The sequence below is a fragment of the Colius striatus genome, chromosome 3 (assembly GCF_028858725.1).
Source record: "Colius striatus isolate bColStr4 chromosome 3, bColStr4.1.hap1, whole genome shotgun sequence".
Classification (NCBI taxonomy): domain Eukaryota; kingdom Metazoa; phylum Chordata; class Aves; order Coliiformes; family Coliidae; genus Colius; species Colius striatus.
The window spans coordinates 64,610,832-64,671,779 of NC_084761.1; the positions used below are offsets into that span (position 1 = coordinate 64,610,832).

General features: G+C 44.4%; 1 protein-coding gene and 1 long non-coding RNA gene across 5 annotated transcripts in view; one reads left to right on the forward strand and one right to left on the reverse strand.

Annotated features, from left to right (window-relative positions):
• The window catches only part of LOC133625080 (uncharacterized), a 4,718-nt gene extending 4,620 nt beyond the window's left edge, over positions 1-98 (forward strand). For both annotated transcript variants that reach the window (XR_009818371.1, XR_009818372.1), the window contains one exon: positions 1-98. This exon is cut by the window's left edge and continues 216 nt beyond it. This is a non-coding gene — a long non-coding RNA (uncharacterized LOC133625080).
• A 12,015-nt stretch (positions 99-12,113) lies between these two features.
• On the reverse strand, positions 12,114-56,260 carry IRF2 (interferon regulatory factor 2). 3 transcript variants are annotated; one of them, XM_061991889.1, is made up of 10 exons: positions 56,000-56,260; positions 37,906-38,035; positions 36,886-36,993; positions 31,470-31,569; positions 30,687-30,863; positions 28,634-28,680; positions 24,345-24,456; positions 21,423-21,587; positions 16,347-16,393; positions 12,114-12,838 (listed from the first exon to the last, which is right to left on the reverse strand). In XM_061991889.1, the coding sequence occupies exons 3-10, from the start codon at positions 36,970-36,972 to the stop codon at positions 12,527-12,529; spliced, it is 1,047 nt and encodes a 348-aa protein (XP_061847873.1). In that variant the 5' UTR covers positions 36,973-36,993; positions 37,906-38,035; positions 56,000-56,260; the 3' UTR covers positions 12,114-12,526. The 3 variants fall into 3 exon arrangements, with proteins under 3 accessions (XP_061847873.1, XP_061847872.1, XP_061847874.1); XM_061991888.1 differs by having other exon boundaries at positions 37,902-38,035; XM_061991890.1 differs by lacking the exon at positions 37,906-38,035.
• Positions 56,261-60,948: the final 4,688 nt, after the last annotated feature.

Genomic DNA, 60,948 nt, shown 5'->3' on the forward strand with positions numbered 1-60,948 from the left:
GATGCATCCCAGAATGCCATTGGCCTTCTTGGCCACGAGGGCACATTGCTGGCTCATATTTAGTTTATTATCAATCAGGACTCCCAGGTCTCTCTCTGCAGAGCTGCTCTTCAGCAGTTCGACCCCCAGCCTGTACTGGTGCATGGGGTTGCTCCTTCACAGATGCAGGACTCTGCATTTGTCCTTGTTGAACCTCATAAAGTCCCTCTCTGCCCAACTCTCAAGCCGGTTGAGATCCCGCTGAATGGCAGCACAGCCTTCTGGGGAATCAGCCAGTCCTCCCAGTTTGGTGTCATCAGAGAACTTGCTGAGGGTACACTCTGTCCCCTCATGCAGGTCGTTGATGAAGATGTTGAGCAAGAACCAGATTGGTCTCTGATGAAAATCCAGAAACTATCATTGCTCTGAAGCAGCTGAAGAACAATATTTTTATATACATCATGTAGCTGGATGGAGAAACACATTGCCAGAGATATTGGAGTGCCTAAAGCCACAAACAGGATAAAAAAGGAATTAGACATGTTTGTTCATTGAGACTATTATAGTCACTCAGGTACAACCTCCAGCTCATAAAACTCTCAAAATCATGGTTAGTAAATACTGTGAGGATTTAACAAGGCAAAAAAAAAATCACTCTAAACTTGCCCTGGCTCAAATAATCTTGTCCAAAATCCTGGAGACAGGATGCTGGTCCAGTCAGGCCAGTGATCTGACGCACATCCCCGTCCTCCTGTTGTACAAACTACTGTGCGGCTGTAATAATTAATCAGCTGGAACCAGCCCAAACCCAAAGAACAATGCCAGAGCACTGAGCACATATTTACTCAGTCAGAGGAAGCAAGGAGAAAAGGAGTTTCGCTTCAAGTGAGAGATATATAAAAACAGAGTGAGTGCAGTCCCTATGGAAGATATGGTCAGACTTCCTCAAAACTGCTGCGCAGTTGTGACAGAAATGGAGCTGAGCCCAATGCTCTCAGGCAGTGCTGCTCAACTGATAGCAAATATATATATATATATATAAAAAAAATATATATATAACTGATATACAAATATATATTTGTAGGATACACTCAGTTTAGCAGGATTTTAAATAGAAATGGGGCCAGAGAGGAATTTTTCTTTTAAAGTTTATACATTATTTGTACTGTTTTATTTGTAAGCATGAAGGTAGGCAGCTCAGAAGTAAAGGGGGGACAGGCTCTGGCCCTGGATCCTGGAAAGCAGCGACGATGCATGATGTGGGCTTCCCAACAGAGAAAGTATCAAATGTGAGTGAGATTCCAAGGCAGCACTCTGGCAAAAACAGCTACTGTCATCTTTTTGATGTGTAAGGAGATGTGTGTCAGGTGAAGGACAGGACTGACTGAATAAATGACTCAGCTTTGTGAAAGGTGCTGCTACAATAAGGGGTGTATATTTTATGGTCTTCAAATCAAGCTTAAGGTGTCCACACTAAGAGTGTCCACTTGGTCACAGGTGAAAATGCTGAAGAAGTGACCTCAGATAATGCAGATAAATTCTGGGCATAAATTTGGCACAAATTTTTACTCAAGAGCACATGATTTACCCTTCCAAGAAAGAGGTTCTCTGCTCTTTTTAAACCAAGACATAGCATTGAGAGGGGATCCAGCTTTTGGCCAAACACAGCTGGTTTGCCACAGGGAAAGGTGTCTGGGAGAAATGCAGCTGGCTTGTGAGCTATAGCAGTTGCCACCAGCCTGAGCCCTCTGGACATAGGGGTACATCCATACAGGCCTTACGCTCCTGACACAGAGGTACCCCTGGCAGCAGCACCTAAGCTGGTGTGGGTAGCAGCCCTGCACAATATCATTTGTAAATAGCTCTGTCCTAACAATAAGCTTTGGGGGATTACTTAGCACAGGCTTTATGGGTACACCATGAGAGCTGCTATAGCTCTAAAGATCAAGCCACGTTCTTCTCCAGATCAACCAAAGCCACTGGAAAAAGCAGCAGAGGTGCTGGGTGAGGTGTCTTTCCCCAGACTCCATGGCAGCACTTCTCCAGAAACCCTCAACCCTACTTTCCTTCGTCCTTGGTCTCCAGTGGTGTTCAGGTCCAATTCTGGACTTTGGAGCCCAACTACATCCCTGGCAGCCTTGCTCCTCTTCCCCTAGAGGCAACTGGCATGGGGCCAGCAGCTTGCTTTTCCTCACACCACTCTTTAAAACCAAAGTCCTAACTAAGGACTCCCAGTTAGCACACGAAGAAACATCCAAAGGATGACAAAAATAAACCAGGCAGCTGCACCCCTGCCGAGCCCAGGCTTTCCTTTGTAAGGCAATCGAGTGGCCCGGTGTTGTGCGTCATTTAGTACAGGGGGGAGAAAAAAAAAGGACTCTTGTTTGGAGGGTGCCAGCCAGCAGCGCTGACGGACAGCGTGCATCTGACCACGGGTACCGGCTCCCTGCGCCCACTGGGGCTGTTTGTGCTGCTGCCAAGGGAAGGGAATTCGCTGCACATCCTGTTGGCTTTACCTGAGGTGACCCAGCTGGGATGTTGTTTTAGCTTGGCGGGGCTTCGATGTTTACATGGCTGGAGAGCGAGAGGGGTAATGATCCAAATGAAGCAGGCGCGGATGTGTCAGTCCGGCGCCCCAGCACTCTCCGTCCCCTGGAGCAGGGAGAAGCTGCTTATACAAACAGACTGTGTTTGGTTCATTAAAGCATCTAAATAAAAATACCATCACCCTGACCTGCCAGGACGGATGTTCCTTTAGCTAATTCCCCCTTTTCCCTTTCATCAAGGCTGAGTTACCTCAAATTACCATTTGCTGCAGACAGAGTAGATCAGTGGGATGGGGTAACTTGTTCCCACAGCTAAGCCCGCAGTGAACTTGATTTAGTATCATCTATCTGCTTTTAAAGGCCTTATTCACATGGAAACTTAAGAGATTTAAGTAAAATTATTTAGAACCCAGTGTACCAGAATTCTCTGAATAAATGTGGACTTGCCATGTCATTCCTTGCTGTCTATCATGCCGCTCTGGTTTCACTTCCCTTCCATCCCATCTGGAACCCAAAACTGTGTAAATTCTTTGTAAAAAGAAGAGCCTCTGGTGAGGGTAACTTCAGCAGAGTGGGCCCCACAGACACGCAAAAGGTAACCTAGATCCTAAGCTGTTTTTTCAGGAAGCGTGCACTGACATTTGTTTCATTTTAGAAGAGTCCTTTGAAATGCTCAGGAAGAGGTCTTGTATCAGCTTTGCTCATGCTCATCATTTACATTTTCCCCAGTAAATTTTCCTGCACCAACCAACCAAAAAGTGCTCATAAAGTCTGTCTGTAGTACCACGAAACTTGTATCTCCAAATAGCAGTTGCCACAGCAATATTCTCCTGCAATGCACCGTGCCATGGCACCATAAAGCCTTCCAGCAAAAACTCCAGCAAAGTATGGCAAACGTAAAAGGAAGCTACAAAAATCTCAAATACAAGGAATGAGTCACGCCGGGGCAGCGGAAACCTGGGAAACAGCTTTTAGGGAAAGGCATCTTAAAGAGCATCATGCCAGGGACAATGTGGCTGTGTGGAGCAGGGCAGCCCACAGGAGGGAGCAGGTGGGCTGTGTGGGTGTATGGGTGAGTGCATCCCCCCAGCAGCACAGGATTGCCCAAGCCATACCCCCTGCATCATGTCAGGAGGAGTGAGGCAGTGCTTTGGGGCAGGAGAAAGCCCCACACTGATTATTCGGGGCTGCTCTGTGCCGTGTTTTATAGAATTTGTGTGAATTGTTTTATCTTCTTCCACCCTGTGGCTGTCCACTGGAGGCAAAAGGCTTGGGCAGTGCGATAGGCAACGCTGGACCCTGCCCCAGGGTCAGGATGGCACCAATGTGTTCTCTACAGACGCCCAGAGTGCTGCTGGAGGCTCCTTATGAGAAGGCCAAAGCACCAAGCCATACAACTCCACTTTCATTTACTCCCTGGAGAAAATCAGGAGTTGGGGTGGCAGGGATCAGGTAGGGACATGCAAATTGACGGGGGAGCGCTCAAGGGCAGGCAACCAAGAGCAGTAGAGGAGGACCGGATGGAAAAGGGTAAGAAGCAGGCTCCAGCTGCTGGACACACACTGTGCACGTGTAAAACGTTTAAAACTTGGCCAAAGAAAGCAAGCTGTGAGGGTGGAATGGAAAACAGAAATGAAAGCAAGAGGAGCCAGGGCCAGTGCTGCAACAGCCCTCTGGATGTCCAGGCAGCCATTAGCTCTAGGGGAGCTGCACCAGAAACAAACCCCTATCCGTATTGATGTGTCTGTGTATTCTCACTCTGAAGAGAAGAAGTACCCACCCTGGCTGCTTGCACCCAACAGACCTGAGCTTTGTCACACACGACAGGAACAAAAAAAGAGCCTCTAGAATGTTACAGTGAGCTGGGTGGTGGTAGATTTTTTTTAGTTCTTTGAAAAAAGGAAGAAAAGAAAAAAAAAAAAGCACACAAATTTGCCTGAGAGTAAAAATACTACTGAAAACTGAAACTTGACAACACCAACTGTGAGAGATAACATCTTTAAACGGGCACATGCAAAAGTGAGTGCTACAGTAAACCTCCTCAGCAGCCACCCAGTTTCCTGCTGCTCCCCCACCCTTCAGGGCAGAAACTGTGAGGGGTTAATGACACAGCACCCTGACAAATCTCCAGCCTGCCATCGAGGTTTGGATGCCTTAAAAGCTCACATTCATCTATGAAACAGTCTGGAAAAACACATGCAAAGACACTCAGTTTAAAGTGCAGGATGAAGTGTGTAAGCCAGCTGAGAAACCATACACAAATGAGCAGAGGGAACAAAAGCAGCACTATCAAGTATTCTCCAGAGAGGAGCTTCAGCCCTAGGGTCTGAAAGAGGTAGTCCTTACAGAATTAAAAACCCTCTGATTCCTTCCCACCATCCCTACACCAACATTTGCCTCTATAAACAACAAGCCGTTTCCACTGACATTTCACCTCCTGACGCCAGTCCAAAATTAGCTCTGAAAACAAATTCATTGAGGAGGCCTGGCAGTGCTTGGAGTTGCAGCTGTGGGAAGCTTGACAACACACCTTTTAGCTGCTGCTGAATTATTTAGTCTACAGGCATGTAATTGAGAACAGAAACAGCCCAAAGGAGCTTCCTATCATCAGCTGCTCTTAAAAAACTCACACTGAACTGATGGGGCTTCCATTGCCTTTGCTGATTTATTTATAGCTGCCACACAGAGAGAAGCTCATTGAAGGAGCTGCAATGTCCAGTAGCTGAATTTCATGCACCCCAAGCCTCACTGCAACTACCTTCACCTCCTCAGAAAGCCTGCGCTCCTGAACAACATATCATCTGTGGCAGTAGTCGCTGTTGGCCCCTGTGGTTTCCTTCCTTCCCACTATTTTCATTGTTGTTGACAGAAAAGCCCTGCACCTGCTGCTGTTACCACAGAGGAGGAAACCCTCCTCCAAGTACTCACAGAAGAAGGTCACCAGGTTGCTCCTTGTGCCGTGGCACCAGCAGAGAGGCAGTGTGGCCTCTTGGGTGGCAGAAACGCCCGCACACCTGCCTGCCAGCAAGGCCCCACCTCCATCCCTCCTGTCAGCTCTCTTCAGCAAAAGTTGTTAACAGACAGACGGCACGAACAGCCATGGTGAGGAAGCAGGGACCAAGCCCACCCAGGCCATTGGCTGTGCTGCTGTAAGGGGCGCAGGGACGGGCAGCGCTTCCCCCAGGCATCTGAGGATGTGAGTGGGAGGTGCTGGCCTTCATGCACACCCTTCCAAGGCCACGGCCACACAACCCTGAGCTGTGGCCACTTCCCAGCTCCCCTGCCAGGCACAAGCGACTGGGGAGGAGAGGCTGGAGTGAAGGGCAAGTGGCAGCACCTGTCTCCCCTATTTGGGGAAAGCCCCAGCTGCTAGCAGAGTGGGAAAGAACAAAAAGAGAACAAGATACGTCTTGGGTGAGAGGAAGAAGGTTTAAAGGCGAAGACAGTTTCTGCTGTGTCAGGCAGAAGCCCTGCAGCAAATCTGGTGACTCCAAGGAGATCTGAGAAAACACGAAGTGTGGACAGGCATAGGGAGTTTTCATGCTTCCCACAGATGCATCTATTTCTCATTGTCCTGAGTCCAAAGTGAATGTATTTTGCTGTCCAAATGGGTGTGTATTTTACTTGCACAAATGGGTGTGCAAGTACAGCTTCCCAGGTACTTCCAACAAAGGTGCAAGTGCGTCAGGATGTAAACCAAGCTTCACTGCTGGCCCCCACTGCTAGCAGACAAACAGGAACAGCCACCATCGCTACCTGCTGAGGGAAAAATGTAAGGGCCTAGGCCTTGGGAATTTTGAGCTGACTCACTTGCCGCCATTTTGAATGGGATTTGAGTACCTTTGTGTGTGAGGATCTTGACTCCAGGAGGATGTCAGGAGTGGCAGCCCCAAACACTAGCAGCAATCTGGGTTGTAACGTTATGTGACTCATAAGTACACCTGGATAAATTTATGCTCGGGGCCATTATTTCATTTTTTTCCACATCTCTCATTTTTTCCATTATTTCAGTTGAGTTACAGAAAGGATGTTCCTGCCTTTGCAGGAGTCCGCCAACAGCTGTCTTGGCCCCTTCCAAACCCAAGAAAAAAACCCCTTAATTTCTTAACTCACCTGCAAAAAAAATTGACATGCCTGGGCTCAGGTTTCTTGGACAGGGGAACAGATTCCATCCAAATAGATCTAACCCAGCTTCCCTTAACTGCTTTGTCTGTAAATTCATCTCCTACACACAGATGCATATATATTGTCCCTATGGAAATACCAACTACCTTGAGGCACCATCCACAAGTAAACTCATGTTTGGGATTGTGAGCAGAAGAGCGTGTAAAATTACCCCCACAGCACCTGTCAGTCTTGCACTTTTTAAATCCATAAGACTCTGTACTTGACCTCTGCTTTTTCTCAGGTGCTACAAAAGTGTTTATACTCAGGCACCTTTTCCAAGTGAGGGTAGGCTGACTCTGGTCAATTTTGGAAATCACAGGAAACACAAGCCCAGATGATGGATGTCAGCAATAGCCGAGGGCAAAGGCACTCACAGCAAAATGGGGGCAATTCCTCTTGTGGCAAATCTGCAAATACAGGAGGAGCCTGTGCTCATTAACCCCGTTTTCACTGAGTACCACCACTCCTCACTTCTTTTCAGACTTCAAAGTGGCTCTGTGGCTGTGGTATCTCATGCGGCCATGTCCCTGGCTGATACCATGCAGGGCTTTCAGCTCCAAGGACTAAACTTGTGATTTCCCAAGCATGTGAGATGCGTTGTCATCACGCTGAAGCTCATCATTCTGTGCCTCTTCAGAACCTTCACACTTTGCAACCACTAAGCAGGAGCTTAGGAAGGCAGTAGTCTCCATCTGAGATTTGACTCAAAATTTGACCAAATAAAGTTCTGAGCAACCTGATCTACCTTTGAAGTTTTGGAGCAGGGGTTAGGCCAGGTGCCCTCCAGAGGTCCCACCTGACCCAAACTGTTCTACAACTCTGCAGTGGGCCATGTCCTTCTGATGAAAAGTTCCTGCAAGTTTGAGAAAACAGGTGTCTGCCTGGAGATAAAAGACAGCTCTCACTAGGTCCTCCACAAGGAAGAAGCTGCTGTCTAGGTTAACCTTTTACTACAAAGTTCCTAAGGAGATCAGGTGTTGGGACAGAGGTAGTTGTGTGAGTGCCCTAACCAACAGGGGAGCTTCAGCAACATCCCCTACTCCAGGAAAGACATCTGAACACAGCCCAGATCCAAATCAAATCTGTCTTCTCCAGTTCTGCTACTCCACAGGTGATTTTTCTCCTACCTGAGCCCCATGGACAGCCATTTGGAGTGGATCAGACTTTTGCCAGAGGCCTTGCCATCATGGCTCCTTGCTAGCTGAGCTCCCCTAAAGTGGACTGCTTGAGCTGCCAGAGCACAGGCAGCGCCCTGGCCACAAGCTGTGTGGGTGCTGCACAGGGCGAGCCTGGCCCTTGCTTCCCTCTCAGCCTCTGCTCAGGGAGACTTCTGCAGGCTCACCTGCTGACCAAATCACAAAATTGGTCAGCAAGGTTAACTTGGTGGTCCTCATAGTGCTGATGGACAGGCACCAGTGTTTCAGAACCAAGCTGGTGGTTGCACCATGGAAGGATGGAGGGGTTTTTCACTTTGCGTAGTTTTGTGAGCACAGATACCAAACAATACCAAACGTTGCATTTCAGAATAAATGTCTGAAGAAAGGCTTCTTTGTATTTACACCACCCTATGGTTGGCCAACTGCTTTTGGTCTGGCCAAGCTGTGGAAGTATCACTGCCTTTCTGTGGTGGAGCTTCTCTTTGATGGAACAGTGTTATGGATACCTACTGCAACTCCCATGCTTGGATACCTCTTGGAAGAGCTTCAAACATGTAAGCCCTGAGAAGAGGGGAATTTATGAAGTATGCGCACTGCTCTGAGGTATGTGTGTGTGTCTCCTGTTGCACAGCTACCAGAGCAGGGTGGGGGTTAGCGGTTTTTCAGCTCAGGTGTCCTCTTTGCAGTACCAAGGGGAAAGAGAGCCAAGTTACCCAGCCATCAGCATGCTCTGGATGGAACAACTTTCACATGGAATGGTCAGAGGTGAGATATGACCATGTAATCAGCTTTAGCTATGTAAAAGTTAATGCACGGGTTAAACTGGAGGTGTCTGCCTTTCCTCATCGACTACTCACGGTTTTCAGGTGGCTGCTGCTAAGGGCAGCAAATCCTTCTCCTGGCAAGTGGCAGTTTACTTTGCAGACAAGCATTTATATGCCTAGAAGCACTTGGGCAGCCCTTGGGCAACCATCTCCTTGGGCCAGTGACCAGCAGGTCTTGCTGAATGAAGGCAGGCTCTCACATAAACCCATGGAGAACACATAGAAAAGGCACTCACTCGTCTCTGGCAGCCCTCTTGGAAGCCATGCTCCAGGTAGGCATGCAAATGAGCCTCAGGGACTCAAAGTCACAATGTTTTGCCATGAAGGGCAAATATTTGTCTCTCTCACAGGGACATAGAGGACTGAGATCAGGGAGCACTTGTGGAAGAATGTCAGACATAGAAAAGGGCTTTGCAGGAAGGTGCAAGGCCTTTAGCAGGCTTCCTCTGTAATGTGGGTGGGAGCTCAAACTACTGCTACAGATGAGGGCAGCCCACTGCTTCTGGCAGTATATCATGCAATGGACATGGCTGCTTTCCTGGGTGGGGGCCTGCAGAGGCATGCCAACATTGAACACCTCCAATGTAAAAGGTGAGGAGAGAGCAAGCCATTGCAGAGGTCGGCTGCTCTCAGAAAAGCAAAAGCCTTCAGTCAACTGTTTGCTTCAGAAGATGTTTTCCACTCCCCACAGAGCCCTGCCTCTGGGCTTTCTCTTGGCCTTAACTCTTAACGCGAAGCCCAGGCTGCGTCAGAGGCAAAAGCCTCTCTCTGTCCACAGACTAAATACTCCTCAGAGGAGAAGATGAATGCCAATATATAGTTTACATTGTGTGGCGCTTTCCAGTTCCACACAACTGAGCCTCCTCTTTCCCTCAGCCCCGACTCTCGCCCTCAGTGCCAGTGCTGCAGCCCTTCCTTTCCAAAAACAAGCCTTCCCAAGAGGAGGGTTCCAGCCTCAGCCCTCTGTTGAGTTCGGCAGCCTGTTCGGCAGCATAACTGCAGCTCTGGGTCTTCTTTTCTAGTTGGCCCAACTCTTCCTTCCCCGCAATAAAAATTCATCAGGAGGTGACTCTTCTAGCCCCTGACAGACCCTTTCCAGCCACTCTCCACCTGCAGCTTCCAGCCCCAACCACATCACTACCCTGAGGGTCAGTCACAAGGCAGGGAACTTGCCACAAGAAGAAAGTTTGGAGGAAATGCATTCACAAAGCTTATAAGAGAACTACCTTGATGGAAAAAATCAAGACGTGGTTTGACAGGGCCCTGGATAACCTACTCTAAGATCCTGCTTTCAACAGAAGGCTGGAACCAATGTGCCTTAGGGATCCCTTCCAGGCCTGGCTCACCCGTGATCCTATGAGATCCCTCCCTAACAAAAGAGCCCATAATCTTAACAGGAGCTCCAAGAGGCTACAGAGCAACTTCTAATCTTTAGCTGGGAAGTTTGGAAAAACTTACAAAAACCAAAGCAGCCTGTGTTAAGAAAATCTAAAAAATATTCCAAGTAAGTCTCAAAACGAAGAAAAAGAAACCTGCCATGAGCCTCATAAGCCTGCTGGCAAAGGGCTGGGGATGCCACAGGATCACTGCAACGCCCTCCAACAGACACACGTGTGTAGATGCAACCTCCTGGGGCAAGACCAAACCTTGTGGCTTCTGGACCCAGAGAGGCACCAATCAAATAAAAGGGACAGAGATCAGAAGTTTACATGGGATGTTTTTTAACCATTACAAGCTTTCACATTTACTTCAAATACCGCTCAGGGCTTCTTCCCCCTCCCAGCCTTAACCACAGAACTCACCTTGCCTTCCCAGGCAACCAAGGCACTGGGTTGGCAAGACAAACCTGAAAATTTCATATGGACTTGTGATGAAATTTGGAATTGTGGCACCAGGTTTGGAAGACAACAAAATCCTACCATTTGCCTTCCCTTTTCTATAGCCAGTTAGCCCATCTCCCTGTGATACAGCCATTTTTGTGCATGTTACTGCTCATCAGCCCAATACACAGGGTACCTAGCTCAACTTGTCAGGCTCGTATCAGAATGGGAATCACACCTGAAGAACACTCTGTGTCCATGTATTTTACGTACCTGAAGCAGTCTGTGTCACTTCCAACAGCTTAACAAATGGCAAGAGGGCAAGTGCTTTCAACTTCTGCCCATGCCAGTGACAGCCCCAAGTGTACAGCACTTCACAGGGCCTATAGTACAGCCTGTCCACCACCCTTACACAGCCCTGCAAGCCACTGTGCACCCTTCATTAGGTTCTCAGCAGCTTCCCTCGAAGGCCCAAAGGAATCAGAACTTGCCATCATGTGGTAGATGTTGAAAGCCTTGGAAAATGTTTATTTGACTTCTGATTCATCCCACTAATAGGGAATCTTTGCTTGAAACTCTGTAAAATAAAAATTTTCCTGGACAAGGAAATTGTGAGTGTGCTGAACAGAGATTTATGAGGAACAGGTCAAGCACAGCGGAGCCCACCTAGGGCAGGGGATGGATCCCTTCCATCCCAGGGAATCCCTTTCATGAGGTGACTTGCTCAAAGCCCAAACACAAAATAATAGCAAAAGAGGTGCCCCAATCTCTGCATGTGAGGCCAAACTTGAGTACACCACTTTGAAATTGCAGTTCCTCATTCCACCTCAAGTTGCCTCAAGCACAGTACTGCCCATCCTGTTAGATGGGGACTCCAGAAATAGTGAAGGTAGCTCACACTAATTGCTCACTCCAAGAGGTCACATTCACCTATCAAATCCATGCCAGCTGGGGCTTCTGAAAGATTAAAAAATAGAGACAAACAGGGGGATTATTAAAAATTTAACTATATACCATATTTATTATCAATCCACAGGATAATCTGATTGCTACATGAGCTCATAAAAGCTATTTTACCTTTACAAAATTAAAAAAAACATGTGCCACAAGGATGTAATAACTGCTGATAACCAAGGACTGAATCTTAAAATTATAAATTTGCTGTAGAAAAGATTAAAAAAAATTATATTCACTTTAGAATTTTACTTTGAATAAAATATTCCCCTGTATAAAAAATAAAAAAGCTTGCTCTGGTTAGAATTAGAGTATTTCTTCTTCTTCTTTTTTTTTTAAATCTGGGAATTTGCATAACATCTCTGTAATAGGTTTTTCTTTTTTGTTTTTCCTATTGTACCACGCGGCATTCAAGCATAGCAGATTAGAAACAAACATGAGGAAAGCAGTCTTAAAACGTATGAAATCCAAGTCTGAACTTCCTTTCCTTTCCCCTATTCTTTAAAGACACTTTAGCAAGAATAGCCTTGGAAAAGAATACAGGTGGGGAGGGACCTTCAATGTGCCATTAAGTAGAGCAAGGTAATAAAAGGCCTTTCGTAAGTGCTTTCTTAATAAGGTGCAGAAGCAGACCGCAACGTTGCTAGTACTGCACTATGTACAATATTCACAATAGATTTTTCTTTATTTAAAAATATTCCAGCTAGTTCACATTTTCTCTTCCATTCTGAGGCTTTCAGTTCCATCACAGCCTTGACAGCAGGAAGCGCAGCAGCACCACTTCCCCTGTAGTCGGTTGGTCCTCTTACGAAACACTGGAACCTGCGAGTGGGCCAAAGTTCTTGGGTTGTTTTCCTACGTAGCAACCTTGGAAATCCGCCTGGGTTCGGGTGTACATCCCTACGGCTGGAGTCCTGAGTTAAAAACACGCCGGCACTGGAGTCGGACACAGCAATGATTCGTGTTGCCAAGGCTTTACCTTAGATTTGTCTCGTGTGCGTCAAGGGATGAACCTCTCCTAGAGAAACGCAAATACAAAACCAAACAAAACAAAGCTAAAAAACCGCAGCGCCGAAGGCTTAGCAGCTCTTGACTCTCGACTGGGTGATGTCTGACGTCTTCTTGATGACGCTGGCCCGTGCCTCGCGGTCTGGCTGGCTGCTGCTTGTGGAGGCCGTGGACACCACTTGTGGCAGAGGGATGTCCGGGAAAGTGGGCCAGGAGCTGTTATAAGGCAGTGGGCAGCTTTCCTCTTTGATGGTGACTTGGAGGTCAGGTTTGTTGGCTACAAAAGTTGCCATGCTGGGAAGCATATGAGAAGTGTTCCTCATTCCCAGATTGCTGAGATACTGTTTGCCTTCAATGTTTTTCTTCTGCCAATGAGGTCGTCCCTACAAAAAGGGGAACAAAAGGAGGGAAGACTACATGAGTAAACGTGTCTTTGTGAAGTGCTTCGAGTAACAAGATGAGGACAGAAACATTCACAAACTCCACAGGAACTACCCCAAAGCCTGAGGTATCTCTCAAAGCCTGAGCCTCAAGCCACTGGCTTTGACGCCTTTGCTCTCAGATGCTTCTCCCTTTCTCAAGTCGTCTGCCTAAACCTCGGTGGCTCTCTGGCATTCAAGCTCTGCCCACTCTTACAGTGGAAAGTAAAGGCCTTCTTCCCAGGATGCTGGGGACAGAAATCTAAAGGACAACTAAACACTCAGCACTCCAAATGGAAGTGTCTTCTCCATTACTGGAGAGAGCATCCTCCTGCCAACAAGCAGGCACAGAGACCCAACACCTCTCTAACAGCCACTTAATCTGTCAGCACAGATGAGGCTGATGACAAAACCACTGTCACTTGATGGCGTGTCCCCCATCAAAAGAGAGAAGGTTTGATAAGGAAAGATGAGCATACGGTCCTTTCCCCATCACACATGCCACAATGGCATGTTCTGTCAAAGGAGGTTTGAGGTGTTACTGTTGGCAGTCTACATAAGGGCTTCCATCCTAACCGAGGCATAAGAGACAAAACCAACGTCGTGCTGTGTTGTTACACAGCTGCATAACCTGCAGTTCTCCAAGAAAGGGGATTCAGAGGGCTTTCTAGTGGACACAGCAGGAGAGAGATTTAAGTGAGGCCTTTTGCAAAAATGCAGCTCGGACACAGAGCATCCAGGTCTCTTCAGGGAGCTTCCCCTGGCCCCTAAGTACTTAAGGAGATCAGCAGTTCTGCTCACTTGATGGCAGCTCCAAACGAAAAGGTGAGTGCTGGTTTTGCCTAAGTGAACCTCAAGAAATGTTCACGAGGTGGGTACTTTCTCCACAGATTCCTTTCACCCAGAAATACCTTTCACCTCACATAGAATCATAGAATGGTAGGGGTTGGAAGGGACCTTTAGAGATCATCTAGTCCAACCCCCTGCAGAAGCAGGTTCACCTAGATCAGGTTGCATAGGAACATGTCCAGAAGGTTCTTGAAGACCTCCAAGGAAGGAGACTCCACAACCCCTCTGGGCAGCCTGTGCCACTGCTCCCTCACCCTCACAGTGAAATAGTTTAAGTGGAACTTTTTGTGTTCCAGCTTCATCCCATTACCCCTTGTCCTGTTGCTAGGTACCACAGAAAAAAGAGATGCCCCAACCACCCGACACCTACCATATAGATATTTGTAAATATTAATGAGATTCCCCCTCAGTCTCCTCTTTTCTAGACTAAACAGCTCCAGTTCCCACAGCCTTTCCTCATATGAAAGATGCTCCAGTCCCCTGATCATCTTGGTGGCCCTGCACTGGACTCTCTCCAGCACTTCCCTGTCCCTCTTGAGCTGAGGAGCCCAGAACTGGACACAGAACTCCAGATGAGGCCTCAGCAGGGCAGAGTAGAGGGTGAGAAGAACCTCCCTCGACCTGCTGGCCACACTCTTCTTGATGCATCCCAGGATGCCACTGGTCTTCTTGGCCAGGAGGGCACATTACTGGCTCATGGTTAGTTTATTATCAACCAGGACTCCCAGGTCTCTCTCTGCAGAGCTGCTCTTCAGCAGTTTGACCCCCAGCCTGTACTGGTGCCTGGGGTTGCAAGACTCTGCACTTGTCCTTGTTGAACCTCATAAAGTTCCTCTCTGCCCAACTCTCGAGCTGGTCAAGATCCCGCTGAATGGCAGCACAGCCTTCTGGGGAATCAGCCAGTCCTCCCAGAGAACTTGCTGAGAGTACACTCTGTCCCCTCATCCAGGTCGTTGATGAAGATGTTGAACAAGACTGGCCCCAGAACCAATCCCTGTGGAACTCCACTGGTCACAGGCTTCCAACTCGATTCTGTGCCATCAATCAACACCCTCTGGGCTCTGTCATTCAGCCAGCTCTTGATCCACCTCACTTTCTACTCATCCAAGCCACACTGCTTGAGCTTTCCAATGAGGGTAGTATGGGAGACAGTGTCAAAAGCCTTGCTGAAGTCAAGGTAGATGCCATCTGCTGCTCTCCCCTTATCCAGCCAGCTGGTTATGCACTCATAGAAGGCTATCAGATTGGTCAAACAGGATTTCCCCTTGGTGAAGCCATGTTGACTCCCCCTGATAACCACCTTTTAGTGTTTATTACAACACTGGGGACAAGTTGTGCCATCATCTTTCCAGGGATGGAGGTGAGGCTGACTGGCCTGTAGTTTCCTGGGTCATTCATCAGCCATTGCTTTTTAAGATACGGAAATTGTTAACTTCCGGTACAACTTAATCTTCAACATTTCTTTTCCCATTTTTGGTAGTTCACCTGCAGGTTAACTCTTAAAATACAATGTCCTCTGACAGTGATGAGAAGTGGAATGCATTTCTTGGTTATTGTATACTAATTTATTTATGTTGACTCCCCCTGATAACCAACCACCTTCTCCTTCATATGTTTAGTGATGACATTCAGGATGAGTTGGTCCATCACTTTTCCAGGGATGGAGGTGAGGCTGATTGGCCTGTAGTTTCCTGGGTTGTCCTTCCTGCCCTTTTTGAAGACTGGCGTGACATTGGCCTTTCTCCAGTCCTCAGGCATCTCACCTGCCCTCCATGATTGTTCAAAAATGATGGAGAGAGGCTTAGCAATCACATCAGTCAGCTCCCTCAGCACTCTAGGATACATCCCATCAGGAGCCATTGACTCGTGAGCCTTAAGCTTGGCCAACAAGTCTTTAACCTCTTCCTCTTCCACCCAGGGCAAGTGCTCTGCTGTCCTGGCCATCCTGTTATCCTTGCCAGACTGGGCTTCCTGAGGGCCATCCTTGACCGTAAAGACTGAAGCAAAGAAGGCATTCAGTACTTCGGCCTTCTCTGCATCCTCAGTCACCAGGGGACCCTCTGTGTTCAGTAATGGGTCCACATTTCCCCTAATATTCCTTCTGATGCTGATGTAGTTGAAAAATGCCTTATTACTATCCTTAACTTCCCTGGCTAAATTTAGTTCTAATACCTCAAACATTCCAGTTACATTTCTATCATACATGTAGGCATTTCCTCCCATTATGTGAGCTCAGGTGCCATTTAATTTAAGGAAAACAAAGTGAGCATGTTTTCAACCAGGATAAAATAAATACTCAACCATGTCAATACCCAGCCATGTCAATGCATCATACTAACATACTCGCTGCACTGTTGATGATCCTCCAGAACGTTTTATCATCCAAATTAATCTCCTTTTAGGCTGGACAGACAAGGAGGAAAGAATTTGTAGAGATAGCCATTCTGTGACAATCATTCAAATATCCGTCTTCCTTCAACACTCCTGGTTTGTTTTTCTCTCCCAGCTATTACTCTACTCCACTGGTAGAGAGTTGCAAGTAGAGAAGGGAGAAGAATACCTCAGGACGTTGTTCTCAAGACCTTCCTCCACAGTGTTAAATAAAAATCCAGAAAACACTTACCTCTGCATTTTCTTCATCACTTGGAACGCTGTCAGTTGTTTCACTTTCTGTCAAATGAAAACAGAAACAAAGATTAAACTCACACTATTCTAATCTACAGTAGCAAAATCCATCTCAAGAGGTCTGATCCACTTCCGACAAGTGGAAGCAAACAGAGTCAGGCCAAACAATCAGAAAACAACAGAGAAACGTGGACCCCCTGCCACAGCAATAGCAATCCATGGGCTAAACAGTATGGCTGCACTGAACAACTGTGGTAAATTCACATGGTTATCACAGTTAACATGGCTATACTCTGGAGAAGACAGCAATGGAGAAGGAAGAAGTAGATTTGCACTTTCTGGGCAAAGGGAAGAGCCTCCTGAAAGCAAGGGATGCTCCCTTTCCCTCGTTCTCTCTTGGCAGCTCCAGGCCTGGCAAAGGGCAAAGTTCTGTCCAAATCCTTGGTTTTACCTCCCTTCAAAACCAGCAAGAACTGCACTCCAGAGGAGATAAGTGTACTTTTGTTTCATGCACTGTTATCTCAGCCTGTTGCCTCAGGGGCTTGTTGGCACTTTGGGCACTTTATTACTGTTGTTATACTTTGCTCTTGTTTTGCTTTTGCCACCTGTGCCCAGCCTCCCCCAAGACTACTTCTCAACCCTTCACCCACCACTGGAGCAAGTCGAAATCCTACTATCTCCATCTCCATCACCTCCCTGCTGCCAAACACGGCCTCCCTCACCCCCATCACCCCAACCAGGGTGTGAACAGCAGGGTGCAGTCGCAGCAGGACAGCCATCCTCTGGCAGCTGTATCCTTCTCTTGCAGAAGTGCCCAAAACCCAGCAATTTTGACTGTATTTTCAAGCCCGGGTGTGTGTGAATACAGGTCTGCCAGTGGCTGAGGGTCAGGTTCCTGGCCCACAGGCTGACCAAGAGTGCTGTGCCACAGATGCTTTTGAGGCAGAGCACAACCCTCTCTGCTCAGGACTGGTCTGCAGCAATGGCTGCTGCTTTCAGCACAGACACCTAGTGCCTAGACCCTCACCCAGAAAAGCAGAGAACTCAATTGCAGGTGCCCTTCAGTTCCTGGGGTTTTGAACGACTTGTCCTGTTTCCTGGGAAGATAATCTTAGGCATCTACCGGGCTACCAACAGCGTTTGGAAGAGGCCTGTCTCCAACACCCTGAAGCCAGGCTGAGCAGATAGGGCTCATCCATACCCTAAGCCAATGGGAACACAGAAATCACAAGGCTGAACGCAGGATCTCATGCGTTACTGTGGTGGACAAGGGAGCTCTCAAGTCCCAGTTTCCACTCTCTGCTGTGTTACACATTTCAGCCCACACCAACTGGTTTGCATAGCTCCTGAGAAAATCCTGCCTTCCCAGAGAGTAACCTCGCCCTCTGCACTGGACATAACACATCTGCTAAGGGTGCAAACACTGTGAATCATGCCCCTGCATGTCTTCAGAGAGACTGGCAGCACCTTGTCCTTCTCTTGAGGGTTGGTTAAGCATTAGGTTTAGGCAGCTAAGCTATTCCAGAGTACTAATACCAAAGCCATCACCTCTCCTATGCCAGAGTCACCCCTGCAGTGTGCAGGCAGCAGAGTAGTAGTCCAAAATGTTAAATCTAACTGCGAAGCCCCATGAAGCCAACACTCTGCAGGGCTTCTCATTCACTGGCCCAGGTAGAGAGAGGTGTGCCAACATGATTGAGCAGGATAATTAGACCATACTGAGAGGAGGAGCAGCAGAAATTAATCTGTGCAACGAAAAAAAACAGTCCTGAAGATAGAATCAATACGAGGAATCGACACAAAGACAAGAAACATATTCCTTGACATGAAGAAACGTGGCAACAAAAAAAAAAGTGATGCAGCTGAAAAGGAATCCATCCTTGCTGTTTATACATAACAAAATGCTGAACAAGAGATAGCACTATAGTTAGCAAAGCTAGGGAAGCTAGCAACTCAGGCATGGAAAGTTAAGAGAGGTTATTTCAATCAGGAAGGTTATTTGAATCAGTGTCAAACACAAGAGGAGGTTGACAACAGCTTCTGTACTAAAAAAATGGGTTTCACAGACCTCAGTGGAAATATGAGAAAACTCACAAGGGCCACTCGTATCACTTGCCTGAGTAACCTCAGAAAGGAACTAGAGGTGTTTTTGAAACAAAATTGTTTTATGTAGGACAGCTGATACTTCAGGCTACTTTTTGCTGTTGTTTCAAAGAGCTAAACTAACTGTTCCTGCACAGCTGTTACGGTCATACTCTTTCCTGCCATTCAGCAGCAGCTCCTGACAGAGCAGGCAGCTCTACCCAGAAAATCCATGAGCATGAGGCCAGAGCTCTTGTGCTTCTCCTGTATGGGGTTGTGTGGAGCAAGATAAAGCCAGAAATAGTCACAAGAGTGTCAGAGTTCTAACAAACCACAAAGTCCTGTCCTTAACTCCCTCCTCAAAGGCACATGCATACTTTAAAAGAGGTTCACAGAACAATGTGGGCTGGAAGGGATCTCAGGAAGTCTACAGCCTGAGCTCTTGCTCAAAGCAGAGCCAGCTACAGGACTCCATCAGGTTGATCAGGGCTTTATCCGGACAGGTCTTGAAAATCTCTGAGGATGGAGTCAGCACAATCATTCTGGGCATTCCATTCCACTGCCTGCCTGTCCTTGTGGTGAAAAATACAACATTTTTACTTATATTCATCTGGACAAAGTTCTCTCACTTCAATTTACGCCTGCTGTTTCTCATCCTCCCACCACACACCGCTATGAAGAGCCTGGTTCTGCCTTCTCAATAACATCTCTGCAGGTAGGGGTAGGCTGCTCTGAGGTACTCAAAACCATCTCTTCTCCAGCATGAACAAGCCCTAGTTCCCTAGTTTCTGTTCACAGAGTGAGTACTATAGCCCGTCCCTGTGCTTGCTCCCATTTGTTTACATCTTTCTTGGATTGGGGGGCTCAAGAAATACTCCAGCAGTAGTGTAACTAGTGCTGAGTAGAGGGAGTTAATCACTTCCTTAGATCAACTGTCCATGAAAGCTGGTAGCCTTCTCTGTGGCCGAGGTGCTCTGCTGTCTCACATTCAGCTCACTGCCCACCTGCCCTTCTGCAGAGCTGCTCCCCATCCCATCAGCCCCAGCCTCTTGCTGCAAAAGGCTCTTCCTTGCCAGGCACAGTATTTGGCATCTCTCCTTGCTGAATTTTTAAGGTGTCCCGTTGGCCCACTCCTGCTGTCCCTTCAGGTCTCTCTCCATGGTGGCACTTCCCTCAAGCATATCGAGTGGTGTCCCCTATTTGGGGTCACTTGTAAACTTCATAAGTGCACACTCCAACACTTCCTCTGCTCATGGATATATGAAACAGGACTCGTTGCAGGACAGACTCGTGCAGTACTTCTCTTCTTCTTGGCCTCTAGCAAGAGTAATGAGGATCATCAAGAGCTGCCTTGAGATGCACTCAAAAACACGTCAGTGGCATGAAATCATCTCTGTGTTATCTGAGTTATGGACCAGCAGATCCTGGCATAAGAGGACAGCTGAAGGCCACCAGCATTCTAAGATAAGGGGATAGCAAAGTACTTCAGCCACGCTTCATTTTCCTTATGTAGGCATTGACTTTAAGGGAGGTAGCTCATGACTTGCTCGTATCAGGGTGGTTCTCCTGTCACCAGACCACCCCTCTCTATTATCCCAGCCCAAGCGACCACCATGACTTCCAGACCAAGACAGTGACTTTTATTTGCATTACAAGAACTTAGATCCTGTAGCTGAGGTTAAAAAAAAGCATCATTGTCCTGCTCACGTAGATGGGAAAAGTTTGGCAAGAAGCACTTGGAAATAAGACAAATGTTTCAAAGGCCCCATCTTCCAGCTGCTAATAAGTTAAAGTACCCTCATCCCCCCACTTCATGCTTTGCAAAGCCCTTCTAAATGCTTTGGTCATTACAGACTAAACACATTGGGAAGCATAATCGTTTATCAACATGTGTGAGACTAACATTGGAGACTATTCAAAAGAACATCATACTCTTCACTCAGACCCAAAGATAAAAATTACTAAATATGTATTTTATAAAAATGTGTCTGGAAGTAATTTCAGCCCAATGAGTCAAAGGCAAAGCCTGTAAAATAATAAATTGCACAGGGAACAATTAATACTGAAGTTTGCTTAGAAAGATTACATTTGTGTTTCTACTCAGTCTCCTGAAGCTTGCAAGCTAGCAATATGTCAAGAAAAGGAATGACAGGTTGGATCTAAATCTTTTTTTTACTTTCAAACGTGGCTTTGCCCTGCTTCCTATGGAAATCAGACTTGTATGACTGAAGTGACTACAGTGTGCCCATGTGTGGATTTGTGCCTGTTCATCCCTAACAACTTCTGAACACACTGTCAGACTTGGATAAGGGATAAATGAGTGCCAAAGACTCTTAACATCCTACCAGCTTTATGAAAATAAAGGGTCAGACAAAAAAGAGAAACCATTAGCGCTCTGACTCAGGAAAAGCCTGTTATCTCACTCCCTTTTAGATATCAGAGAATCCAGATGGGAGGCTGACGTTGGAAACCAGCTTTGCTGTTTGCAGGGCCACTTGTTATCAGTCACTCCATGGCTGTTCTAGTCTGCAGACTGTTTGTAACAAGACAGATCTCCCTCAGGGCCCTTAGCTCCCTGTCTACATTATATACCACCAGTACAGCCCTTAGCACTCTGTGTCGACTCTGCTAGGCACTCAGGAAACATACAGTAGAGAAAATCCTTAACCTTTAGTAAGTTAGGGAGGAAGGGGCAGAACATCATTTGTATCACTGAAAATGTCCCTCTAATAAAAAAGACTTCTCTGTGTTACATCTAAAAGGTTCTTTTTTCCACAGGCTATAAAATCTCCAGCTTACACTTCCAACCTCAGATCTGCCATGCTGTTTCCCAAGGTGAAGTGAGAATAGGCCTATAAATTTGTAAGTTTCATTAAAAATGCCCAAGGCAGCCAAACAAATGTTTCTGGATTTTTGGCAACTACCCTGGAGGAGCTCCCTTTCCCTAGTGTCTTCCAAACATTTCCAAAAAGAGCAATGCCAGGATGCTTACCTGCATAGGATGAGACAGGGGAGATCTGCAGGGGATACAGCTGGCTCATGCTGAGGGGCTGTTCGTCGCTTTCTGTTGTCACTTCTACTACCTGGCAAACATCAGGAGGATTGGCAACTATGACCTGCTCCTCGCTGCTGCCATCAAGGTACGGCTGGCCTACAACTTGGGGTTAGAAATAGAACACTAATTACTCACAACACCTCGACCCCATCAGATCTTAAAAAGCCTGTTCCTGGAGCCTGCTTGGTGTTCGAATGAGTCTTCAATGCCATCTCAGCAATTCCTTCCACGCCCACCATCTGCTTTCAATGGGACTTACAAAGGAAACCTATGTGATTTATTTAGTTTCCATTGCCTTCAGAGACATTTTTTTCCCCACTCGTGATGAAAATAGCTGAAAGCCACTAGCTACACTTGAAGAGCACGTGGGAATGGAGACATGCCAGAGGATGGCTAACCTGAATCCACAGTTGTCCAAAACAAAGGAAAGGACTACAGATGATGTTTCACTGGAACATAAAGCTTCGAAAAAGAACAATCTTCACAAATACAAATTCTGTACAAACATGGTGCCATGTTGTTAGAAATTCAGACTTTTTTTTTTTACCTAGACTCATGATGGGAAAAAACATACAGGCAATGAAACACTGTGTATCTTGAAATTCTTCTGTTAAGTGACCTAAGTACTCTAATTATTAAGGCAAAAGATAGCATCTATTCCTGGATGAATTGAGACCAATATGCATGAATGCACATGTATATACACACAGTCCATTCCTGCCTTCTACCTTTAGACAAGGCTGGAACACAACTTTTGGAAAAAGTGACAGGTTTTCCTCCCAGGGAAAAGCTGCATATTTTGTTGTGTGACCACTAGAAAATCCCTTAAACCTAGATGTGTTTTTTATAAGACAATTCCAGCATAAAGAAAATCACATTCACAGTGGATACTCAGGTTTGGGGGTTTGTTTTGGTTTGGGTTTTTTTTTAAATTTGAATCACTGTAATAACTATGATCTCGTTCCAGGTATTTAATTTCCACTGTATTTCACCTTTCCTGGTTCTGAAACAACTAGGTTTTCTTATCGAGTGGGGTGTGGGGTGGCAAGAGCACACACAGAGTTAATTTTTATCTGGGAGAAACCAATATTGTGCAACCCTGTCAGGGTACGAGCAGGCCATCTGCACTGTTTTATCTTTCTCCTCAAAACCTGACAAATTCTTACCTACCCCAAGAGACAACTTACACAGCAAAAATTACTGCTCACTTGGGCAATAAGCCACAACTTTCCTGTGAGCTGCACGTATGTCAGAAATACAGCAGGTGCTGTTTGTCTTTCCTCCCTCCAGCTGACTTTCCTCGATTCTCAGTAACAGATCTATTTTACCCTTTTCCCCCAGTTCACATTAAAATCCTGCTTGCAGTCCTAAATAACGACTTCTCTCTCCAGTTTGTATAAGGATAAGGAGCACACTTCACAAGTCATGAATTAAAAAATCCTGGATGACAGTTACCCACCCAAGCCTTGCTGTTCTAACCCTGAAAATAGATTCTGGGAGTCCAGAGGAAAATGAAAGTCCTGAAACTGCAAATTCAGTTCTGTTCCTCTGAACCTCTTGCTTGGTATCCATGACAGACCTTTGACTATTCTTAGATGCTAATGTTGCCATTATGGGTCCTGTCTTGTAACTGCTGGGATCTTCTGAGGTGCAATGTACATTCACCTCATCACAAAATCAAACAAGAGTTCAGGATACACTATACTCTAGGAAACTGAGATGTTTGCAGCACACCTACCCTCTGATGTTAGTGGATTTTGGGGACCATGAGGTACGTTCCAAAGACTGCTGTTAGTTGTTGCTGTCTGTTTAAGACCATAAAATAAAGCAAGTGTCTATGAAGCTTCCTCCCTGGGACTGCATATTGGCCTTGAGATGTTTCAGATTTGTTTATGAGTCAGGCAGTAAATAGGAAGCACTAATAGCAGGACAGTGCTACTCCTTCAAGTTATAAAACTCTTTCTAGTAGTAGGAGCATCATGTTCTAACATTCTTACAAAGTAAGTGCTGATCAAATGAACTGCCATAGAGGAAAACTACTCACGAACTTCTCAGCCACAGAAGTACTTGAGGGGAATGACTACGCAAAGCCCTGTGACCAAAGAAATGGTCATCAAAAATAGTCACTGCACAGTTTCTGCCATCTCTCCAAGCAGAAGACTAACATATCTTTCAAACACTTTTTCATCCCACATAAAAGTGGAATTCTAGACAAAATGATATATGGGTCACATTTCTAGAAGCTCTCGCTGCAGTGACAACCTCAGCCAAAAAAGAGCTGTCAAAAACCAGCCTATTATTCTACTGAGAACCAATTACTCACATGCTGAGATGACAGCTAGTTCCTACTGTACGAGTTTCTAAATGCAGTCTTCGCTGATCTTTGTTGTTACCTCCATGATGTTAAGAACTAACTCTGCTACTGAAGTGCCAGTAAAAAGAATAAAGTTCCTCCATTTCACCTGCAAGTTTAAACACTCAAATAAAATAGTACCCTACGCAAACCTGTGCTTTGAGCAATGGGGAACCACCATCTGACTGCACTTTAACGCCTACGTTACATTGGCTAAAGTCTCCTCTTAGCTGAGGGCAACCCTGTGGATTAAGGCCACGTTAGAAAAAGACACCTGACCACATCTGAAATTTACTCTCAGGGAAACCACCACACTGTCTCTGTGAGGCAGTGGGACTGACCTGCAGCCAGGACCTCATGTGGCTTGAGCTAGTGAAAAATGTGTCAACCCCACTGCAAACACTAAAGTGCAAAATGCTGACGGAAACCTGAGTTTGGCAAAGTCAAAAGGGGTTTTTAAGTCACCTGGTATGCTTAGCATGTAAGAAAAGTACAGGACTACTTACCTACAAAGTTCACTGTACTGTCAACTTCTTTTTTTATACTGGAGGACAGGAAATAGTCAGAAGTTACGTCATTTAGCCCATTAATCCCAAAAGATGATTCAACTGGCTCTTGCTGGAATGAAAACAGTACAGTTGGGTCAGGTTTGATTTATTCTAGGAGCCTGGACTCAGTTCATCTCTTTGTTTTGTCATGGTAACAAATCACATCGCTTTTGCCTGCCTTTTAACCCCTGCTCTCTGCTAGACATGGTCTTAGAACAAATGTTTTGATTCTCTGAGAAGAAAGTGCAGCCTACTCCATCTCCAAATCTTCTGCTTTCAAACACAATCTACTTTCCATTTTCAGATTCAGAGTGAGCCTTCAGAGAGCAAGAAATTACTGTGCTATTTACTACAGGAGATTCACTTTTGGAACAAAGAAGAAACATTGCTTTAAAACAGTACTCTGTTTAATATTCATCCTCATTCCCTTCCAAATGTGCTGGATCTCTTTAGCACTCTCTGAAAGGAAGCCTTTACAGCTACTAGATTCCAGCCTTAATTTTCCTCCACAGCGAGCCTGAAAGCAAACCAAAGTGTTTACACTAAATACAGTCTTTTAGATCACATCATAGACGTTACCACAGGGCAACAGCATTGAGGAAACACCACCTGTTCTACCTAGACTGAGCTTTCCACAGACGCATTTCTGTAGGTCTGGTACACTTGAGTGGGAATTAAAAAAATTCCCTTCAGAACAGACACTAAAAAGTCTAATTCCATAAGCTCAGGATTTCCTTAAAAACCTATAACACATCTAAAGGATTACCTACAGGTCCAACCTCCTCCCTAATACTGGCTCCCTTACAGGGTTATCAGTAACAAAGTCTAAAGTCTCCTACTCCTACTCTGGGTTGGCCATTGCCAGCCCTGCAAGGGAAGTTCTACCATGCTGCTGACCCAGAGACAAATGCAGCAAGGTGTAGGCCTGTCAGTCAGATCTAACACACTATCAAGCACAATTTCACTGCTCTGAAGTGTTTCAGCAAGGGCACGGCAAAGGTGAGCCATAAGAGGTTGTGGTGCCAGCCCTCCACAGTACTAACTGTGTGAAGTGTTACCATAGGGACAAAATGGGGACAGTATGACAGGCCTTTCCTAGATGACACATGCTGGGATTGTGATACACTCAATACGAGCTGTCACTTCCACACAAGTCTGCACCTTCCCAGCCATTAAGCACAGCCAACATGCACCCTGTCCCAAGGTCCCTGTACACATCAGGAGAGTGCAAAGTTAACCTTAGTGGCAGTCAGGTCTTTGATGAGCTGCACCGGTTGTGTCCCCCCACAGGTCAAAGACTTGGAGAGCAGAAAAAGATAAAATTAGCTGCTATTGATCCATTGAGGGTCATAACTACAGAGATGGGTTAGGGCTGCGCACTGGAGCCCTGAGTTTCTAGTGTTATGCAACATCACAGCAAACACAGCAGCCCTTATGGGAGTGCTGTGCATGCAGCACCTTGCTCAGCTCTACTGAGGCTTGGTTATAGAGAAGTTTATTTAGTAGTCTCTTTTGAGCTGCAGAAACAAGTATGTATCCTGGAACTTGGGTGGTGTTGCCAGATCCACAAAGGGACTTGGACACTGGCACAGTCGGTGTTAAATCACCTACATTTTTAGTGTCCTGCCACCTAGCCTAAGCTATATGCGTGGGGAAAGGTGTCACATTTCAAAAATCCCTCAATGAGGAAGGAGCTCCATGCATAGTCAACAGGATACATCCAGGCTAAGGTAGAAATTATGACTCAAGCAGGCAGTTCAGTCCTTTGTTTTGTACAAAAGAGTCTATTTTTATCTGGGCTCCTCAAACACTTAATGGCTTCTTCTCATTGCTGAGCCCAGTAGTAGGAGACCTATCTATGGAGGGAGGAGACCTACCTGTGGAGGTGGGCAACCTTGCCTAATGCTGACTGGGGATTTGGTAAAACCCAGGACTCTCTCATCCACAGTGGCAAGTAGTGAGTGTCCCGAGCATCCTGATCAAGCTCAGCAAGGTCTGGCAGTGTTCTTCACTCCCACCAGCAGTTGCTGTGGGTGCCCACAGGTTTCAACAGTGGCAACAGAGGGGAGTTCAATGAGGGAATCTCACTAGGCTGAAGTCATAGAATGGTAGAGGTTGGAAAGGACCTTTAGAGATCATCTAGTCCAACCCCTCTGCAGAAGCAGCGTCACCTAGATCAGGTTGCACAGGAACATGTCCAGGCGGGTCTTGAAGACCTCCAAGGAAGGAGACTCCACAATTTCCCTGGGCAGCCTGTGCCAGGGCTCCCTCACCCTCATAGTGAAATAGTTTTTTCTTATGTTTAAGTGGAACTTTTTGTGTTCCAGTTTCATCCCATTACGCCTTGTCCTGTTACTATCTACTATAGAAAAAAGGGATGTCCCAACCTCCTGACATCCACCCTTTAGATATTTGTAAACATTAGTAAGATAATAATAAGATAATAAGTCCCTTCACATATCTGCACTCAGATCCTCAGCTTCACCCTTTGCTGATATTACCCCACTGCAGGTACCAGGCAGATCATGGAGCAGCTTCTCACCCACCTTTACCAAAGAGAATTTCAGGGTAACTAAATGCAGTGTTCAATGCAGAATGCACAACTCAGATCTCAGGATTTCCCGTCACCGAGCAAAGCAATGATAAGCAGCTTTCAATGCTCAGAAATCTGAACTTGCATTAACTCATCCACCACCCTTCTCTGCAATTATAACCTTCAGCAGTGAGCCTAACAGTAGCTGAGCGTGGAACGAGCATCTATTTTAAAATCCAGGCATGTCTGGAGGCCAGCTCTTGTAACACATTTGTCAGAACAAGGGGGAACAGGCAGGACCTAGAAGAGCTAAGTGGCCATACCATAGCCGGTGGCTGGTGAGCCATGTGCTCATAGCAGGTATCACTGGTAGGTGCACATGCCCATGGCTGTTGGGCAGCTCAGGACAACTGAGCTGGAGGACACTCAAAAGCTGTGAGCATTGACACACCAGCACAAACTCCCAAGTGTAACACCACTGGTATTAATCTGCCAGGCATCACTGGGACTCTTAGCAATGACTACTTGTAAGATTAACCTTAATGGAGAGGATGAGACTGTTTAAGCATGTCTACAACTTTTCAGGCATTTAATATTTTGAGAAAAACACCACAAAACAGGGTAACAGCAAAGTGCTGCTGCTATCTTAGGCAGGCATCACACAGCTGTGCCCTGGTCAAAGGAGTTACTGGCTCCATCTGAACACAGGCTACCATCAGAGTCAACTTATAACAACCACATGTGACTCTGAGATCCAGATAGGATGGTTAAAAAGTGATTTCCTTAAGAAAATCTAAAAGCCACAGTATTCTGACATGTCACTCTACAAGTTACAATCACCGGGATAGTATCTGCCTTCCAAACCTGATTTCACTGGAGTTTTCCCAGGCCTCTGGGTTCATGTGGCTCATCTCCTGGCCAGAGGGTGCAGAACCTGTGCCCAGGCTTGGGTGACACAGTCCTTCGCAAGTCAGCAGCAGGGGACCAAGCTGTCCCTCTGCTGTGGATACAGCTGCTCCGTGCAACCCAAGAACATCGATTTTACTGAAGAATAGAAGTCTTCAACCTTTGTTTTTTTGGAAAAAAAAATCCAAGGCTCACCAAATCCTGCCAGTGTGTATTACTGACCACCTCATAGAAGGGCTCGACAGAACTGGGAAAGCTAGGAAACTCCATGCTTTGCTGGGAAAGCTAATGTCAGTCTGGGTCCATGCTCCAAAAGACACGTAAATCTCAGGAAGTGACTGAGGAGCTTTACAACTGACATCTTCTAACTGACAAAACATGAACAGAAGGAGCAGCTCTGACAGAACTTCTCCCCTTGCCTAGACAAAACTGAATTTCCAATGCCTTATGCACATAAATTAATTGCTCCAAAAGGTAGCTCTGTTGTTCAGAAGCATTCCTTCCATAATTACTATATTTCTACTTACACAAACAAAGGGCAAATGTATTGCTGAGGCTGCCAGTTTTCCAGCCTCCAGGCACTGCAACACAAGGGCTGTGTCAACTGGTGACGTCAGTCACGGCTCTAACAGCCCTGGCATTTCAGAAAAAAACCCCAAACATTCCATGGAACTGTAGCTACTTAACCAAACCACAAGCACGAGAGATTCACAAATATCCACCACAATGTACTATTGAGGCTATTAAAAAAAATCCTGCAACAGATTGCTTTCACAAGGTCTCGAGCTATCGAACAGCCACTTCTTACCTTAATTTGTTTGAATTTGTCATCCTTCTCAGACTTTGTTTTTTTTCCTGCAACAATAGAAGGAAGATTTTTTTAAAGTCCCGTGTGCCATGAGTTATCACACTTCACACTTTCTATATTCACCAATAAATATACCCAAAATGTGCCTCAAAATGGCAGCACTTCCTAGGAAAGGGAGAACATATTATGCTTAATTTTAAACCATAAATTCACTTTGAACACTCTGGCTTTGTGTTTCACATTTAAAGGCCTACAGAAAAGAGCCACGATGGAGGTGAGGAAAGCAACTGCAGACAAAAAAGAATGATGTGAAAAATATGTAAGAGTGACCAAAAAACCAACAAAGTCAGTTAACAGAAGAAGGGGTAAAAAATACTCCTAAAGGGAAGGAAAAAAAAATCGAAATATGTGTCTCATCATATTTGTGACACTCACTGCAGCTGTAGGAAAGGGAGATTGTTGATTTAACATGAAAAGAGAACACAATAAACTCCAAATAATACTTGTTAAAATAGTTGCAATCCCACAGAGGAGGAATCGTATATTGGAATTCATGCAAAAGCGGTTTCTGCAATCATGCTGGCCTTGAGAATCCAGAAAACCACAGAGCATATGACCCTCAGAAAATGGCATGTGCCTTGCCAGATCCCAGTGCTGCTGCCCCTACTCTGACCTGACGAGACCCTGATGTGGAAGCTCAGACCTGCAGGTGCAAGCTCAGCTCTAACCCACTGTTTGCACAGACGTGTTCCAGGAATTTATCCCGTCTCTACTACAAGACAGCACTTAGAATTAGAAATGTTTGCAGCCAAGTTCTTTTGCTCTCACTCATACAGAAATTTATCCACAGGTCGCATAGAAAGCACACGTGAAAAAAATATACAGGGCCCAAAGCATGTCAGAGTTTTACAGGAGCAACTGAACTTGTTACCACCTCCATCTCCAGAATCTCAGCTTTCATGATGAACTTTTCTAGTTCTTAGACCTACAAGTGGAATCTACCACAATGAGACAGGCTATGGTTCACAGAAATATACCTGAATATACAAAATACACCATTGACAAGAGGCTGGAAACAGTTTTAAAACAAATGTTCCACCTTTTGCAGATTTATTTCCCTTTCATAACAGGATTCTGCTCCAAAAATGCCAGTTTGTGACTTCCACTCACACTGACCTTAAGTTGAAGATGTGTTTTTCACTTCTCAGTTTAGGAAAACAGCAAATTGAGCTACAGATAAACTGAACTGGACTTTTGAGGAACACTATCTGTTTGCTGTGCAGGTTATCTTTTTGTCCAAAAATCTTAAGACACCAGAAGGCTCCACAGGACTAAGGAAACTGTCTCTCTACTTCATAAACCAGTAATGAAGCCATAAGGAAGCCAATGAGCTATAAAGAAGCCATTGTTTCCACTCCATAAGAAAACAAATACTCATGAGATTGATCTGGTAGCTAGGTGTGAAACCTAGTTCTTAAATTTTGAGATTCAAACCTAGTTTCCCATTTCACCATTACCATGCTGTGAGGGCTGTTTTTGCATGACCTGGTGTGGTTACACAATAACAAAGCGGTTTCAAGGTTTAATGTTCTGAGTAGAGAGTGTACTGCTCCCACTCAGCTCAGCAAAGCACCCGTTTACTTCTACTCTTGCCCGAAAAAAGAGCCTGAGGTGTCTGTCAGTGTACTCTACATGAGCTCTACTGAGTAAAATGCACTGATCCAATACAACTCCAGTATGACTCTTAATCATTCTCCTTGACTGAAGGGGCTAGCATCTAACACAACTCCATGTGCTATACAAGAACTAACACAATTTACACACATCACCAGCTTTGTGGTATTGCATCTTATTGATCCTTTCACCAAGTGGCTTGTTCTCTTAACCAAAGGTAGCCTGTTTTTCAAACAGCTGTTCCTAAGTGCTGGGGAAAGAACATCTGGATAAAAAGGTCCATCTTCACAGCAGCAGTAGAATCAGTACATTTTGCAGGCCCCAAACTAATAACAACGTCTCCAATGTCATTTTCATGCTGACAAGCTCTTCTCTCTACCTTTTTTGGAAGGTCTTTCAGATAACGGCAGCATCTGGTACACCCTGAAGGCATTGTTTCCTTTCTTTATACTTTTGTCCTTCACTTCTTCTATGTCAGGCAGGGAGTTCATAGCACAACGGAAGTTTGCCTTCCATGTCTTTGGATCAGGTTTATCTACTCCTGACTGGTATTTTCCTAAGAAACAAAGTGAAAGTTAGTCACACAGAACTTGCATTTCAAAACCTAAGGCAAATTAATAACAGGGTAGGTTAACTTCAATCTATCAGCCTTCAGTTCTCACAAGCATTCGAACAATAGCTGAAGTTGCAGGAAAGTGTTGTGATCTCATTCTCAAGCACATTTCTAGTACACATGATGAACAGTTTTTGCTCAAGACACAGGGCACTGCAGATCAGATGTGACTCCATGACAGTGGAAAAGCTTGCACAGCACCTACCTTTATTATGTCTGGCTCAAATCCATAAGAAGGCATAAAAAGCCTAAGGGCCCCGAGTCTACAAAGTGCTGAGTGTGCGCTACTCCTGACAGTTTTGAACCCGCTCTTGTTAACGTTTAAATCAATTAAGTCTTACTGTGTTCCCCAACGTAAATGAGTGATGGCACTTCAATAAAGCTAGAGAGTATTGCAGGCCTTGAAAAAACCACTTAGCCTTCCACAAATCTAGCAACTTAAATTCACTCCCTGTGCTAGTAAAAGCAAAGACGAGAAAGGAGGAAAATGTAACTTTTAAAAGGGAAAATAATGTGCAAATGTGTGCTGCTGAAAGGGAGTTCCAATACCTGTGTGAATTGCCCAGTTTCTAAATAAGGGAGCATCTTTTTCGACGTCCCACCCATGTCTTGCAGCATGCATCCAGGGAATCTGAAAAATCTTCTTCTCCTGGAAGGGAAAACAAACAGGAAATGCCAACACTGATTGACTTAAGGGATCTCCTGATGACTTTAAGCCACTTATTTAAAAGCACAGTTCCAGCATCTGCAAGTGTTTTGCTTCCTTCTAACCCAATGCTGCTGTCACTGAACTCAGTAGGAAAATATCCACTGGCGTCACTGAAAGCAGAATACAGCCCTAAGTATATGAAATACTCAGAAGCCCCTTCATGGAAAACAAGCCTGGCAGCTTTCCAAGCTGACACATGCATAAAACATGCAGAGCTACACATTTCTAAACATTCAAAAGAAGGCTAGTTTTGGCAGCACAGACATACTCATGATTAGAAAAATTGGACATGAAACTAAACAATCACAGGAACAGAGCAAATCCAGGGGATTTAAAATCCAACCAGTAAAATACTAGCACGGCGAAGGAAAGGCAGCTCTCAAATTTATACACCAAGCAAGTGGACATGCAAATGCATCAACTGCAGACATGTCTCCAGTGAGGATAAAGAACACAGGACACTCATGTGAAGGGGTGGAACTGAAGACAGTTGAACATATTTTAGTTTTGGAACTTTAACAAACAATTAACACAAACCAAAGGGAGGCTTCTTTTAAAGTTACTTTCATAATACACAACATGTAGTTAAACCAGGGCATTCCCCTCATGTGGTGGAAGTATAAACTGATTCCCAAAGAGATCAGAAAAACTCATGGAAAATGGTACAGTGGTGACTATTAAAGATGATAGTTTTGGGATGCCCAATAGCTTTGGGAGCCCAATGACTGAGAGCTTGAACAGTCTGTTTCCTGTACTCCTTCCACAAGCATTTAGCACACAGGATTTTGGGCCAGATGGATGCTTGGTCAGATGTGCTTTTATGTCATACAACACGAGAATGAATTCCTATGTGCTGACTACAGGGCTGCTTCAGAACTCTCATTTCTGCACTCATTTCTGCACAGCCATAAAAAAGGAGTTTGTTCCACAACACTTGCTTTTTCTCCCCTGTTGGGGGGAATACATCTTATCTGGCTTCACATGCAGACATTCCACATACCATAAACACTGCTACTACAGGTTTAGATCCACTTCTCAGTCTATGAAGAGAAAAGCAGACCCAGGACACAAGGGATCCTCCTCTTGAGGTGGCCACCTGAGCTATGACAACTGAACTGCACCCTAAAAGAGTCTATTATTTGTCTCCACTGACTACAAACACTCTAGTCAGGCAGCTCGCATTTAAACAACAGCATTGTAGATATCTCATGGTTGGGTGAGATGAATCCTTTGCCCTTCACCCTTCCTCCAACAACCACTTTTCTTCCTTGTCTGTCCTGTTAATATTTCACTAATGTCAAGGTTAGGTTTATTTCCCTTCCTTTCCATGTGATCTTTTCTTTGTTGAGCCTGTGTTCTGTATCGTCCTTCAACTCTTCTCTTCAACCCTTTCTCTCATTTACACTCACTTGTTCAGAACTGCATTATTTCCTCCTTGCTTGGCTTCATCTTTCCTTTAATTTGGTGAAAGCACAGATTTAACATGTTCCTCATTCTCCTTCAATCCTTACCACTCATAACCTTCCTCTTAATCTACTCCCATCACTTATCTTATGTGGCTTTTGTCTCCTTACTCTTCCCTCTCTATGTAGTTCAAATCATCCTACAGAGATGTTCTCCTCTCTCCCGAAGTATAAGTGGTCTAAAGAAAGCCTCCACCTCACTATCCTGTGGTCCACAGAGCTGTTTTATTCATCAGAGCTAGAATAATCTTCCTTCCCCCATAAAACATAGTGAAGATGGAAAAAAATATCATACTTCCATAGAAAGCTACTTCTATCAACAAGAACTTTTAGAAGTGACCACATCAAAAAGTCTTCTCATGCTTGCTGATAGAGAAAGGTTTTAACAAAGTTACACAATGCTACAGAGATTATACCATGGACTCATATTCTGTATGATCATTCAAAAAGTTCTATAGGAACTAGCAGACTGAACAAGACTCCAGACACAGCATCCTCTCATCATGAACCATATTCACTGCTTCAAAGGAAGGTGCCAGGATACTCTCAACAGCAGTCACTACAGTGTTTCTGCTCATTACAGAAAGTTCTTCCCAATCCCAGATGTCTTGAAGCACACAGACTTATAGCAAATACAACATAATAGAATTCACATGTATTATAATTTTGTGATACATATATAATTTTACATACCTATATAGAAACTACAGATTTTCTCATCAACTATTAAATAGCTAATCTTCTCTGAAATCTTGTAAGACTGATGGCCGCAGCAACACCAGGTGGTTGTGTGTTCTGCTCTCGTTTATCAGCATTTCTTTTCAATACAAATTTTTGGGTTTGCACATTATCAAACATTTACCTATATCCTTCTTCAGTTGATGTTTCCTAATAATGACCTTTCCTATTAGACTCGGAGAACCATGTGCTGTCTGGTCAGCACTCTATCACTGGATATTTGTGTAGTTCTGTGTTTCTATTCAAAAACTAGCCTCACCTAAAGCCAAAAGCACAACTCACAGAGCATTAACAGGAATTGCTACCAAACTCTAGTGGGGACATCAAAAGAGAAAAGGTGTCACATCCTTAGAAACAGTGTTGAATGCTTGCAACCATAGCGTTGCAAAGTGCTTCAAGCAGGGAAAGGAGCATGAGATAACATAATAGCTAAGAAGTCATAGGGCAAACTTCCAAACGGCAGCATCTCTCTGGAGAGTAATACTCCAAGCATCCATTAAAGCAGCAGGTTGCCTCTCAGCTCCTGATACCTCTACTCTGAACATTTCCACTCTAATTTTCTTTTCCAGATCCATGAGAGGCACTCAACTCTCATTATCTCCCTCCACCTTTGCCTTGTACTGAACTAGGGAACTTCCTTCACAACTCCCAACTTTGTGTCTTTGTGAAGGTAAAGAAATTCCATTCCTTGCTCATGTCATTCAGCAGGATAACATTCTCACCAGGTGGGATACACAAGTTACTTTCTAAGCCCTATAGAGAGGAGTCTGTTCTGGAGAAGCAAACCAGGAGGTATAATGTGATCACCTGACAGCAGGGTAACAAATTAGGTACATTAGCTGTACTTGATCTGTCATTTTTAACCTGAAAGAGGTTGAATTCCTTTCTCAGCCTGGAAAAAACCCTGAAGAAGAGACAGACAATGAGAAACTCAGAATGGTAATTGTTCCCTTAGTATTTAAATCTGATTTCCTTAATAGCTATGCACACACAGGAGTGCCATTCTCTTGCCAATGTGACTCACCTTCTTTTCTGTACTGTGAATTGTCCTTTGCCAGACTGATTAAAACATGCAAATCCCCAAATCCAACAGATCCCAGAGTCGATTCTGTGGGTACTGAAGGGAGTGCCATGACACTGTATCATTGATTCCATGCATGGCTTTGTTAATGGTCAGGGTTTACAGTAAAAATAGAAATAATTTTTGTTTAATGGTTCATTGTCGGAATTAATGTTTAAACATTTTTTATTGTTGAGCACAACAAAGGCAACTCAAGGGGTGAAAATGGGGAATCAGAGTTTAATAAACCCCAAGGCAGGCAACTTAGCCTGGTACCTTCTTTCTGGCAGGATCTGGGACTTCATTTTAAGAAAGAAAAAATAAAAATTCAAGATATTTCATTTGTTAGATAAGCTTTGGTCCATATAGAACATGCTAACTAAGGACAAATCACCCACAGACTCCTGCTTGCAAACAGCTCAGGCCAGAAGCATGAGGCAAAAAACACTGCAGCAACACGGTCAGAGAGCTGCAAACTTTAAACAACATAACGTGCCTCACAAACTGCTTTTATGAGCTGGTGGGCTGAACTTGGAAGAATGAACCCCCTAGCTCAGTGGCAGTGTTTTGACAATGCAGAGCTAAGGAGGCAAGTACATTCCTGGGGTCAGTCAAAAAAGGTGAAGCTAACGTACCCTACTGATCCCAGCATTATATTTAAGAGTGATATGCTCAAATATGAAATACTGTTTCCTACTAAGTGCAGAGATAGTATTTCAGAATTGGTCAGGAATGCCCAACAAAGGACAGCAGAGATGGACTGTCAGCAGGAGATCTGACATCGAAGTAGAGATACTCAAGGGAAATGATCCATTGGGACCTGAATACGGGACTCAACTTACAAAGACAACAGTAAATAGTAAGAGTGCAAGACAACAGTAAATAGTAAGAGTGCGACTCTTCATCCTCTTCAGCTGTGACTCCATTATGCAAGAACAAGGATATACTCAAATTCACAGGGCAGCTAACTAGGGAATGGATAAAGCTATATTTATTTACCCACAGCATTCAAAAGTCACTGATGCAGGAAGTTCCTGAGAAACAATATTCACAGCTGAAATTTAAAGGGCTCCTGATAATTTTATAGTCATGAGCATTTATAGCTTTGAAAACTAAAATAAAAAGTAGTATTCTTAACTGCCATTCTTCAGCTCTAAAAATGAACACCTGAGCAGCACAACTACTGCTATTGGGAGGATACCAGACTAACTGGGCTAGTGTTTCCACAAGACTGGAAGTTTCTATGTTTCTGCACCCGATTTTGTGCATTTCCACCCATTTTGATGATAAAATAGCCTCTGTAGCCAAATCTGCTTCCGGTTTTTCAATGTGGTGAATTACTCTCCTGCATGCTGCAGAATACACGGCAACATTTCCAGGGTTTATTACTGTTCAAAGTCTCAAAGACACTCCTTGGTTTTATTGAGCCAATTAAAAAAATCCCCTCAAATTGGGCACTGATATTTTGGAGCCTACGCTTGTGCTCTTAAAAGTATCTCGACCTCTTAGTAAGAGCCCAGGACTGATTTTGGGTCTGGCAGAGGAAAAGTTACTCCATTTTCTCCCAGGCTGAAAGGTATCACAGCAGTCACACAAGTCTGAAACAAGACATCATTGCTTAAACCCAGAGTCTAATACAGAATATAGCCTTCCACCTCAAGAGAGTATTTTGTTCACATCCCTCTGACACTGCTTGGTGAGCAATCTGTTTCCAGCTTAAATAAAAACCCTAGTGGAGCCTCCAACAAGGCTCACTCCAACAACAAAGAGTTACAAAAGGAGCCACAAATTCACCAGGCCAAAGCAGGGTGCCTCAGATCTCACAGGCGAGGCTGGAGGAACAGGTTCAGCAGGAAACACTCAGCTTTGCCCTTCCTCCCCATGTCACCCCTTTGAATACCAGGAACTAGCTAACTTACCTACCCAAACCTCAGGCACTGCTATAAAGTCTCTCTTTAGCACAGGTACACAGGTGCCTGCACACACTTCTCTTACCTTATTTAGCCATTTCAGCCCCGGTATCCTGTTGGAGTTGATTTGCTCTTCCAGCCAGGGGCGCATCCGCATCCTTTCAACAGGCATTGTCACCCACTTGGGAAGAAGCTGAAGGGAACAAAAGAGAACGTGACTTGGTTTCCAGGCAGAACTCCCAGGCAGCTCCCCTATCTCTGCACTGTACAAGCATCAAACAATTAGAATAGTGACATTGGATCTGTGCAGGATCCTCCCCTAAGAGCAACTGAGATGATAAAAGCCTTCTCTATTGCAGAAAACACTCTGTTGGTATGCCTGGATTAGGAAAACCTTCACTTGAAGAAGACACATATTGGCAAAAGCTTGTCTGCTGATACAGGCAGGATATCAGAGACCACAAAGAGAAAGTTATGCTCCTGAAGAGAACTCTTTTTGGCCCACACACTTGCATTTGGCACAAGATTTCTTTTTGCCAAGAAAAAAATGTAACCAAAAGATTCACATGCAGGAGGCATCAGCTACAGCGAGGCACCTGCTAACAGGAGTGCTTTCAAATGGCTCTTTCTGTCCCATTAACTTGACTCAAATTATGAAAAATACATTTTATGTCTCAACAATTTATCAGACCACTTTGGTTCTGGCTGAGTAGTTTGACCCCCTCCCTCCAACTTCCTCTGATCAACCCAGTCACTGACTTTTTAGCTGCTATTTTATGTTTTGATCCTGCTTAGCTAGGAAGTGAGTGATTTATAGCCCCCTAAGCTGCACCATGCCACATTTCATTATTCAGTTAAGACTCAAACTGACTACTTTTTTTCTCTCTCTCTCTCACGTGACTCTGATGCCACTTTCCTGTTTAGAGCTGTAAATTATTGACATAAGAGTCCAAAGTCTTGAACCTGAGGCAGAAAATTTAAAAAACATTAACTTATCTCAGGTACTGCTCTGAAAGCACCAACTGGCACTACATGCAGATTAAAGCACCACATTAAACTCCTGTTAAGCAGTCCTCAACCATCATTTCCATGTTCAAGTACTTGCATTTAGGCTGCTTCTTCTCCTTGCCCTCTCTGCACCGGGCTCAGCTTCCTCCTCTCTCCTTTGTTCTTCACATCTGTTTTCTCTACATCATTCTTAACTTCTCTGCTCCGCTATTCTTGTCACCTTTGTTCTTTAAAAAAACAAATAAAATTTTAAAAAACCTCTATGATTAGGCCAAGTATTTGAAAACACAACAGTAATGACACAAATGTAAATGGTTTGTTCTTGCTTCCTATGGGAGCACAGGCATCAGACAGATTAACAATGAAGCACACTACAAAGCCCACACCCAGCACAAGAGGAAGAAAAACATTCAAAGTTTCCTCTCATTGCTCTTAGGACATGTATTTCCTGAAACTAATAAGGAATTAAAACCTGAGTGCAACAATAAGGCTCTTTGATGTGTTGAGAGAATTTACCAGCAGCCATGCTCACCCTAATCTCTGAGCAAACATATTGGCATTGTATTTACTGCTGTGTGGAGCTGGTCATTCGCGCTGCAGTCGCAGCCTTTTCCAGTAACTAATTTCTAAAACAGCTCAGAAAATGGTTGCAACTGGCTCTGCTTGCTTTCAGGTTCATGTCAGACACAAAAAAACCAGCCAATCCCAGAACCCAACAGCAGCCGAGCCCTTGTGCAAATCCCCACTCCGTGCAAGAAGGAAGCTGTTTTCTGGGTGAGGGTGATGTGGGTGTAGCTTTTTTGGGGTGCGGGATAGTGATGAGCAGCCAGACACGCCACTGCAGCCACCTCCACTTGGCACCAACGATTCTCATTCACATTGCAGAATGTGTACAGGACACCTGTACCATCTTCCCCTACTACTCGTTGGATCAAAGCTGAAAAATGCAAACAGCAATGCAATGTGCTAAAAAAGGTGAGCAAATTTTTATTTGTCTGTCAAGGAAGAAACAAGCAGATGCAATGATCATCTTAGATGCACTTCTTTCAATGAGTGCTCTCATTTAGCAGTGGGACCTGTCTTCTGGGTAATGAGCCCCTATGACAAATTTCAAACCCATTCGAATTAATAAATTAAACAGCAGACAGAAGTTATCTTAAAGGTAGCAGCAACGAATCCCACTCGGGACAGGCAATGTGGAAGAAACAGAAGCTGCCTTTGAGCAAATGCAATGCATTTCAGGAGATAAGAAAGCTGCCAATATCACTACTACAAGGAAGCTGCTCTTGCTCAAAATGTCATTGTTCAGCCAGTCGTCTCTTCCTTTCCACGTTCCCGGGGGCTTCCTCAGCTGCTCCCCAACAGATGCTATGGTGCTCATCTCTCCTTTAGCACTCTGGAATTCCTCTGAGATTAGCACCTGCAGCTGTCAGCACGCACCTTCACAACCACTGCCCATGCCAAGGCAAATTAATCCAAAGTAATCAGAAAAGAGATTGGCTTGAGAGAAGGGAGGAGTGGCTCCCAAGATCTGTTTATCTGAAAGTAAAACCAAACCCAACTGAAAATAATTCACAAGAATGTCCAGCTTGGAGGGAATGGTGGGCATCTTCTGGAGGAACATTTTTCACAGAGAGGCATGCACAGTATTTTTCTACTCATCAAAACACACCCCATGCTTCTTTAAGAGCAGGTGCTGCTGAAAATAAAGCCTGCTGTCCTCAGACGACACTCCCCAGTCTGTCAGTCTCAGGACAGAACTGACCACAACAGTGCTAAAATGCAGTGGGCTTTTTGGCAGTTGCATGTCAACAACATCCTTGTGATGAAAATATCAAATGAACTCTACCTAGTAATTGCCTGAGTGCCACATCTCCTCTCCAGAAATGTCAAATGCATCATTTATTTTTTACAGAGAGAAATATTAACTTTTGCAGTGCCTTACCAGAAGCCTCTGTGTGTTCCTAAGTGGGGTTAATGCATGTGCTTGGGAGTCCTACTGTGATGGCTCCAGCTGGGAGAATCTGAAGTTCATCAGTGAGTTGTGGGACAATCACCTTCTGCCATTAAGAGTCATTCAAGCTTGTAAAGACCTTTGGAATCTTCCAAAACAGGTAGCAATGGCATGTAAAGTTTCAGGAACCACCACCTAACACCAAGCCAGTTTTGCTTTCCATCACAATATATTAATTACAAAACAAAACTACAAATCCAGATACTAAGGTGAGCCATACAAAACAGCAAGTGTTCCAAGTCCCTCTCCAGTCTCTCTCCACTGTTTACCCAGTGGAAAGGTAAAAGCAGAAACAGTCATCTTTTAAGGAGAAGGTAACATCAACACATATAATCTGAAGCAGGCTGTAAAACGGGGAGTACCTATGCACCTACCTCCCATTCCTCGTTAACATTAATGTTGCACTTCTCCTGCACACATCTAGAGGAAGCTATGTGCAGTTATCTGTATCTTTTGTATCAGGACAAGTGGATTTCTATCACCATTTTCAGAGCTGCCAAGGCATCCCGCCAACTTCACCTGAGCTCCTGAGCCATGGGTACTCATCTGCTGGCCTAAGCAAACCTCTACAGAAGCCTGGTTACCTTTGCCAGCCTGAACCTTCATACTCAGGTTAACGGGGAGAAAAACGGCTTACTGCTTGACATGGGTCACTTGGCACCATTCTCCTCCACCTTGGAGAGACCATGGATGGAGATGGTCAGGGGAAAGGGACAGAGCCAGTTGGGGCTGCAGGGGAAGGAACAGCCATTTTTAACAAGACAGCCAATCTTCAAGAATGACAATTTTTAACTGTACCTCCTACAAATGTATTAAGGCTCTGTGACTATCATTGCCTATTTGTTGCTCCATTTTTATCACCTGTCTCCTTCTTAAAGGGAGCCAGAGTCAGCAGTGGCTTGCTTTTCAGTGGTGGAAGCTTACATGTACCATCGGACATTAAGATATTAATAAAGTTATTTTCAAAGAAGTGCTGAGCATGTGAAACACTAACCCCAACCCAATGGCTGTCCCTCTAGTGCAAGGAGGCCACTGGGAGCCAAGGCCCATGCATGAAGCATAGCCCACAGATACACTGGCACCATAGTTTATGGAGGGATTATTTTGACCTTCATCAAAGCTTTATTCACTACACTGCTCTTGCTACTCCTGCAGTCAGTTCATCCTTTTTTGTGCAACTAGATGCCACAAAAACATGGCAGAGGCTACCCCCTGAGAAGCTATAAACTGTCCTAATCCTGCAGAGGTGACTTGGAGGAAGAGTGCTGACAGCACGGGATCTGCTGAAGCTGGGGTCAGCATAACCTGATTAGCAACACGGAGACCAGGAGGAGGCCAGGCAGTAACACTGCCCCAGCCAATGCAAGTCCCGCTTGAAAATGAGCTTTCTACAAGGAAATGGCAGCAGTAGCCTGGAGTGATGCATGCAAGCCAGCTACCTCAGATAAGGACAGCTGAAAGAAGAGTCTGAATAGTTTAAGAGAGGAAAACAAGGGTATGGCAACATTTTTAGGAGCAGTCACACAAAGGGCAAAGAGCAGGTAGCTGTCACCACAGCATCCTTAAGAGGCAATAAACCATATGGAATTGCAGCTCTACACTTCCTCACAAGTTTTATTTTTCTAAGATTTTTTTATGCAAAACGCAAAGCACTCATTGATTTCTTTTTAAAGAGAGATTAGAAAAACAGCAGTTATTTTCAAGAGCTATTCATTTTTAAAGAGACATTAGAAAAGATGGAAGGGATGGCTGCAGTCTACATGTACATCTAAAAATTTTCACTCCACAATGTTCAATAAAGAGCTCGTAGTCCTCCTTACTCTCTGCTAAAACATTCTAGTAAGTCTGACTTTTGTTTTTTTCCTTAATGGAGATAACTATCCTGCCATACAGAAAGTGTAGCCTTTGAGAATGAAGAGTTCCTCACTAGAATTACAGCGGCTGTAGACAGAAAGTGAAAGCAATGGCAGGCATTAAATCTGAGCAGTAAGAGATGTTCTCTTCCCTTCAGTTTCACTCCCACTGACAGTGTCTGTATAACTGAAAAGGCACAAAGATTATCACAAAAACACAAGCTACTCGATGCCTGTGGATTTTTTTTTAAATATATTTCTATGTAAGCTAAAAAAAAAACAAAACAAAAAAACCACCCAAAACCAAAACCACAAACTGAAAGAACAATTCTTCTTTCCCCATCACAAAGCACTCAGTCAAAAGATTTACTCAGTTTATAGAAATATTATTAATGGTTGTGAGAGGGTAAGGTGGGATAAGAAACATGAGGGTGCTTCTGTGACATAGGTCACAGCCTTTTTCCAGAGCTCTGAAAAAACATTTTTTCCCCAGAAGACGTGTGGAATATTACATTATTTCTATTTCTCTTTTCTCTGCAAATACAGACTGAGTTTGTTTTTTCTAAGTTATCTTGTGCTTGTGCTTTGCTGATAAACTTTTAAAGTATTCCCTTTGTTTGCTAAGGCTGCTACAGTTGAGAAAGGCATCAATCACCCTGTGTGACCACACAGATATGCTGAAATGAGACCATACGCTAATTTTAGGATTCAGAGAACTGGGCTCTGCATTTGTCTCTCTGCCAAGACTGTTCCAGGATACAAGGAAATATGATCTCATTTTAAGGAACAGTACTCATAGCAAAATTCTGTTCTGTGGTCACAGCTCAAACTCTGCCTTCATAAAGGATTTTGCATAGCAGACCACCTTTTTCAACTATTCCACTGTGGATGCAGTTCCCAAAGGTAAATACACGCTTAACTGCATGTACTCTGAGCAAAGCCTTGCTTGGAAGTCAGACTTGTCAAGAGGGATAAAGACTTTCCCTGGTTAAGAAAACTTGTTAGCCTCACATGCTCTGAAATACTTCAGAAATGTGAGATTGATGCTGAAACACTGACAACTGAACTGCACTTCACTCATCTGCTCTGATTTCAGATAAATGAAATCTCCCTGCCAGCAGCATGCAGGAGATAGACCTCTGCCCAGTGCATTTCCCATCTCCCGTGAGGAGATGCAGAATCTCACTATTGAAGATGAGGAAGCAGAATTAACATGCCTTATTTCTGATAACCTCAAATTATGCAAACATCCATATCTTTCTTGGAATCGACAGCAAAACACCTAATTAAGGTAGGATTAGTCAACAAAGAAGAGCAGGCATTTCAGTTCTCAGAGGTGCAAGGGTTAAGGGTTCAAAGTAAAATCCTGAAGTTTTTGGCACTGAGAACAGATACAAAGCCAGAAAACACTTAAACCCCTGTAAGAGACTTTCTGGATTGTGGATAGTTTGACAGCAAAACCTACCATCTCCAGTCTTCTATTTGCATGTAATGATGCCTCTTTTATTCCTTAAGAATAGTCTGTCAGTGATGCCCTGCTGGACAGGGAGGGAGGGAGGAAAACTCACAACTGCTGTCGGAAGGAATATCTTGCCTGAGGCTCCCTTAAAGGATTCCCCATGGCCAGTTACTCCACAAACTCAGCTCCTGTCTTGGCTATCACACTTCATCCACACTGTAGCAAAGGCTGTATTTTTCCTGCACTTTCATAACTCTCTTCTGAGAGCAGCAGCAAAAACGCCATGAACATGCTATATCCTTCCTGTCCATCACCAAGAAAAATACTTCACTGCTGTCAGGAAAGGTGGTATCTTATTTGCTCAGGTGCCTGCAGGAGGGAGGAATCTCCATCAAGTCAGGCCGGAAAGCCAAGCACTGTAGAGCAGGCAGGGTGGGAAGGAGCAGGTCCTGGGTGTAAGGTCCTAGTATAAGGTATGGCCTGGCCCCGAGGAAGAATCTGTACAGGTAATCAACAAACAATATCTCACCTGCTTCCTTAGGTTCCTTAACGAAACATAGCAGGGCAAAAACAGGACCACGGCTGGAAAGGGAAAGCTCTGTGAGGTGGTGAAACACCTGAGAACCCAGGATGCTGCACAAGAGATTCAAGCTAGCAACAGCTACCCAACTTCCCAAGCCCCTGCTTTGTAGGGGCTAGGTTGTGCCCACCTCTCACTGTAGAGAGATAAAAAAGTCTGGGGAGGAGAAGGGAAGCATTCAGCATACCCTCCTTTTCTGCTGCTATATGCAGGAAAGATACACAAACGTAAAAGGAAGAAAAGCCCTTGTGTCCTCAGGGGATAGAGGCTGAAAAACACCAACCAACCCAACAATCCCTGCAAAGACAAAAAAAGTCAAACAAAACAATGGCAGCAAATAGCTCAAATGAGCATTGAAATCACCATTAGAGACTGCATGATAAACATGCCCAGGAAAATGTACAATGGGAACTCATACTGTATATGGAGTGTGTTTCATCAGCCCTATAGCATTTGTGTTCCACCCAAAGGGTGTTAACATGCCCTGGCTGGGATTCAGGCATTACACATCAAAACAGACTCTTTCCTTTGGTTTCCATGCAAAGCCTATTCTTCCTCAGCAGCAAAGACATGTGTTGTTACTTTGCAGTGATCTCAGTCATCATTAAAGGTAGCCCTTGGATTTGCAGACTACAAGTGCACCGAAAAGCCATCTTATTTTAATACAACAGAACCAGAAGGCTGGTTTTCTGCTTCTGGATTTAGCCATAATGAAACAGCACTTCAACCTCTCCATGTTGACAATAAAATTTCCCTTGCACTAGCTCCTATGCTGAACATTATTGTGGCACTTGAACAACACCATGTCTGTGTGTGAGCCCATTCACATCTCTGGCATGGCAGTAACTTACACCAGCCATGAACTTGGCCCAGGCTTCTAACAAATGTGTTGTTAAAGATCATTTCTGCAGTATTCTTGTCACAACCGTCATCTGCACACATGTCAATGTCTACAAGTCTGATGACAAGAAAAAATTATTGCTTTACTTTCAGCTTTAAAACAATACTTTGTTTCCTGTGAGTTTTTTTCAACTGTTCAGTGAGTCTTGCCCGGAGAGAAGATGGAAATGCCAGATTCTGTCCCATTAGTTTAACAATGGGTATGTGCAAGTGATAGTCAACATGTGACTACAGAAAATTCTCCCCCTATCACCTGCTCCAAGAATTTCAAAAGCAGTCATAACTTTCACCTTCTTAAGCTTTTTGTTACATCTGATGATTTATCAAGATTTGTCTTATGCATCTGGTACCTTAAACTATCTCTCCTCCAAAATTGCCTAGAAGATGTGATTTTTCAGTAGTAGTGGTGTACTTCACTCAAACAAGTTTGGGAAGAGCTTGTTTACAACAGGAAAATTGCTGGCATAGTTGTCAGGGAATAATTAATTCCTTGCTTTGAGGAGCAGTTATCCCCAAATAAATCAGTTTTATTCTGGAATTAAGTGCTCATGCATGAATCCACTCCTAAATACCCGCAAGCAATAGCTACTTCTGCTACTGCAATGCTGTGTCAGTCAGTATCCACAGAAACCAAACCCTCTCTCTGTGTTCTTGAAAGGTGCTAGGAAAACTCAGCATTTCACACCTGATTCATAAAGAATCTTAGAAGGTTATTAAAGTTCAAACAATTATTAAGAATCACTTGTTTTGTCATACTGACGGTCAATACATTTTTTTTACGTCTCTCCATGGCTCTATTAGACCAAGGCACTCTCTTGTGCTCAGTGAGTAGGTTTACAAAAGACATCCCTAAAACTTTTAACAAGTACAACATATTTCCTAAACATGCCCCTCCTAAAGCAATGGAAAATCATACATGCAAGTGTCTGCGAGATCAGTATCTTAAACTGTAAAAAAACTTTTTAAAGCCTGGGCAGACTACATCTCCCCATCACTTTCAGCATTCTTCTGCCCCTGTACAGGGTCGGTGCTTATAGGGTGCTTATACATAAGAAAAACAGCTATTGTAAAAATAAAAGTCCTTAATATCTGTGCTCCCACAGTGGTGGCTGGTGAGGCTCAGGCAGGATTGCAGAGGAGGCAATGACATTTTAGAAGCACTCATGAGAGGCAGAAAAATTATTCCGGGTAGCTAACACTGAGAAATGTGTTCAAGGAAGAGTTTTCACATTCAGTGGCCACGACCCGCTCTTGATGTAATCCACCATGCTCAGATTGGGCTTGTTTCTCACTGCTACCTTTGTTTATACAACATACTGTTCTGCTACACACAGCAAAAACTATTTGCACACTACACTGAAATGAGATTTCATATTTGTTTAAAGCTTTCATTTTATTGTCTGGGCAAGGGCAGTTTCTACCGCTGAAGTTAATAGCTAACCTACACCTACATTTTTGCCACCCAAACTTCTAATCGCTAGCACAGCACCCCAAACCAAGAGCAAGACACAAACTCCCTCTGCCTTAAACCTCACAGCTTGCACCAAACCCGGCCTTTTCAAGACAGCAGTTTCTCCTTTACTTCCAAGGGAAGGTATTAATCACAGAATCAGAGAAAAAGTATAAACTGTTTCGAATTTGTAAAAAACACCCTCCTGCTTACTTCAAGGCTCTCTTTACAAACCACAGCAGGCACAGACTTGGGGGCTGGGATCCTCTGAATCATCCACACTGTGGGCTGGAAACATGTTTGTCACATGCACTTATTTACAGTAACAAAAATAGCACCACGAAAGAAGCAGATGTGTTGAGCCCAAAAAATAAAACTGAATTAGTTATTGTAGAGATATTGCTTGATATTGGAGAATTTAAGACAGAAATATCTTCATTTTTATATACACTTGAAAGGCTTGCACTTAAAGAGTGCAAAATAGTAAATGCTTAATACTGAGGCTTATTGAAACTTTGAAACGGTATGATGTAATTCTCCTTTCTATACAAATGCTACTCTTTCCACTACCACAGGACACACAGGAACTGAATTCGTTTTCATATCAAGATATGAATAATTAATGGCATCAGTTACAAAATGTACTCTTAATTTAAAGTTTTGTGTTGACCACAGACCAACAGCAATGAGACAGCCTTGATTTCTGATCTGCAGCAGCTATTTCTATCTTGGAAGTTTCCTAAAATACTGAGCGAGTGTGAGACCGTTGAACTCATCTTCACTTCTCACCTAAGTCAGATAAATATTATTAAAATAAACAAAGCTAGTCTTCATTAGCTTCCCTCATCAATCTCAAATCTCCAGAACGATTTCAGCATCCAAAGAATTTAGTTTTTATATGCTTGAATGCAAAACACGCAAATGTATGAGAATTAGACTTCTAGAATTAAGTCTTTCATTTCACCCAAGTGCAGCTTCAGCAGAGAAGCAATTGTCAAAGCTCCTCCTCAACACCCAACCTTTTTCTTGATGCAGTCCAGGAGCATGCATCTCTACATCTGAGAAGGATATCCATTTGAGACTCCACAACCACCCAATGTTTGGTGATCTTTTGACTAACTCACAAGCTAGTTCTCAAGGTCAAAAAGGACCTTCTAGCTGTAGACTGATACGTCAAAATGGAATGAAACTGTTCCCAGTCATTTCATGTCATCAGCGAAGCTGGTATCAGATAACGTCTTCTAGTTACTGTTGATCTGACCCAGATCTAAGCGGATGATCCCAAAGGTGGGGAGCAAATAAAAGCCCGCCACATATTTTATACCTGATCCTATTAAAGATTCAAATCTCAAGGTAAATAAAACTCAAGCACACCTACCAGCTGAACGACTCCATTTCACCATACTGGATGTCATCACCTCCATTGTACTGTCTGAAGGTGTTTGCTGCTGTGTTTCAAAATGTTACCTCCATGACTGGAGAAGACATCATTTCCCGGCCCCATACAGTGGGGTCGTTGCCCAGAACACTGGGTGGGAAAAGTGGTATCCAGATAAACCAGGGAGAGCAACTCCTATTCCCTACTGTGCAGTCTGCTAAAGGACTGCTGTCCTGCAGAAGTCAGATTTGCCGATAGACGAAATAAATACTACGACTGAAATAATTTTTCAAGTTCAGCTCTCATGCTTCTTTGCTCTGTGTTTATTCTTTCATTTTTGCCAACTGGGAAATGAAAACCAATGGAGTCAGTTTCACTTTTGTTTGTATTTGGTTTCAATTTTATCCTCAAGTTTTGCTTTCATCTTTTTCACATAACACCGTTGGGATTTCAGATCCTAAAGGAAAGCTTTGAGTATTTAAAAACATCAGTCTCCTATCCCACCTTTTTTCCTACTGTGGAATTATTTTTATTTTAGATAAACTTTTTAAGATGCTGTCACACTTTTGGAATGCATCTCGGGGTGGAAGGTGTTTGATTTTACAAATTTATATGCCACATCCAATTAAGTTCAGCATTTTTCCACTGGATTTGTCTCTCAGGTGAATATAAAGTACATTTACATGATTCAACAAAACACCTTAAAAGGGCAGCCAGTGCACCAAATACACAAAAGCCCACATCATGCACCAAATGCATATTTCATATATATATATGTGTGTGTGTGTGTGTGTGTGTGTGAAATGCACAAAAAGACACGAACTTACTGCTACATTAATTTATTAAATAATTAAGGTGTTATCTTGCTGTAAGAGGTTTGCTTATAATGCTGTCAAGAAATACCCAATATCAGTAGCAATACTATAGTACAGACTTTGTGTTCTGTGCACTCCTCAGGCCCCTCAAGCAACATACACTCCTCCATAGGCATCAAAAAGCAGAACTTTACCATACTGCAGACTTTTTTAAAACAAAATCCATAAGCAATCCTTCCTTCTTTTGTGTTCTACCAATGTTAAGCACCTAAGTCTTTTAAAAGCACTTAAATTAGTTTTACAGCAAAAGGGAAACGGTTAGACAACACCCACCATCACACACAGTTCAAACTAAACGACAAATTTAACTACTTTTGCTTTTGCAGCACCTTAACGTCACTCCTAACACCACATATGCTGTGAGCTACAAAACAAGCCTGTAAAGGTTAGCTGAGAAACTATCAAACCGTAACTCACTCTACTCTTTAAGGGCCAAGAATATGGAAATTATTACTTCCGTGCTCATCTTGCAAGCTAGCAACCGACAGAGCCACAAATGAACGTTAAAATAATCTAAAGTTAGAATTAAGCTCTGCACCGTGGGTGAAACAACATGACACATGCAGGCCCATTTGCTCCTGGATGCCTGTGTCCAAGTTGCAACATGATTAAAGTCTGCCTTGTACTAAAAGCTGTTGTACATTTGTTGCAATCTGCCCCCAAGCAAACATAAGGGGTCAGAAGATTTGCAGCATACACAAAGTGGGGCTTGCAGTGTGTTATATATTAAGAAGCCAAACATTACTGTTTACCACTTCTTTCTTTTCTCCCTAGCTCATTAAAAAAAGTGGTAGTTTTTCATCAACTTCCAAGAAACGGAAAACACACGCAGCACTAATTGGAAGAGCAAGATTTAACATTGCTTTATCATCTATCACTAAGTAGTATATGCTGTAAAATTTATTATTTATGCTATATACAAAACATATAATTCTATATTTTATACACACACAGATGTGTATGTGTGCATAATATATATGCAGACATTAAACTCTTTTAACTGTTAGCATGTATTCCACTAGTTAATAACTGTTAATTGCTGATCCCAGTTCTTCTTACTGGCTATTTTCATCCATTTTAGTCTTAACACAAGAGTTCACAGTTAGTACAAGGAAGATCCTTCACACAGTTCCAACAAATTTCTGATTAAAAACAAGGGGAATTAATTCATTAAACTGAATGGTCTTTTTTTCCATAATGTTATTCACACAAATATGCAGCCTAATAAACCTGTTCTTCTCATTCACTGTACCCGGCATCTTTTTGGCTTGCTTGTTATTTTGTTTTTTGCATTATGATCTCAAAGGACAAATCAGAAAATGTTTTACATTAATCACAGTTTATAGCACCACACGCTATAATAAATCTTCTGTAAATAGTACCTTATGGTTTATGCCTTCAATATCACAATCATTGGAAGCCTTTGAAGAACTGAGTTTCAAAAGGGCAATCTTTACAAATGAGTCACAGAGATAAGTAAGAGTAACACGTGATTAGTTTTACTTCTTTGCCTACAAAGGGACCATGATTTTCAATATAAGATCCACAAAATACAAGTTGTGGTTCTAACCCTGCAAAGATCAGAGGAATTTTGCTGGCGCACCACTCCTATACAATGTTGAACGCATCCAGGATGCACTTAACCTGACTGTAATTTGTATCAGCTTAATAAATCCAGGGGTAACCGGCACTGATTCAACAGGACCATCATAGAATCTTTTTTGTTGTTGTTGGAAGTTTCATAAGATCTCAAGCCACAAGGTTCCCATAACAAAGGACAATGCATGGTCTTGCTTCTCTGTGTTATCTGCCAATGGACTGTAGCTTATGCTTTTCTGTGGAGGCAGTAATTCTTGATCAGCATCTGCACTAATTCTTTGTGGGGAATCAGTGCCCAAAATTTGACATTGAACTATTCTGACTACTAAGTTGCACAGCAAGTTTGTCTCCCACAAACCGCCTAATCACTCGTGAGCCCACATAAACTCCTGACATACAGGCAGTTGCTATGAGTATTACTATTTCTGTACTGCAGGACAAACACCTCCCATTGTTTTGAAGCTGCCTCCTTTTGTTTTACTTGAGATGCATTTATCCTATCTATACTATTAGCAGTTCACTTTCGTCATGACACTAATGATTTTGAAAAAAATTCCCACGTCCTCTTCAGCCACTTCCCTTCCAAGCTACTTACTCCTTTGCAGAACTCTTTCATACATCTGATGGTCTTTGATGCCTTTCTCAGGAACTCACCAACTTCTACTATGTCCTTTCTGAGATGAGGGAACAAAAACTGTTAACAACATTCAGCAGAGGGGAGCAACAGGGATCTACAATGACAGTTTCCCATTTCTTTTTTTTACTCTTGCCTAAGAATTCCTAACCTGCACTCTCCTTCCTTAGCAACTCCTGGGCACAGAGCTTATATTTTCATAGGATTATCTGCATTGTATGATCTTTCCCTGAGTGAAAAGTCAGTTCAAACTTCATCCTTGTGTACAGAAAGATAGCTTTCCCTTTCACGTGCATTACACTTATACTGGTCCGTACTGAATTTCATTTGCGAACTTACATCTGGACTTTGAATGTGAGATCCTTCTGCAGTCTTTGCAGTTCAGCCTTTAGGATCTTCATGCTCCAAATGAGTTAAAACAACCACCAAACTTGTCATACCACCACCTATCCTTCCCTCCATGCTTTAAACAGCACAGACCCTGGGCAGAATCTGCAGGGGCAACCTCCTTTCATTGTGCAAACTGACCATGACCATACTGATGTAGAGCTTTATACTAACATGTATTAATAACCCTTATACTAACTGATCGCAATAGTATAAAGCTTATTTTTCAGACGGGACAAAATTCACACACAAGCTGTAAAAAAAGGTCTTGCTTATCCCCTTACACAATACCTCCGGGGTCCTCCAACTTCCTTGAAGGCAGAAACCGGTTCTGTGAGGGACCAAGTGATATCTAAAGGACTCAGGCCTCAGGACTTACCAGCCCTCATCCCCAAGGCCCCAAAGACCATCACCGATTATCACCGGGAGACATCAAGCAAATGAAAGGAAGGAAAAACCTTATTTACATGCAAAATCGGGGACAGCTTGTGTCTTTGTATAGGTGGATAATGTCATCATATGATTTTGTAACTTTGTAACAAATATAATCAAGCAAGTTGCCTGAGTCGGGTGCACAGGTTTGTGGTGCAGCTATCTCCTGTGCACCCGGTGCCAAATAAACATACCTTCTCTACAACTCTTTGGGTTATAGAGTCTGTTTCCACAAGTCAATACAACCCGGAGTAATTTTATCCCCTTTTGAAACTGCCCCTGCTTTAAGGACTGTATCCACTAGAGCTCAACAACTGTTCAGTGATGCCTTTAGAAGACTTGTAATGCACAATTCTTCCCCAACAAAAGTCAGGCCTAGCCTCTGTCTGTGTACAACATTTATACCTATGTTCACTAATTCCATTCACTAATCCCTGGCAAACAAACAAGCAAACAAAAATCACCACCCTGGAGTTCTTGGTCTCCCCAGAAAACTTGTAAAGCAGCTCATTTGTCACCTTCTATTCCTGGCACACCAAGGCAGGCCTAGGCAACAAGTTACAAACAGGCAAGATATCAGCAATTTTGTATTTGAAGTTCACCGCCTACCATCTACTTCATCATTCTCAATGGTTTGTTCTGAAACAAACAGACACTTCAGTATGGGAGAAATCCTCCAATATGCCAACTCCTTAAAAAACCTAAAACTCTCCTGCAAGGGAATCTCCTAAAACTCTTCCTCAGTGAAGCAAGACTTAAAAGAATTTGTTTCACTCTTCTGCTGTGACTTTTATCTTCCTCAGCCACTCCTTCTACACATGGATCACTTATCAACAGGCTTCCTGCTTTTGATGCATTTCAAAGAGAATTTAGTAATTGTTTTCATGCCTTTACCAACTTGTTCCATGACTCTTTTTGCCCTACCTTATTGTGTTCAAGACAGATTTTATGCTCTTTTCCACCTTTCTCATTTGGCAACAAAGCTTTAACTTTTGAAAGATGTCGCTCTTCTTCTACTGAGCTCCTATACTTTGCTTGTCATGTTTTTTTGGCATTTCTAACAGATGCCATGCAATTGCTCTGAGCCTCTACTGCAGTGTCTTTGAAGAATTACATGCCACCTGCAAGTATTTTACACTTCTGGTTGCCTCTCAGCATTTTATTCAGTGTTTTCCTTGCTTTACAAAGATTTACTTTGGAAAATTAAACACTGCTACAACAACCCTTAGCTTTGCTGCTCCTGAAGCAACACAGAGTCTAAGCACATTATGATCACTGTCATGTCACAGCTGGCTGGCATTTTGGACATAAAATTCTGAACTTCATTCTTGCTGGCCAGGACTCTGTCATGAGTTGCTACCCACAACAACTATCGACCCACACACTATCCTGACAAGCTACACTTAGAAAGTAGGGTTTTGTGGCATCTAAAAAGTTAGTACCTGGGCAAATTTCATGTTGGAGTGGGATGAAATCTATGTGGGGGCAACTGAAGCAACTTCCATATTTTCTTTGTATTTCCTACTTTAATAGCTTCTCAACTTTCCCTGAACATACAACAGCCGTTGTCAACATCTTGGTTGGGCAGACAGCTCTATAGCTCTAATCTCTACCCTTCCTACCCAGCCCTAGAACATCAATTCATCAGATCCTGTGTTACTTCCCAAAACAGCTACTTCCTCTTTACAAAAAGTATGCCACCATGCATGTGCAAGCCACTGTGTCCTCTCTATGCCATCTTCACACAAAGTGTTAGCTTCCACAAAGTTTCTGACACTCCAAATGTTACATCATGGAGATATTTTAATACCAGTTTTAATATCATGGGGATGATGCCGCTCTTCAAGAGACGATGTGTCATGGCACACTTTACATTCTTCACCTGTCAGCTTCTCCCCACCATTTGGTGTTTAAACTTATATTAATATATACACAGTCTATACGAATAAATATATATTTTAATCTAGGCATACAAAGCCTGGATGAAAATCTATTTACATAAAGCCTATTATGCTAAGGTAGACTCTTTCTATTCCAAAAATATTGCCATTTCCTCTTGAATCTTAGCTCCTTTTTTCCTGCATCATTTCCTCAATTGCGCATCGAGACTCTGCTTCTGTCTCCACATGGTCCAAACATATCAAGGACTTCCATGTGATGAAGACTGGGATCTTTAACTCCCTTTCCTAACAGCCTGAGTGCTTCATTTCATATCTCTTTGCTACTCCTTTCAATGTAACATGGTTCGTGATGAACAGCTCTTCTCAAGAGACCGACTGATACTTCTGAACTCTGTCACTTCTGTAGTCAGCAAGTTAACTGGGTAGCACTGCAAAGACACCTGTCAAATATAATGACTGACCACTCTGCCTACTGTTGCCAAGCAGCTGGGACCCCCAGCCTTGGAGGGACATCAGTGGGGTTAGCAGACCTACACATCAGCATGCCTGTACCAGGCTGAAGAATTGTGTAGTGGCACTTGACCAGGACCGAGCAATACCATGTTCAAGGAGTGGGCACACTCAAACCTTCCATCACCACTTAGCAGTGAAAACCAACACTTGCACACAAGAGGCACAGGAAGTAATTCCCCTGTAGGACATTATCAACAGTGGCCAGAGGACACTGATGTTTCTGAAGGGGCTGGTGGCATGGAAAGATTGTGATTCAGACAGAAACCATCTGCCTCACAGATCAATTCTGCTACTTTTATAATTATGTCACTGTTTCCGCATTAGGGTGAATTTAAATGTTGCTGCTCCACTCAACTCTCTTTTTATGGTGCTAACGCAGGCATTCTGCAAAGGTTATTATATGCACATCCATTAAAAGTTAAATAAAACAACTATAAACTTAAACATGTCGTATTTCATCTCTAGAAACTGAGATTGTAGTTTATAACCACTCCTGTGTTCAAGATACTGCTGTCTGCAAGTTCTCAGCATAGTAAGCTGGGCTATAAATTATTGCAGAATCACAGAATGGTAGGGGTTGGAAAGGATCTTTAGAGATCATCCAGACCAACCCCCTGCTCAAGCAGGTCCACCTAGATCAGGTCACACAGGAACGTGTCCAGGCGGGTTTGGAAAACCTCTGGAAAAGGTGACTCCACACCCTCCCTGGGCAGCCTGTGCCAGGGCTCCCTCACTCTTACAGTAGTTTTTCCTTAAGTGGAACTGTTTGTGTTCCAGCTTGTGCCCATCATCCCTTGTCCTGTTGCTGGACATTACACAAAAAAGTGTCGCCCCATCCTCCTGACACCCACTCTTTGGATACTTATTAAATTATAACCATACACAATGCTCTGCACTCTAAAATTCCTTTATCTGAGTTCCATGCTTACATAAAAAACCCTCACTCTTCTGTTCAGGTGGTCGCACCAATTAAAACGGGAATTAAACAACCTAACTATCTCTGGGAACCTGGCCTGGGGGATCCAATTCTTCACGTACTTGCAACTTTGACCCCAGATGTTGTGAGACGAGATGCTTGGAATTTGACCCTCCACGGTCGACAAATGAACCCCCTGCTCGTACATTTCTGCCGGGCGAAGAGGTGCCGGGCTTGGCCCTACACTTGCTGGCACGGAGCAGTGCAGTGCTGTGCAGAAAAACATAAGACAGCGCGGTTCGGGTCTGATAAAGTGTTCAAATGACGCACTTGCTCACGCTGGATCCACTGAGACTACACAGCAGGGGAAAACAGAAACGCTCGCTTTCTAGAGGTGTGTTTACTTCCAGCTGCAGCTACAGAGGCGGAAGGGCCCGCTGCCCAGGAGCGAGGAAACGCTCCTGCGCTGCACTTCGCAGCCCTTCCGCCTTCCGCTGGTCCCACGGCACCCACCCGCGCCGGCCCAGCCGCCCCTCGGGCCCCGCTCCATCTTGTCGCGACAACGCCTCCTCGCCTCCCCCGGCCCCTCGCAGTGCCAGGTCCGACCTCCCCGCCGCCGGGCGCCTCAGCCACCCCCGGGGGGCCCTTCACGCGCCTCGGGCGGGACGGTGAGGGTCCGAGGCCCCGCCCCGCCGCTTGTGTAACGGACCGGCCGCGCGGGGCGGGGGAGGGGCGGGCGTGGAGGGGGGCCGGCCTGGGTCCGCCCTCCCTCCCCCGCCCCGCTCGGCCTCAGGCAGCCGCGGGGGCAGCGCCCCCCCCTCCCAGCGCGCCCCCCGCCCGCAGCCCCTCCGGCCGCCCGCGCTGCGCCACCGCCGCCCCCCGTCACGTTCCTTACCGGGGTCACCGGCAGCCTTCAGGCCCGCAACAAGTGTAGGGAGGGGGGGCCCGGCTACGGCCCTCGCCGCGCCCTGGCCAGATCCAGATCCAACGCCCCCGCCTTTGTCTGCGCCCCGGAGCTGCCCACCCGGGAAGCGGCGGGCACCCTCCAGCCCGTTCCATCGCCGCCGCAACCCGTCGCCCTCTTCTCCCCCCAGCGCCGCGACGTCCCCTCCTCCCCTTCCCAAATTGCAGCGGCGGAACGGAGCTCGGCCCCGGCCGCTGCAGCCCGACCTTTTGTTTTTAAAGCGATGCGCATCTCCGCGGGAGCCCCGCCGCCCCGCGCGGAAAACGGCGGCAATGCGGGAAAATAAAATTCGAAAAACAAAATTTAAAAAAAAAAAAGGAAACATTCACAAATTACCTTTCCGGCCCGTTTTCTCCGCCCTTATATAATTCCTCAAGGTTACCGCCGTTGCCAGGGGACGCGAAATGGAAATGAAAACAGGGCGCTGAATAATCGCGGGAGCAAAACTAAAAGTTAACTGCCTCCGCCCGGGTGGAGAAAGGTCCAGATCGAAAGCAAAACAAGGAGAGGAAGCGACGAGGCCGCCGGCGCTTGGAAATCCCCCCGCCTCTCCGCCGGGCCGGGCCGGCCGCGCAGGCGGCGGGGGCAGGGCTGCGGCGGCGGGCGCGGAAGCGCGCTGCGCCCGTCACCGCCGCGGCATGGCATGGCACGGGCACGGCGCGGCACGGGCGCGGCCTGCATCGCCTCCCCGCACCTCGCCACTCGGGCTGCATGGGTAGCCCCTTCCTCCCCGGTCGCCCGGGGAACCGGTCGATCGTTGCGATGAGGGGTATTTGCGTGCTCTCTCGGGTGCTGCCATAGAACCAGTGGCTCCTACGGCACCTTTCATTTTTTTTTAATGCAGGTCTGACTTGCGAGTGGAAATCTTATGTTTTATGTATAGCTCATCTTGAGATTGAAATAACTCCCACGCTAAGCCCTAAATGAAGCGGGGGCGGAGGGGGGGAAAGAAGGAGTCAGCCCCGGACAGGGTAGGACCTAGGGCTGGATGACTCCAGGCAATTAGGAGTGAGGGGGCAGAAGCCCTGGGATGCACAAGCCCGTGGTTCAGTGCAGGCTTGCTCAGAGACCTTCCAGGAAGCTCTGCAGCTCAGCCCCACCAGCACTGACTGCATCACTACCTGCATCTCTTCCCCCTCTGCTGAGGTGGGAATCGTGGTCTCTTGTCATCCAGACCTGCTGCAACTGTAAACGCCTTTAAAAAAAGGCTATGTCACACTCCCACAACAAGGACAATTTCAAACCAGCTCCTTTGAACTCAGAGAGTCTCAAGCAGCTGTGGTACTTCTAGAGACAGCTCTCTTGAGGTTTCAACAGACTTTGCAAACTACAATTAGTTATGGAGTATACATAGAGACCAAGGGTATTCTGCAGAATTTACGTAGTCCCAAGGCAATCTGGAGCATATAAAATTCCATGAGGAGAGGCTGCAACATGCCATTCCTGGCCATACCTGCAGATGATGAAAGAAAAGCCCCAAGCACTGGAGGAATGGGGGAGATTTGAAACGCAGACACTGCAAAAGATTGTCTCTGGAGAGAGACAGAAGTGTACATATCCACGCACATCTATGTGTTTACTATATATGTATGTATATTCAGATGAGCAAGCTTTACAGCTGTATGTGTGGTACATGAAGCACTACCATCAGCAGTGGGGCCAATGACAAGACATTGGAAGTTGTGCAGGGGCTGTCACAGGAGGATGGTTGAGGAATAGTCTGCTTTCCAGCAAGACAGCAAATGGAGAGGGAGGTGTTCCCCTAGTGCCAGGTGCTGTGAGAACCGTCTGTGGTGGCAGCCCTGGACATAAAGAGGACACTGAGCTAGCAATGGGGTGGGGTGTGTGCCCTCATGGGTGACAAATCCTCCTGCTTTGGAATGTGCTGTCCTTGCACTGAAGAGAACATCATCACAGGATAATTTTGTTTGGAAGGGACCCATGGATGTTAGGAACCCACCTCCTTCCAAAAAAAGCTGGGGCCTAGCAAGTGGCTGTGGTCCACATGTACACCAGTGAAGCAGGAAAGGGCAAGGGAGAGGTTTTAGAAGGAAGATATATGTTGCCAGGCTCAACTGAGCATCTTCTCCAAAACTTCTCCAGAAAAAGCAGGATGAAGGGGTCCACACTGATGGGGAGCAACACAACTCCCTGGAGCAACTGCAAAGGAGCAGCAAGGTGGGGACAAATTCACATGGCAGATACTTCCAGAAGAGAAGAGATAAGGGGACTGATTTCCATGAAGCCACAGTGGAATGAGGATGAGGGATCTGGGATGACTGGCTTCGAATTGTTATGTTGGCTACATAGATATGCAGGGATGGGAGACAATCAGTAGGACATGGGAGTGACAGGCACAACTTGTATTGGAGGGGCTGTGGCTGGAGGGAAAGGATGCCAAAAGAAGGTGTTAAAGTAGCTTACTCCAGCAACTAAAGCTGAATTTTTGTAGACACAATCAAACTAGGAAAATTGTATTAAGGTGGTATTAATGACTCTCTGACTAGGATGGACGTGGTTACTTTGCCAGGGATTAGAGAGCAGCAAAGTGGTTGAAAGCAAGAAATTTCTAACTAATTCCCACTCAGAAATAAGATCTTGCAGTCATAATAATTCCATGGAAAGTTCAGTTCAGTGCTCAAAAATTCTTGCTAAGCTAGTGAGATGTGCCAGGATGGAGAGGATGGAGAGGGCTGCAGCATGCCCAAGTGTAATAGAAATGTCAACAGAGAAGAGCAACAAAGGTAACTGAAACTGTGGAGTGACTTCGGTGTTAGAATGTTTCAAAGCTTCGAGTGACCAGGATTATTTAGGACAGAGAAGTGATAACCGACAGAAAATGGTCAGATGAGAAAGCATACACAGTCATGAGTAAAGGAGGTGAATTCTTTCCTTTCTCTTCTAATATAAGAACTAGAGAGCATCAAGCGAAACTAGCAGGTGGCAGATTTAAAGCAAACAAAATGAGATGGATCTTCCTTCAGCATGTAATTAAACAGTGGAACATCCTGCTTTGAGGTACCAAAAACTTCAGAGAGGATCCGAAAAAGCACCCATGCACATTCACAGAAGTAAAAAACCCACCAAGCCATGAGTTCCTATTAACTATAAAGGTACCAACTCCGCCTCAAGCAGCCCCCTAAGCTAAAAATTTCTAGAGGCTAGAAGTTGTTCAGAGCACGGCCCTGTCCTAAGCCATGAAAAAAGCTTGACTGGGAATGATTGCAAATAGCTTAGGACAGGGGAGGTGCCCACTGCTGCAACAACAGCTCTCTTCCAGCGAAGGGAAGAGTCTGGGGCTGGCTTTTGCAATGCTCCGTGTCTCTTGTCATTTCGAGTATCCACTTTTAATTTGTTTACACAATGAGCTAGCTGTGAAAAAGATTCTAGGTTATGTATCAGCAGATATTGTAGGGAAAAAATGCTTACCATCATATTAATAATTTAATACTACACTTGGAGGACTGCTTATTCACAGAGTGGCAACGCCATGAATGACATTAATTGGTTTTGGTCAAATAAAACATGGTTGGCTTCCCTGAGAAACATTAGCCAAACCAGTGAGCAGAATTTGCAGCTCACTCTTCCCATTTTTTCCCACCCCTTCAGCTGGTATCAATGGGGCACATTCAGAGATCCTGATGGGAAGCATTCAAGTCCCTAACGAAAGTATTTCCCTCCACTTCTAGGTTCACAAATTCACAGGATACACCAGAAGTTAAATCTTCTACTGTGATTCTTTTTTTTTTTTAATGTTGAAAGGTAATGGGAATGGACAGCTTTTGTTTTCTAAACTTGACTTTCAGTGATGACTCATTCCCTCCAAAAAGAGACTTTTACTTCCAGTGATTTTGCTGTTTCAGTAAGACCTGGCAGTTTTAAAATCAGCAAATTTAATGCAGAAGCATCAAATATCCACAGCTTTTTCTCTGCAGAATTGCCAAAGTTTACAACTTACTCTTGTAATCACCTCCCTTAGGGATCCAGCTACTGGAATCCATTGTTTCTATTAGTATCCTGCTCTTCTTTTGCAAAAGATTCTCTCTCCTGGCCTGGCCTTCCTTTCTGTGAGAAAGAACTGGAAAATGGGAACCCTTTAAATTCTAGAAGTTAAATAAGCTATCCAGCTTATTTTTAAAGTTTTGATAATTTTTTAAAATGTTAAATAATATTTATGAAATTTTCTCTTTTGGTTGCTGTTGTGGGGCTTCGCTGTCTTCAAGTGGAGCTGACTATACCATCATTTTGGTTCTTAAAACCACCGTCATGGGCATCATGACTTTTTATCTGTAGAATTGCAGTAGTTGAGTTTTCTCCTGGAGTTGGGCCCCAGGCTTACTTATGCACCCACAGCAAACCTGTTTATTTTTCTGGTATGTTAAAGGAGGAAAGCTCTCCAGCAGAAATCACATTGGTAACTTGAATTACAGGCCAGTGCTCATTAAGAAAATAAATCAGTTTGCAAGAGTCCTATAATTCTTACTTTAATGCTATTACCCACATATTCCTGAGTGCCTACACCCATCTTTAATCATGATACATGGTGAAATCTATTTCTGTATTTCCTTTATCCCACTAAAAACCATTCTGATGCTGATATAACCTGTAGCACTGATATTTTTAGATGCTACATAGCAATGTGTTTTGCTACTATGTGTAGTGCTACATAGTAATGTCACCTTTCTCAAAGGTGACATTTAAAATACAGTCAAACAAAAACAAAAGCCAAAAATGCCAAAGAAAACATGAGATTTATTATTATGGTTAAGAATTTCCAGTATTTGCATATTACTATAATACAAGTAAACACCCCCAGTGTAATGGAAAAGAGTGTTGACACTTTATGTCACCTAAGTGCAGATAAAATAATTTGCTTGGAAAAAAACCATGAATTCTGAGGTAAGAGCAGAAACTGGCCACAGACAGAGAAAGGAACAAGACCCTAGACTCTAATATTACTATTGGACCAAGAGTTGTTGTGGGCTAAGAATGGATTAGGTTGGACCAGATTGAATCCAACCACACTTATATTCCTCTTGAAATGAATTTAGAAAACAAGAAGACCCATGACTCCCTGGGAAGAGTCCTGTTGGAAACTTGTACAACAGTGTTCTTCCTTTTCTTTCCCACTATAATGGCTGCAGGGTGGTGTGTAACTTGCTCAAACTGCTTCCATGGGATGTGGACCCCTGCCCATTGCTGGTGTGGCTCAGCCATGTCATCTCAGGGGATGGATGCATGGCCCAGGTGCCTCCTGGCCAGCCAGAGCAGGTACTCGTCTATCT

Excerpts from the sequence above, each read along its gene's own strand:
- IRF2 (XM_061991888.1), bottom strand. Across the intron at positions 31,570-36,885 it reads GGCTGAAATGGCTAAATAAG|GAGAAGAAGATTTTTCAGAT; the intron begins GTAAGAGAAGTG and ends TTTCCCTTCCAG. Across the intron at positions 16,394-21,422 it reads CCCTGTCTCATCCTATGCAG|AAAGTGAAACAACTGACAGC; the intron begins GTAAGCATCCTG and ends TTCATTTGACAG.